This window comes from Gymnoscopelus microlampas (assembly GCF_963454915.1).
Source record: "Gymnoscopelus microlampas genome assembly, chromosome: 2".
NCBI classification, from domain to species: domain Eukaryota; kingdom Metazoa; phylum Chordata; class Actinopteri; order Myctophiformes; family Myctophidae; genus Gymnoscopelus; species Gymnoscopelus microlampas.
Window position 1 is genome coordinate 6,529,063 of NC_139939.1, and position 72,089 is coordinate 6,601,151.

Consider the following 72,089-nt stretch of genomic DNA (forward strand, 5'->3'; position numbering starts at 1 on the left):
GTCTCCAGACAATGGCATCGCAGACAGCTTGCTGTTACTGCTGTAGCCATCACAGGCAGTTGCAGCACGACGGACAGGGCGCTGTGATAGCTGCCATGTCGCTAACGCTAACCTGGTTGTCATGCCTGCAGCGGCTGTGCAATCACTTTGTCAACAATGCACGTTCGTGTGGTGAATGTCTATATTGCTGCTCAGTTCGTCCATTGTAGATGGTGTATGTTTGTGTGTGTCTTCTGGAGAACTATGTAGCTCCACAGCAACTACAGTAACTAACGTAATGGCAGGACCGCCCCGTGCAACGCATGTTACGCTGCATTATGGTCATGTAGTAATTTCAGATAATTTCGCTCCGATTAGAGCAGTGTTTATCAACCCTTTCACGCCGCCCCCCCCCCCCCCCCCCCCCCCCCCAAATACACGTACTTGATCTGGGACCCCCCCATTCTGTTTGACTCCGTTCCACAAGTAAATATTGTGAAAATAGCCGATCTACAAGCTCGAAACGCCTCACGTTGAGAGGCTTTGTAAGCTTGGAGATCGGCTATTTTCTACATGATTGCCTCTTTCTTACATTCTTTGCCAATGTGGCCCATGTTTTCATAGCATAGTTTATTGACTACTTCTGTTGCAGAAATGGCCATTTCCTTTACTTTCGGTTTTTTATTGTCTCCGCCAGGCCGAAAGGCATGGCGCAAGACTATGTTTCACCCCCTGTCCGTCCGTCTGTGATAGCTAATCTCTCACATCGTTGATCGCAGCAAAATAACAGCCCCATGTGGAGAGTCAGTGAGAGCTGGATAAACGACGTAAAATGTGTCAAAAGGAGTCTGTACGGCTGTCGATAAATGAACACATGACGTCGGTGGGAGAGGAGATATTGTGTCTTTTGGACAAACAGCAGCGTGCTGCTGATGTTTGTTGTGTTAAGCAGCTTAATGTCAGAGTGTTTGTGTTGGAGCGCCTCAGTGCGGCTGCAGAGTTCATGTGCAACCTCTTCCAGAGAGACACAGACACACTAGAAACTCTGCTGGGGAAAAAAAACACTGCTGGGCATTGACTTTCCTATGGACATTGATCTACACACTGCAGGTATATCTGCTACACACACAACATCAAACTACACACTGCAGGTATGATGCAGCGTTTGCATTACAGCCAGCATGCCAGCGTAGTTCCCATATGCTTTCAAGGTGGGCTAAACCATATGGACCCCATGTCAGCAATGTCAGCGGCATCCACTTCAGTCCCAACTGCGATGCCCATGCAGCCTATAAGTAGCTTCTACCTGGCCCTTAGGTGGGCCCCAACTAGCCATGTTTATGTGGGACCAAGCCGGGTCCTAACTGGGTTTGCCCATGCAGGCTTTAACTGCGTTCTACCTGGGCCCTAGGTGTACCCTAACCAACCACAGTGCAGTGCCCATCGCTCCAATTGTTGTGACGTCAGGGCTCTCAATACTGCACATTGGTGGAGGAGGAGGGGCCGCAGGGCGACCGCACACATCGCTGAACCAATGGTAGCCCACGGATGTTTCCTCTGTGGATTTACAATCTGCCCCTCTATGCCACATATCATCCGCACTACAGGGTCTTCACTGACCGAGCCACGGCCCCACTGACCCTCATGACGCTACGCCACTTAAACGTGCGGCAGCATGCGCTGGGTTGCCAGGTTTGCACAGCCTGCGCCAGAAACAAGCAACCACCTTCATGAAAAAAAAAAAAACACCGAAATGGTCCGCAATGTTCCAGGGGTGTCCCCGCGCGTCCCAACACTCCACAGGGGGTCAGTGGACCATCAGGGGGTCCGCGGACCCCCTGTGGACCCCCTGAAACATAACAAATATTATTTCTTCAAATTTTTTCCTTTTTCCAAAAAACTTTTCCACAGTTTCACTCCGGCGATTTGGGTCCCCCAATATACACACGGCCACGCTGGGCCCCGTGCGCGGCTGGGGTTGAGGGGGGCGTAGCCCCCCGAAACTCTAGTATGAAATAACTGAGCAGTTGAGTAAACTGCTCAGTTATTAAACTTGAGTAAAAATTAGAGTAAGTACTCTTACTCTAATTATATGAAACTACTTTTACTTTAATTGACCACAGGTTTTGGCTACTCTACCCCCTTCTGGACATTGTAAATACAATGCTTATGTTCTGTTTGTCTCAATAAAGTGTTTTATGTAAAAGTTGCTGTATTTTTCTTTTCAATAATTCTTTCCTACCTTCATTCAGCCAGGCGGACAATAACAAATTATTAATTAAGCATTATTCACCCCTACCCCCCTCTCTAGACAGAGAGGGGGGTAGGGGAAAACATAAATTAATGAATGAATAAATCTATAAAGAAGCTTTGTGAGTTGTTAAATGGTGACATATTGTATTAAATGATGTCATGTGATACTGTCCTCTAGGAAGGTGTTTGGTTGTGGAGTGACGGCAGCCCAATGACCTTCACTGACTGGCACAAGGGACAACCTGATAACAATGGAGGAAAACAGAACTGCATCATTATGAACTGGGGAGGTAAGTCACAACAGGCTGAATTCAATTCAAATGACCCCCTTAAACCGTCTGGACTTAGCAAACTGGACCTGATTTGTCTCTGTACTTGGACCACTTTTTTCTGTTTATACCATGTCTTTGCCTAAAGTAGCTGATCTACAATTGTGCGTTGTGAACTTGTAGATCTACTATTTTTTGGCTATTGTTCCGCTCCAATAAATAAATACAAATACATAAATACATGAATATAATTATTGCTATAGAGTGTTCAGTAACAGGGGTCTCCTCGTCTCTCCAGCTCTGCAACGGAAAATATATTGGGATACCAATTTTATCCAATCAGGAGAGAGAACTCAGGAGTAGTCATATAGCTTAGAGAGTAGAGAGGCCGTCTGGTAATCAGAAGAATCATATCTATGTGTTTATATGTGTCCCTGAGCAACACAATCCCTAGTCACCCATGAGCAGCCACCAGCTGGGTGAAGCTGAAACTGTATGTATTTTCCTTAATTAAAAAGGTGAACAATCTCATACAGGATAACAGGATAAACAAGTGAAATTGAAACAGATGAAACAAATAAATGAGCAGACCAGATTGGAACTGGACCACAACTGATGAATACATTTTGTGGGGTTCTCTTTCTCCTGATTGGATGAAATGTGTAACCCACCTGGAGATTTATATTCTGCTTTACTAAAGAGCTGGAGAGACAGAGAGACTCCTGTTAACTGAACAAACACTCTATAAGAGATTTCTATAACAATATAGAGCTTTAATATTTTAACACAATGTTATATCACTAATATCACCTTTAAGTAAAAAGTCAATATAATACTTAATGTGGTAAACGATTTTAAATCTTTTATATTTTTAACTTTCAGGGGATCTTCTTTGGGACGATTATGATTGCGCTGTGAAATTTCCCTCTATCTGCAAAAAGCCAGCTGAAGCCCAGTGAATAACATGGAGATTACACACATTCACGCACAATTACGTGTTATTACACGTTATTACTTGACACGAACGTCACATAAAATAATCCTGTGTGTGTGTGTGTGTGTGTGTGTTTGTGTGTGTGTGTGTGTGTGTGTGTGTGTGTGTGTGTGTGTGTGTGTGTGTGTGTGTGTGTGTGTGTGTTTGTGTGAGAGACTCCTATATCTATGAAAAGTGCTCATATCCACTATACTGCTTTTCTATCGCTGTAACGCTACTGAAGGAATGAAGAGACAAGTGACAAGTTAACATCAGATGGACAGTGACTCTCAGGTGACATTAACAGTGACATCAGGGTCCCGTCCAAAATCACATACTAACATATTATTTACTAGTGTGCCTTAGCCTGTCCGAAAGCTTAGTAGCTACCAAATGGTTGATCATGTGAGACCCTGTAAATGTCCCACAATGCAATGGTAGCTGCCCGGCTTCTTTTCAAAACAGCAATGGTGGACTCCAGAGAACAACAGTGGTCAGTAATAACCTCTCCAATATGTCCAATTTAAGTGTACATTTTAAGTGATATGTATACGTTTGACTTTGCTGTTATATATCAAGGTTTAACAACGTAATAAAGCAGGGACAGGCCAGGTTGGCTGACATTTGTGCTGGTGGCGAGGGTGTGTAGTACCTCTACTTTGCCAACAGATGGGGTGTTTTCCTAACCTCCAGTATGTCCGAAGTGAATTCCTAATGCTTGGATAGTGAACAGTAGGCTGAACATAGCAATAGCATACAGTATGTAGTGCTAAGTTAGTATGTAGTTTTGGACGTGACCCAGGTCTTGTGTTGATAATGAGAGGAACATGGATGGAACAGATGGTTTGATTTAAGCTGCTCATAACTTGCTTCAATGTTTTTACTTGCATCAATAAACAAATAAATACATCTTCATTGAAATAATTCAGTCTCTCAGTCATTCTGAGCACATTGTTCATGCACATTGTTGTATTGTATTCTGGTAATGGTATTCAAACTTTTAAATTTTATTTCAAGGACCCCTAGTTTGGTATGCATTGGGCCACAGACCCCCTTGACTCTACTGGTCCATTTAGTTCCATTTGTACACTCTCGGAGTCACTGGCCCAAAAGGGTCCATTTGGTTCCACACACACAACAAATAAAGGGGAAACGAGAGAGAGTTTTAACAAAAAATGAGTGATTTTATTTACAAACATAATACTATTAACAAAAATGCAAACAATGAGGTAGGCATACTGCAACATAATGCAAACATAAGGGAACACAAAGGCTCTGTGTGGCCATGCTCGGGTTTGGCCCAGGTGGAAGAGATACAATGATGATAGGGCAGGTCTTTTATACTGTGGGAGACAGTGGCCAGGTGTCTCCCCTTCCCCTGATTACCTCCAACTCCACCCTCCAATCAGCATTGCAACTGTTAAGGGCAGGTACACACTGTAGGACTTTTACAGTGGTCGGGGAGTCATCTGATCGTTAAGCATTACACATTGCAGGAGTTTATTTCTTGAAATCGGCTGTCATATATCGTTGTGGTTTTCACCCTATAGATTGATCCCCGACCACGGATTACACACTGTAGGATAGTTCACTAGGATGCTATCCAGAGTCAGACCCAATACATACATTTGTTTTTATTCCAATTCATTTTAACAGACGTCTCCCGTGATATATGCACATCTATCTCTCTACAAGCAGTGTTGCCATGTTCGCTTATTATAAGCGACTTTGGTCTTTTGGCCATGTAATGGTGCGGAACTTTGTTCATGGGGGCAAGGAGAAGGTTGGTGTTGGTGTTGGACGAGCTAAGGTTCCGAACGGAGGGTTGTGGTTTGAGAAGTCCTTTGCGGTAGGGGGGAGCATTTGCCGTGGATGCACTGATGAGTCAGAAGGGAGATGTTGTATTCAGTCCTGAAGGTGATGGGGAGCCAGTGAAGTGAACAGAGTGAGTGTGATGATGTGGTCAAAATTCCGCTCTCTCATCAGTTGTGTCAAGCCAGAAACAGGATTGAGTCCAATCTAGACACAGGATCTAAATGTCTCAATAGAAGCAGGGAGATTAAATGCAACCGCCCAAATTGTATACGTTGTATTGAATTAACGAAAAATATATAAGGAATATAAGAAATAACAGGCCCCATCTGATGGATATATTTTATTTTATGGCACAAAATGTGGATTTCACGCAAAAGTGGGTTTCTTGTAGGCTTCCTGAATACTCGTTAATGTTATAGGCATCAAAGCAATTAGGAGCAATTGGGACTCATTCAAATGACCACCAGTGAGTCCCAGGACTCACTTTATTGACACTTTATTGATTGACTTTATTAACAACATCACTGTATTATATTAGATTGAATAGATATTATATTGATATTATAGCTATTTTATTTTGTTAGATAATATTATGTGATGCTGTTACCTGACAATTAGTTGACTTTTGGTGAAAAAGCTCGCATATATCTGTAAATCGGATATCGGTAAAAAAGTCAATATCGAACATCCCTAGTTTTATCCCTAGGTTCTAACAAGTTTGAATGTTTTAAAGTTGTTAAATGTTTTAAAGTTGTTAAAAGTTTTTAAGTTTTTGAAGGTGTTAAAGTATTAGTAGTGTTAGAAGTTTTGATAGTGTTGACAGTGTTGAGTAGTTTTATACGTCCTTTTCTTTTTTGTAAAACAGTGGTCGCTGGGGTCTAATAGGTGGTTTCTAGGGTATAACAGGCGGTTGCTAGGGTCTATTGGTTGCTAGTAGGGATGTCACGGTACCCGGTGTTACCGGTGTGCGGGGACACCACCGAGTACGTTACTTGCACAACGATAGCACCGTTTGGGTAAAAAAAAATATTGTCTTCCTTTTTTTTAAATACAAAGTTCATTTTTTGTGTGTCTTTAAAATGACTAAGCTTATCAATATTTAGTCCGATATTGGACAGTACAATCTTTTCTCCGCCTGCTCTCTGCCTCAACGAGTTAGAGAGTGCAGGCAGGCAGGTCACATGCAGGGCACAGAGCCACAGAAGCGTATCACGTGACGAGAGTCGGGGAGGGAGAAAGAAGGCCGCTCTAAACAAACTGCAGTTTACACAAGACGACAAACAATGGCGGAGGCGGGGGATTTGGTGTCAAAACCCAGGTCAAAGGCGCCTGTTTGTCGATATTTTGGTTTTAAACCCAATGCTGATAGGGAACCTGAGAATGTCAATGAGGTTATCTGTAAACTGTGTCTGGGTAAGGTGCAAGCATCTGGAGGCAACACCTCTAATTTACAGACTCACCTGCTATCGAAACACAAGAGTGAGGCTGCAAAATTGGGTCTTGCTGGAAAATCTAGGTCAAATGATTCACACACGCACGCACGCACGCAAGCAAGCACACCAAAGTCCATTGTTGGAGGATTTGCGAAAGGCACTAAATATAAGGACAGTCAGTGTGAGGTGTAATTGATGCACTGACGCGGTAACCAGGTATACGTGGTGTCATTCAATCAGGACAGTTGAAAATTTGTCGTTCACACACCCACACCCCCACACCCCCCCCCCCCCCACACACACACACACACACACACACACACACACACACACACACACACACACACACACACACACACACACACACACACACACACACACACACACACACACACACACACACACACACACACTGGTGGATACGAGAAGGAAACTGGCAACAGTAAATAAGTCTGTTGGAGTTTTGCCTAAAGGAAATTGGAACCCACCGTCTTGTTCCATCTGTGAAAATGAAGTTTAATATCTAGTTTGGGTATCTAGTCAACCTACAATGCTCTCATTGTAGGTTTATATTTATCATGCTGTTGCAATACTTTCCTCAAATGTCTCATTTATTGTGCATAAATTATAGATACTTGTTATTGATCCCTGTGTGTCATCACAGCCCGCAGTAGGTGTGAAAAACACATCAGGAACAGCTAAATAACTTAATAACAATAGATGTACAAAAATGCAGTGGTGTAAAGTGACTAAGAACATTTACTCAAGTATTGTACTTAAGTACACTTTTTAGGTATTTTTAATATTTCCAGTTTTCAGTACTTTTACTTCTACTCCACTATATCGCAGAGGAAAATGTTGTACTTTTACTCCACTACAATTATTTGAAAACTTTAGTTACTTGTTACTTTGTTGATTTGTATTATTATTACAAAACATACATTAACAACTTCAGCTCTATATACATTTCGGCCATTTGAAAATAGCAGATCTACAAGCTCACCTTGTAGATCAGCCATTTTCAAAAGATTTTTATACATTTGAAAACTTGCATAATGAGTACTTTCTACTTTTGGTACTTTAAGTACATTTTGATTCCAATGCTTTCGTAGTTTTACTCAAGTCAATTTAGAATTCCAGAATTTTAATTGTAACAGAGTATTTTTCTACATTGCAGTATTGATACTTTTATTTAAGCAAAACATTTGAATACTTTTTCCACCACTGAAAAAATGTAATAAAGACAAAAGAGAATAAAACAGGTAGGTGGTTATTTGAAGCAGTACATATTTCAAAGCAAAAGAAAATAATAATAATATGGTCCACACTCCCTTGTGGTTTTTGTGGTCCCTTTTGTGTTTGTCACTGTATATTTGCATATACAGTAACATATATATATATATATATATATATATATATATATATATATATATATATATATATATATATATATATATATATATATATATATATATATATCATAACAGTTATATGTTCTCTGCATTTAACCCATCCTAAGTAACAGTAGCAGTGGGCGCTACTTAGGCAGAGCCTCAGGGAGCAGTTAGGGGTCAAGTGTCTTGCTCAAGGACACTTTGACACATGGCTGAGGCCTGGACTCAAACCTGGGACCTCTGGCTTCCCAGGCAGGCTCTCTAACCAGGGAACATGGAATAGATTTATGTATATACTTATTTATTTATGAACGGGTACTGTACATGCTGTTTTTCTACAACTGTCGTCCTGTACCTCCAAAAAATAAAATAAACTGGTGTTATATATCTGGTGGAAAAGAGAAGTAAACTGGCACTGATAAATACATCACAGTTTGAGGTGAAAAAATGGTGAACTTATGAGGAAGAGAATCAAACTGATGGTGGAGGTTGAATGAACTCAAGTTGAATAGCCAGTTTGTCAAGAGAGAGAACTCTGTGTGAACCGTGATTGACAGTAGAATGTCCATGTTGCATGTGTGAAGCGTGTGAGGTTGCGTGACAAGGAAACAAATCCATTTTCAAAAAGTTTCGCCCCTCTCTCTCTCTCTCTCTCTCTCTCTCTCTCTCTCTCTCTGTGTATCTTGTTCCATCTGTGAACATAAAGTTGAATATCTAGTTTTGGATAGACAATGGTCTAATTGTACAGTACAGTACTCAAGTACTGTACTTACAGTACTCAAGTACTGTACTTACAGTACTCAAGTACTGTACTTAAGTACACTTTTTAGGTATTTTCACTTTACTGGAGTATTTCATTTTGACCAAGAAGTCAGTGCCCAATATATTATGGTCCTTTGCCTGATTTTGGGTGCCGACCCACTGGTTGAGAAACAGTGCCGTAGAGCAAGGGGTCTTCAATGTTTTTTGTTTAGTTTTTGTTTGTTTTTTGGTGACCTTTTTCATTCCGCCGGGGAACTTGTTTTCAGCTTCACCCAGCTGAGTGCTGCCCACAGAGGAGCACGGAGGAGGAAGCAGTTCAAATCAAATCAAACTTTATTTATACATTACATTTACATACAACCAAAGATTGCCCAAAGTGCTGCAGGGAAAGAAACAAAACAACAGAACAGAACAGAACAGAACAGAACAGAACAGAACAGAACAGAACAGAACAGAACAGAACATCAAAAGAATCATTTACATATACATACAAAACACAGGGAAGCAAAAAATAAATAAACATTAGCAAACATGGTCACATAATGATTAAAAGCAAGGGAAAAGAAGTTGGTTTTGAGCAGGGATTTAAAAACCTCAATAACTGAACTGGAGTTAATGTCTTACTCAGGCACACTTTGACACATTACTCAGGCCTGGAATCAAACCTGGGACCTCCGGCATCCCAGGCGGGCTCTCTTTGGCCAAGGACGCATTGAGAGACGAACCAGGGACAACGTGGTGCACTGTGACGCATTGAGAGATCGGCTATTTTCGAGGCGATAGGGTTGCTAGGCTTGAAGTGGTTAATGTAAAAGAAAATACATCACAGAGATCGCCCAAAGATTCGGACCCTGTAGTAACTCTATGGACCCACTAGGGGTCCCGGACCCCCTGTTGAAGACCCATGGTGTAGAGAGAAACCAGGAGGATATGTACCAGTTGGACACTGCTATCGATGGTTAAGGTCACAATCAAGGTCATAGTCAGAATTAGCTTGCAAAATTGGTCAAAACTCTAGGAATGGAGAGACATTCAAACGTTCCAAAATTCTGAAATAACTCTACAACTGCTACACCAAACAAACACTGTTTTATCTATCAGCCCCACACCTGTGAGGACCTGTCTGTTTAGAGGTAGTTATTTATTGTTAATCACAGTTCAACTTAAGAGAGACTTCACACCATAAGATGAATGCAATGATATTTATTGATAAATACAGAGATGACATGAATGCAGTAGTATGCATGTATGAATAGTAATACAATTATATTAGATACTGTAAGTTAGAATTAACACTTTAGCCCGGGCCCCATCACAGGAGAAGAATCAGATCAGATCCGTCCTGATCAGATCCTGCCTGCTGAAGGCAGGGGGCTCTTCAGGAGCCCGCCCCCTGTCGATAGGGCCAACCTGGTGGTGCCTGCTGCTTTAGGCGGTGTCGGGGAGGTGGTGGGTGCCTGAACAGAGCATAGACATATAAAGGTAGACGCCTCCTCTGGCTCTGAAGCGTCTGTATGGTGGGCGCGCTTCCGCTTCCTTGGGGGGCAGCTGGAAATTTCCGCATGCGTCACAGAACTGGCGTTCAGTAGGCCAATCAGAGGCAGGTGGGGGCGGGGACAACTAGATTCTGACAAGTCCTAGAAAAGACGCGCTGTGATTGGCCAGTAGTCAACACGCTGTGATTGGTCAGTGCCCTAGTCCCCCGGAAATATGGCATACATATTATTGTGTTATTTAAATGACGCTCGGTTTCAGCCATCAGATTTATCAAAGCTCCGACCAAATGTATGCTAGGATTGGCTGTATAGGATTGCTTGATAAATGTCACTTTGATGTCGGTTTATACGGCCGGATTTAAGGCAAGAAATACGCCGTTTTTTACGCTCCGTTGATAAAAGAGGGCCACTGTGTAGTGTGTGGGATTGTGTGTGAGGGATTGTGTGTGAGTTTGAGTGTTCACTTCCAGGTGCTGACCATCACCTGATTGCTGGCTGCCAATCACACACACACACACACACACACAACACACAACACACAACACACACACACACACACACACACACACACACACACACACACACACACACACACACACACACACACACACACACACACACACTTGGTGTTCCTTGTGTTAGTTTGTATCACTTTGTAATGTGAAAGCACTGGGCCACGGAAGCCAGCATTTTGTACTGTAAGTCACATTTTGTTAGATTAAATTAGAGTAGGGAAAAAGCAGGGTTTTGTTGGAACTTTATTTAGTGTTTGTCAGGTTAGTGTTTAAAACTCAAGCTTAGGTTTACGAAGATTATGTGTTTTGCCCTGAGTTGCTCCGTGTGTCATATGATTTTATTAAAGTCTATTTAGGTTGATTTCATATTACTCCTACAAATTGTGTCCAAAGCTCACGCACATCGGTACACATTATCTCTATAGTCTAAAGTGATCAAGACTGATTCGTGCGATATTTCATATTCCATCCTGATTATCATTTTTTAAATATATAATTTCTAATAATTTAGAGTAGCCAATCATTTTTTCTCCCTTTTTCTCCCCAACGTAGTCGTTATGCCAATTGATTCCTCCCGACACACATTTCTGTGTTGTCACTGCCGTCGTATCCTACTGACTCACCTGCCAGTGAGGAGCCCCCACCAGGAGGACGTAGAGCCTTCGTCCTACTCCTTTACCACTGCGCCACCCGAGCGCCATATTCCATCCTGATTGGCAAATTCCAAACAGTGTTGGCCCACAATATCATTGATATGAATTTTGATGTGAAAATTAAACTCTACTGTGATGTATCTCGACGACACTGAAAATGAGGGAAACCTCAATGTCCTTCGAGTATAAATAAAGATTTAAAATGAAATTAAACAATAACCTACCTGACCTGGCGGAGAACTGTGCTCCGAGCAGTACTTCTTTGTGGAGTCAAAAGCACAATATTTGAAATAATAGTCATAAGTATCCCACAATACAAATAAGATCAAGTAAAGTACAGAAACATAAAAAAGTACTTCAGTACAGCACTCAAGTAAATGTACTGAGCACCACTGTGGTTCATGCAGATAATAATCCAGGCAAAGTAGCATTTCCAGACAGACTAATTGTAAGAGCATTTTTTTCAACAGATATCATTTCTATGAGGTGTCTGAACAACATACTAAAAGTCCTAAGAAATCCTAGATGCGGAAATATGTTTAATTCTCATCAATTCAAGATGTGTGCTAATACCTCGAGAAAACTAAACACCCTAATGGGCTTTTTTTCTTCTTTTGTCCTATCACAATAAAACTTTCCGCAATGAATCTTAACATGAAAACTAAACTTTTTTGTATTACAAGTTTCTCTGAAACTTAATTTGAATATGCAAATTAGCTTAATATATATTGAATATGCCCAAATTTGCATATCACGAAAATGACTTTTCCCCAAAATGTATTATATTTACATTGTTGTTTGTTAATGATATCAAACACACTGATCAGACTTTCATGAACCATTTCATCTAAATATTGTGACTTCATAGAATAACATCAAAAACACCATTCATACATGTATGACAAATGCATAAATCCGTCAAATCTTCCTCCAACCATCCTACTGCTAACGGTTGATGGCAATGCTGCTTTTGGACTGGCCTCTAACCTGAAACCTGCCTGGCTTGGTTGTACCTGCCGGGGGTATAACCCCCACCGGTATAGTCCTCAGGGTCACAGAGGCACACAAGCCTCGTAGCATTGGACACTTAATGGCAGGGTCTGGACTGGAGGAGCTACTAGAGGGGGTGTATGCTCGCAATACAGTTTGCCACATGATGACTGGCAAGGCGGTCTCCAGGGCAGTTCGTGGTCATATGCTTGTTGATGCAGCACTGAACACTATGTTGCTGGCTGATGCGTACAATGTGCCAGTCCTAACAAAAGACACAGTCGAGGAAACTCGGATCGAGATGGCGCCTGCCACCGATACTGAGCCAACAGAAGACACAGTCGAGGAACCTCGGATCGAGATGGCACCTGCCACCGATACTCAGCCAGTTGATGAGGAAGTACTCAATACTTTACCAGAAACAGATGTGACAGACTTGACCATATTCAGTGAACTATATGACAAAGTCATGTCCTCTTCTTTGCCGATAGGAGAACTGTGTTCTGAAGAGGTTTTAGAGAGAATCCAGAGTACTCTTGCCAGGAAGATGGAAACCATGAATACAAGGACAGCACAGCTTTGGCAGCAATACATGAATATGATTGATATTCTGCGAAACTTCATCAGAGCTGAGAGGACAGGAAACTAGAGGTTACATCTTCAATGTGTTCACGATATGTTACCATACTTTGCAGCTACTGGACACCGACTATATGCAAAGTCAGCCTATGTGTACCTGCAAATGATGACAGCCCTACCTGAAACACACCCAGATGTCCACAAGAAATTTGAGGAGGGATTCCACGTAGTGAGGCGAAGCAACAGGTATTGGGCTGGACTGTCCACTGATCTCATTATTGAGCAAGTGCTCATGAGAAATGTAAAAACACATGGTGGCCTAACGAGAGGAAAAGGATTCACAGACACAACGCTTAGTGTGGGTCCTTTCAATGCCAGCGTGTGCAAACATCAACAATGCTATGCAGTCATTCACAGGTGTCGCATATTAGACCAGCGACCAACATAAAGACCTGTTCAAGGCCAGGCAGACAAGAGATGTCGGTGACACGCTTGCCCTTCTCACCTACAGTATCTGAAAGAGAGAGATCCTTTCACTGGGGGTGCTCCTTCCATTCCGACATCTCGCCACTCCGACTAGTGGCTTCCGCGTGCGGTTAGGGTCAGGGTTAGGGTTAGGTATAGGGTTCGTTAACGTCGGAAAGGCGACATGTCGGAAAGGCGACATGCACCCCTTTCACTGAGAACCATTCCCTGCACAACATTGCTAATGGCATGACAGCCGAGCAGGGAGTGAATGTTGAGAAGTCAAGGGAGATAGGGTGCAAGATTTTGGAATCTATGATAGGGAAATCAGTGGAAGAATTCACCTTCAGGAAAGCTAACCAAGCAGTGACTCTTGCATCTAGATCAACTGTCAAGATCAGAGGAGAGACAGTAGTTGTGGATCCACAGCTGTTATTCCAGCGTCTCGTAGCAGTGAGAGACCGTTGTGAAGAAAAAAGTAAAAACTGACTCTAGCTTTCTCAAACAAGCTAAGGTGTTCAGCCTGTCAGAGGAAAAGGTCGGAAAAGGAATCATCGTTGCAGCAGGTGAAAAGGCTCTAGTCTCACTGTATGGGGGTGACAAAGATGAATCGCTGGATATGCTGAGACACAGGCGATTCTGTGAGAAAGTATCGAAGAGCACATCTCCAGTGGAACCTCAAACTCTTCCACCAACATCATCAGCTGTGAAGTTCCACAGTCTCCGTGTGTTCTACCAGATCCATGAATGGAAATGAACAAGTGAAAGCATGAGTCCAGAAGACTGGGGATGGCATGCTGTGGTAGATTCATGCCAATAATGACTGATCAGCCTGCAGGACCACCAGAATTACTTAATGTGGTCTGCTGTAGCTGCAAGAAAGACTGCAGCACGAAGAGATGCACATGCAAAAAACATGGACTCCCTTGCACTGCCATATGCGGAGAATGTCGTGGTACTAGCTGTACAAATTCCCAGTTGCCTGATTTTTCTGATGACTAGAATCATACAAAAGGAGTTGAGGATCACGTTTGAACAATAAAATAAACAAAAAACACAAAAAAATAAAAGAATACGAAAAAAACACAAAAAACTAAAAACACAAAAAGAACCTCCCCTGTTGTTGCTACCTTGTCGTGGAGGGGGGGCTTGTGTGCCTCTGTGACCCTGAGGACTATACCGGTGGGGGTTATACCCCCGGCAGGTACAACCAAGCCGGGCAGGTTTCAGGTTAGAGGCCAGTCCAAAAGCAGCATTGCCATCAACCGTTAGCAGTAGGATGGTTGGAGGAAGATTTGACGGATTTATGCATTTGTCATACATATGAATGGTGTTTTTGATGTTATTCTATGAAGTCACAATATTTAGATGAAATGGTTCATGAAAGTCTGATCAGTGTGTTTGATATCATTAACAAACAACAATGTAAATATAATACATTTTGGGGAAAAGTAATTTTCGTGATATGCAAATGTGGGCATATTCAATATATATTAAGCTAATTTGCATATTCAAATTAAGTTTCAGAGAAACTTGTAATACAAACAAGTTTAGTTTTCATGTTAAGATTCATTGTGGAAAGTTTCATTGTGATAGGACAAAAGAAAAAAAAAAGCCCATCAGGGTGTTTAGCTTTCTGGAGGTATTAGCACACATCTTGAATTGATGAGAATTAAACATATTTCCGCATCTAGGATTTCTTAGGACTTTTAGTATGTTGTTCTAGACACCTCAGAGAAATGATATCTGTTGAAAAAAAATCTCTTACAATTAGTCTGACTTTTGGGTCTAAAATGGGCTAGATTGCCTGGACTATAAGCCTGATGGTGCATTCACACGGGCAGATAAAAAGATACATGCTACCATTCAGTTTCAATGGAAACCAGCGACATGAGGATACAAAGATACATCCGACGTTTGTAGCTGTAGCTCTAGCAACAAAGATAGAAAGCTACGAATTCAAGTTGAGCTGGTTCAACTTCCAGATACAAAGATACATAACTACAACTGTAGCTCCGATGTCTGCATGTTTGATGACGTCAACGATCGCGTTGAGCAACACAGATACAAAGCGACAGAACGACAAAGATGCTGTGTATTTTGTATATTTGATCTTTTAATCTGCCCGTGTGAACGCAGTTTATGCCAGCCACCCCCTATTTTTTTCCCCCATGAAAACACCAACAAGGAAATAAATCGAAGTAGATCCGGATTAGATTAAAGTACTTCTTCCTCATCTGCAAAGTGTATATAAGAGCAGCTGTTTCTGTTATTCAACACTTCAACACATCATTCGACTTCAGGTTTGAGATGACTCCTCTCCTCTCCTCTCCTCTCTTTGTTGTCACTTCTCTGTCTTTCAGAAGTATCTCTAACATGTCTGTTTCTTTCTACTGAAGGAAATCATCTCCATCATGATGACCATGAGGATGCTGAGTGTGTCTCTACTTCTCGGTGCTGGGATGGCTCTGACTGCTGCCGCTCCCGCAGGTGTGTGTGTGTGTGTGTGTGTGTGTGTGTGTGTGTGTGTGTGTGTGTGTGTGTGTGTGTGTGTGTGTGTGTGTGTGTGTGTGTGTGTGTGTGTGTGCATTACTGATGTCGAACTAAAATCAAATTGTTTTGAGTTTGTTTAAAAGGAAGTTCTCATATTTATGCTGTTCAGTATCACTGAATGTAATTGCGGTCCCATATTTGGATGAATAACAACAGTGTTGCTTTTAAACAATTGACTACAGGTTTCTGTTGTCTTTTCAGCAGTCGCCAAGGGATGTGCAAAATGTCCAGATGGATGGAATAAATTGTTTGGTAACTGCTACAAATATGAAAAGGCTAAGATGGCTTGGGGTGATGCAGAGGTAATTAGAACGAACTAAAACATGAAATACACAACACATTTTGTCTTTCTTTCGATCTATATATCTATCTGAATAATATTATTTCTTGTCCTCTGTTTATATTGTTCTGTAGAAAAAGTGTTTGTCTCAGGGTGGAAACCTAGCCTCCATGCACAGCAAAACAGAACACTCCTTTCTTCAGGATCTGATACAAACCAAAACTGGTGCAAAGACTGTAACATGGGTCGGTGGCTACGATGCAGCACAGGTACTGTACATGAACCTTTAATACACTGTTTGATGATACTTTACCTTTACACTGATGTACACTGTGTACCTGTATGTCAACATACATCTGATACACTACACACTGTACCTACTGTATATGTCAACATACACCTACTATACCACATGGGGTCATGACATTGTCAAAGCAAGGTATTATTAGTTATATTTACTCTTTATTTTTACTCCTTAGTATATTTGGGGATGAATAATTTGGACTTGTGCTGCTTACATTTAGGTCAAATATAAAGGAGTGAAAGTAAACATTTTCAAAAATATTTTTCTCTTGAATTTTTTATCCATTTAAAAAATGAATGCATGTTATATTTGTTTAATTTCCACAGAGAGACATCAATAGATTTTGTTTATTTCTATTGGACAAGCACTTATTATTTATATTTTACACATTTCAATTACGTTCTGATTATTTAAACAATAACTCTTCATATATAAGACTATATGAAGTACTGAGTAGCGGAGTAGACTTTTCACAAGACACTTTCTTACTCTTATTCTAATTATATGAAAGACTACATTTACAAGTCTTATGTTCTGTTTGTCTTAACGTCTCAATAATGCGTCTCATGTAAAAGTTATGATCTACAAAATGCATTTTTTTCTACCTTCATTCATTCAGGCGGACAATAACAAATTAAGTATTATTCACCCCTTCCCCCCTCTCTAGACAGAGAGGGGGGAAGGGGCAAAATAAATGAATGAATAAAACTATAAAGAAGCTTTGTGAGTTGTTAAATGGTGACATGCTATATTGTATTAAATGATGTGGTATAGGAAGGTGTTTGGCTGTGGAGCGACGGCAGCCCAATGACCTTCACTGAGTGGAACAAAGGACAACCTGATAACCATCGAGGAAACCAGGACTGCATGATTCTGAACTGGAGAGGTAAGTCACAACACGTTGAATTCAATTCAAAAGACCCACTTAAATGTACTTACTTCTGTCTAGAGTAGACCTGGATCTGTACTTGGACCACTCTTTTCTGTATAGGGTGTACCAAAAAATCCTAAAGGGGGCGTCAACGTGTGTAACTTGGTAGCGGTGGCTACCAAGTACTTAAGTAATTCTTTTAGGTATTTGTGCTTTACTTGAGTATTTCCAATTACCAATACTTTTACTTCTACTCCACTACATCTCAGAGGCAAATATTGTACTTTTACTCCACTATTTGAAAACTTTAGTTACTAGTTACTCTTCAGATATAAATTATGAAACATACATTAACCACTTCAGCCCTATCTTATACCTCGGCTATTTGAAAATAGCCGATCTACAAGCTCACAACGCGTCGCATCAAAACGCGTTGTGAGCTTGTAGATCTGCTATTTTCAAATATGTTAGTACTTTTACTTTTGGTACTTTAAGTATATTTTGATGCCAATACTTTTGTACTTTTACTCAAGTAAATTTAGAATTCTGGACTTTTACTTGTAACAGTGTATTTCTACATTGGTACTTTACTTTTACTTAAGTAAAACATTTGAGTGCTTTTTCCACCATTGCTCTTGAATACATTGTTAGCCTCACACTGTATTCAATCTTGAAGAGGAGAGCTGCGAGCCTGCGACATGTGAACAGCTTTCTCATAGACCAGCCACACATGTGCAGTGTGCACTGATCACTATGTATTCGGCAAAGAAGTTAATGTTTACTAATCTCTCAAGAACAGATTCTGCCCTGCGGTGGAATCTGTCGGGGGGGATCGTCATAACGTGTGCGCATTGGCTACAAGTGGGCGTGCCTTCAGATCAGGAAGCAGGCCGCGCTTTACCCAATCAAATGTAGTGGGCGGGATTCACGTGTCCATCCACCCTTCCCCCCTCGAAACTAGCCGAAACTAATTTAACAATAGCGTCCTCGGAGCGGACAAAACCACGGAAAGATATTCACATTTTAAATGACTCTTTCATCATAGAAACAAGTGGGCTTATAACCAAAACCATCCATGTTCTGTGGGAGAAGTGGTGTTAGTGTTCCGTGTAGAAATATTGTTAGTGGGAATGAAAACGTAGTCGCACCAACCGGAAGTGATGCGCTGAAGGCAGACATGAAACCGGTGTTTCCCTGCGCACTAGGCTTCCATTTGCCTCCGGCCAGACCCCACAGACAATGATCACAAACAGCAGAGGTCGCTGTTTTTCATTTTCTGTGGGGTCTGGCTACGCGAGACTAAATGTTTACAAACACAAACCACCATCACTCTCTAGTCTTAAGCAGTCTGACCCCTCAAGGGCTGTAGCGTCGAAAAGGGGAAGTGGCTAACTTTTGGTGACACGACGTTGGTACACCTTATACACCATGTCTTTCCCTAAAGTAGCTGATCTACAAGCTTGCGTTGTGAGCTTGTAGATCTGCTATTTTTGACTATCGTTCCGCTCAAATAAATAAATAATAAATACATAAATATAATTATTGCTATAGAGTGTTCAGTAACAGAAAATATATTGGGATACCAATTTTATTCAATCAGGAGAGAGAACTCTAAGTCATATAGCTTAGACAGTAGAGAGGCCGTCTGGTAATCAGAATCATATCTATGTGTTTATAACGTGTCCCTGAGCAACACAACCCCTAGTCACCCATGAGCAGCCATCAGCTGGGTGAAGCTGAAACTGTATATCTTTTCATGAATTAAAAAGGTGAACAATCTCATACAGGATAACAGGATAAACAAGTGAAATTGAAACAGATGAAACCAATAAATGAGCTGACCAGACTGGAACTGGACCGCAACTTTTGAACAGTTTTTGTGGTGTTCTCTCTCTCCTGATTGGATGAAATGTGTAACCCACCTGGAGATTTATATCCTTCTTACTAAAGAGCTGGAGAGACAGGGAGAATCCTGTTAACTGAACAATGTTCAGTTACTGAAAAATAATACTTAATGTGGTCTGTAAACTATTTTAAAGCTCAACTTTATCTTTCTATTCAGGTACACAGGGATCGAACCTTTGGGACGATATTAGTTGCGCTGAGAAATTTCCCTCTATCTGCCAGCTGAAGCCCAATGAATAACATGGAGATTACACACATGCACGCACAATTACGCACTATTAAATGTTATTACTTGACACAAACGTCACATAAAATCATCATCATGTGTGTGTGTGTGTGTGTGTGGTGTGTGTGCGTGTGTGCGTGCGTGCGTCCGAGCATGCGTGCGTGTGGGTGTGTGTGTGACTCCTATATCTATGAAAAGTGCTCATATCCACTATACTGCTTTGCTATCGCTGTAACGCTACTGAAGAAATGAAGAGACAAGTGACAAGTTAACATCAGATGGACAGTGACTCTCAGGTGACATTAACAGTGACATTAGGGTCCCGTCCAAAATCACATACTAACATATTGTTTACTAGTGTGCCAAATGATGTCCACCATTGCTCAAAACAGCAATGGTGGACTCCAGAGAACAACAGTCGTCAGTAATAACCTCTCCAATATGTCCAATTTAAGTGTACATTTTAAGTGATATGGATATGTTTGACTTTGCTGTTAGATATCAAGATTTAACAATGTAATAAAGCAGGGACAGGACAGGTTGGCTGAAGTTTGTGCTGGTGGCGAGGGTGTGTAGTACCTCTGCTTTGTCAACAGATGGGGTGGTTTCATAACCTCCAGTATGTCTGAAGTGAATTCCTAATGCTTGGATAGTGAACAGTAGGCTGAACATAGTAATAGCATACTGTCAGTATGTAGTGGTAAGTTAGTATGTGGTTTTGGACGCAACCCAGGTCTTGTGTTGATAATGAGAGGAACATGGATGGAACAGATGGTTTGATTTAAGCTGCTCATAACTTGCTTCAATGTTTTTACTTGCATCAATAAACAAACAAATACATCTTCATTGAAATAATTCTGTCTCTCAGTCATTCTGAGCACATTGTACATTGTTGTACTGTATTCTGGTAATGGTATTCAAAAGTTTTAATTTTATTTCAAAGACCCCTAGTTTGGTATGCATTGGGCCACAGACCATCATGACTCTACGCGTTCATTTGGTTCCATTTGTACACTCTCTGAGTTACAGGCCCTTAAGAGTCCATTTGGTTCCTATCAATGCTGGGGGACCCCTGGAAAATCTATCTATCTGTAAATACTGTATCTGGAGAAAATAGGACAGACTTTCAGAATCAGAAACTTTATTGTCACATCACAGGTTTACAGGTGTAAAGACGTGGGTGAAATTAGTTTTTATGCAAAGCTCCATCCTTTTTTGTTGTGTTGAGGGAAAAAAAGAAAGAATTCGGGACAGGAGAGCAAGGGGGGGAAAATATACAAAAATAAATAAATAAATACATTTAGGTAAGGAGAGACAAAAATAAACATATCTTCATATATTGTTATGGCCTGGCTCTAGGCCACAACAAATAAAGGGGAAACAGGAGAGCGTTTTAACAAAAAATGTGTGATTTTATTTACAAACATAATACTATGATATAATAACAATATAATGACCTAATAACAAAAATGCAAACAATGAGGTAGGCATACTGCAAAATAATGCAAACATAATGGAACACAAAGGCTCTCTGTGTGGCCATGCCCAGGTGTGGCCCAGGTGGAGAGAGAAAGAGTACTGGAAGGGCAGGTGTTTTATACTGTTGGAGACAGTGGCCAGGTGTCTCCCCTTCCCCTGATTACCTCCAACTCCACCCTCCAATCAGCACTGCAACAGAGAACTGTTAATACAGACCCCCCCCAGGGGGCCGTCACAATATTTATGAATACTTTATTAGACAGAACTACATACACCAGCAGGTACAAAGCCTGTAAACCAGACGAATCTGCCAGTGAAAATCCGCCCCTTGGAAATGCAGGTTCCACACAGAGATTCCAGATATTAATCTGGCTATGTCAGGCTAGCAGGTACAGTAAGTACATGATGTTAGACATAAGTTGCAAGGTGGTAACACTTGGGTGTAGGTCCACATTAGCAGCAGGTCTGTACATAAGATTAGACATTACCGCCTAAAAGTGTTCATAACAAATTGTCCGGGTCACATAGAATGGTAGTCTGCATAGGGCGGTAACTTTCACAGGTAAAATCCACACGCTAGATCCACAAGGAAAAGAAAAGTGCATGACCAGCCTAGTGACAGGCAGTGATCAGGCTTTGTTCAACAGTCAGCAGCCGGGTGGAAGCTGTTCAGAATCCTGGTGGTCTTGGCCTTGATACTATACGGTAGGCTTCCTTGCCTGGCTGCAATAATAATACGTTTTATTTATAACGCAATTTACGTTTTTGTAAATTATAAAGTGCTACAGGGTTTAAAAACAATGGCAAAACATAACAAAGGCAAGACAAAAACAAAAGAAAACCCTAAGAAAGACCTAAGAAAAAACTAAAAAGACTAAGCAAAAGCTTTGTTATAAAGGTATGTTTTGAATCAATTTTTAAAAGCATCGGTAGACTGTGGGGCTCTCAAATGGTCGGGGAGGACATTCCACAAGTACATAGCCTGGAAACCAGACGAATAGGCCAGTGCAAATCCGCCCCTTGGAAATGCAGGTTCCACACAGAGATTCCTGATATTAGTCTGGCTATGCCAGGCTAGCATGTACAGTAAGTACATGAGACAGACTCCAGTGACTTTCAAATTAGAGCACTGCAGAGGGCAGGTGTGTGTGTCGGTGTCCAGCTTACGCTCGTTGACGCTCGTTAATGTTATAGGCATCAAAGCAATTATGCTTCTGCACTGTCAAATATGCCAACATCTAATCTAAGATTAGTGGGACTCATTCAAATGACCACAAGTGAGTCCCAGGACTCACTTGATTGACACTTTATTGATTTTTTTTAACAACATCACTGTATTATATTAGATTGAATAGATAGATAGATTATATTGATATTATAGCTATTTTATTTGATTAGATATGTGATGTTGTTACCTGACAATTAGTTGACTTTTGGTGAAAAAGCCTGCATATATCTGTAAATCGGATATCGGTAAAAAAGTCAATATCGTACATCCCTCCAAAAAATAAAATAAAATGAAATAAAACTAGAAAAAGTGCTCCTCGGAGCACAGGTCTCCGCCAGGTCAGGTAGGTTAGTGTGGGCCAGCAATGTTCAGAATTCGCCAATCAGGCTGGAAAGTGAAAAATCAGGCGGATCGGACGGATCCGTCTTGATTAACTAAAGAGATCATTTGTACTGATTTGTGTGATGTTTGGACAACATTTGAAGGAGTGATATAAACTCTATATAAAGACTATAAAGAAATGGGCCTCCTGGTGGCGCTATAATAGGGCAATGTTGAAAGGGTGGCATTTGTGGCCTCAACATAGTGCAAATGTGCATGCAAAGTTTCACCACAATCGGACGCTGCTTTCATGATTTGTTGAAAACGGGCCACTCTTGCAAACTTTAGATGTCAATCTTAGCCCCTGAGGATGGAATATGACAAATCTAACGGCTGCTGCTGTCGGCGTCATGGAGTTCACAAACAAGATCTCGCCAAGTTTCTCTTGTTCTATGGAAGAGGTCAGCTTGGCTGTAGCGAAGGTGGTGGGAGCGGCGAGTGTAAAGTCTGCTGCCAGGATGAATGGTGGAGTGGTGATTTTTGTGGACAGTGTGGAGAAAGCAAACACTGTCGTTGTGAAAGGCGTGGTGATAAAAGACACGTTTGTGTCAGTAGCGCCCCTCACTACACCGGCCACAAAAGTTTCACTGTCAAAAGTCCCTCCGTTCATAAGAGATGAGCTTATTGTGGAGGAGTTGACACGATATGGGAAAGTTGTGTCACCAGTAAAAAAGATGCCTTCAGGCTGTAAATCGCCTGCGTTGAAGCATGTGGTATCACACAGGAGAACGGTTTTCATGATTTTGAATGATAAGACCCGGGACATGAGAATACATTTTAAAATAAACGTAGAGGGGTTTGATTACACTCTTTTTGCCACAACAGAAAGCATGAAGTGTTTTGAGTGTGGGGCATTTATTTAGATCGTGTCCAGACGTACAGCCGTCCACTTCAGCCAGTGCTGCTGGGACGAGTGGTGCGAAAAAAGGGGGCGGGGCTAACCCATGGGGGCAGCCAGCTGCTGGGGGAGAGACAGAGGAGGGGAGCAAGGATGGAGAGGCTGTGGGGCAGGAGGATACAACTGAGAATGGACAGCAACAGAATAGTGGGGGTGAAGGAGAGGGGGTGTTTGGTGGTGAATCTATAGCAGATGAGGTTACTGGGGACATTGGGCCTCATTCAGCAATACATTCGTAAGTTGTCTTCTTAAATTTCTTCCTAAGTGAATTCCTAAGAGAAGTCGAGTCAGATTCATGAAACGTTCTTAAAAGGCAGAATTGTTCGTAACTATGTTCTTGATGATGATGAATCACAATCCTCGTAACTTGAAGGGGTGTGCCAGTTAATCCTAATTACCATAGGGAGCCTCCCCACCAATCCCCATATAAGGCATGACTGCATGGCTCTGCCTGCAGTCACACCTGTGTGTGATTGCTGCACACAGAAATCACAGGAAATCACACAGAGAAATAAAGTTGAGAGAATGTAGAGTAAAGAATACCTAAACTAAAGCCTAAAGATGGTGGAACACCAGACTCCAAACATAAAAATAAATAAATATTTCTGTGGAGGTACTTCTGAAGTGAACAGCAAATTATTTTATTTAATTAATGAATGATTTTATTATTTCTCTCAAATTAATCAACATATCACCACTCGACATCAATGTAAATTTGCTGAAATTAGCTGTTAAAAATGTTATCCATATTTCATGTTCAGGAGTAGCGTTAGTAGTGGATATAAAACATTTTAGTACTGAAAGCTGGTGGGTGGATATAGAGGGTCTTTAAGGTAGCAGCTGCTTGGTATGTAATGGGGTGGAAATAGGGGTGTGGTGGGTGATATGGTGGTGCAAGGAGGGGTGTAGGGGGGCTGTGTGGGGTATGGGGATGGGTGTGACGGGTGGGTATAGGGGGGCTTTCAGGTAGGAAGGGGACTTGAAAATGGGGGTGTGGCGAATGTCGGGATATGGGGGTGGGGGTATGGGGGGGGCGATGAGGGTGGGTTGGGTGGGGAGTTATGGGGTGGGTATGGGGACCCCCACCTGAAAATATTTTCTGCTAGGGAAATGTTTTCAAGATTTATCAAAATGTTTCGAAAATAGCCGATCTACAAGTTCAAAATTGACAGTAATGGGACGCGTTGTGAGCTTGTAGATCAGCTATTTTCAAACAAAGTATAAAATAGGGTTAAAGTGATTAAACTGTTCCTTGTTTGCTGTGGACCCCCTGGAACAGCTTCAAGGACCCCTGGGGGTCCCCAGACCACACCTTTGAGAACCTTTTTTGCTCTAAAGATATGATAAAAATATTATTGTAATTTAAATCCTATATTATACAACTGTAGAATTGAAGAAACTTCGAGAATTAATTATTTTTGCACAAACATATCACACTTAAGAACTCAAAGCCACCCTAAGAGTGCTCTCTAGTATGCGTAGATTTCTTCTTAACTTAAGAACAAATCACAGCTAAGAAAACATTTGTGAATGCCAAAATCTCTTAAAAAACTTCTTAAGTGGGTCTAAGAACAAATTTGTTCGTAAGTACGGTTCATGAATCGGGCCCATTGAGAGTGAGGTTGTGAGCACTCAAGAAGACAGCGGTCTTAGCGCCAGTCAGGAGGGGGAGGGGGGGAGTGGTGCAAGGGGTGAGGCTGGAGTAGAAGGGAAGGTGGCAACGGATGTGGACATGGGTGGTGGAGAGGACAGTGTAAAGGTGGTGGGAGGAGAAAGGAAGGCAAAAAAAATCTTGTCTCCACCAAAACCAAAAAAGGTGACAGAGGATAGAGGTGACAGTCTGGCAGAAAAGGGAGATGTCATTTCTGATGAAAGTTCAGACACTGAGGTTGGGGGTGGGAGAATGAAGCATCAGAGGAGGAGCCAATTAACTATAAGTTGGCAGAAATGAAGCAGTTTTTGAAAAAAACAAAAAATGTGAGGGGGGTTAAAGTGGCAAGTTTTTTCCCTCGGAAAAAATCATTCATTGAATCAGCCAAGTCCAATATGAAAAAAAGAGGTAGAGGGGCTTTCACAGACCAAGAAATGTATAGGGTAAGAAAGTTTCTACAGAAAGTGAATCACAAAATGGTAAATGATGAAAAGAAAACAGTTTAATTTTGTTTTTGTTTTTTTATTAGTTGGTTCATACTGTCAATTTGGGTGGTTGCCGTTTTTTTTCAAGCAAGAGATTTATTGGTTAAGAAAATTGGTGCAGAGTGTTAACACAGATTTGGAAATTGGACATTTATTACCTAAAAACATGATGGTGGTGATGCCTTTGGGTTCCTTCGCTGTGCTGGGTCCTCTTTTTCATTTAGTTTTGTCTGTAATGGACACGAAGATGCGTTTTTCTGGTGGAATGTCGCCAGGTGAGGAGGAGGCTTTTTCTAAGGCATGGACTCCGGTGAACTGGACAATGATGGAGCCTTCTATGTCTCTATGCTGGGGCTGGATGACTGGAGAATGGTGGAGCCTGCCACATGCATACTGTGGTTTTTGGAAGGACCGCTGGTTGGTGGGGCCAAGATGGACCCATAACACAGTCCAACAGCAGGACTCACTCACAGACTGTGTGACAGCGGTCAGTGGAGTGGAACTGTTGGATGTAGCTGGTCAAGTCTCGGTGGATGTACGAGCAGTAGCTGATCTGCTGGGGCTGATATCAGTTTACTAAATGGATTGTGATACGAGGCAATGGTTTGAAACCGCAGTTGAGGAGAATCCTTTCCCAGAGAAGGAACTGTGTATTGACTCAAAGGGCTGCTGGGGAGGCCTAATGGATATACAACGGTGTCAAAACCTTGACTTATACTGTACTGTTGATGACAAGCTACTGTGTCGAAGGACGGACTGGGTGTGGTGGAGGAGGACTCAGTGTAGGGAGGGAATTCAGAGGCAGTGGCATCATTCTGTAACCCTCTGTATCAATGTTTATTTTTTCTATAATGTGACAGGATTGATCTGATTTAATGTTGGTGAAATGTTGCAGCGTTTTTAAGGAAAAGTGCCTGAAGCATATTTTTTTTTATTATTATACTTTATGTGAGAATATTTGAATGAACATATTGTATAGTGTGTGTGTAAACACAGGGCTTGTTAAAATAAAGGTTTTATAAAAAGTCAAAGTCTCTCTCTCTCTCTATATCTTGTTCCATCTGTGAACATAAAGTTGAATATCTACTGTAGTTTTGGATAGACAATGGTCTAATTGTACAGTACAGTACTCAAGTACTGTACTTACAGTACTCAAGTACTGTACTTAAGTACACATTTTAGGTATTTTTTACTTTACTGGAGTATTTCATTTTGACCAAGTCAGTGCCCAATATATTATGGTCCTTTGCCTGCTTTTGGGTGCCGACCTACTGGTTGAGAAACAGTGCCGTAGAGCAAGGGTCTTCAATGTTTTTTGTTTCGTTTTTGTTTGTTTTTTTGTGACCTTTTTCATCCCGCCGGGGAACTTGTTTTTGTGTGTGTGTGCGCGAGAGTGCGTGTGTGTGTCCTACACACATGCAGACATAGCTGTTACCTGCAGTATATAGTATATAGTATGTCATTCACAAAATGGTCAAACCTGTCGGTAGCGGACTATTTGTAATACCATTCTTAACTATAAAAGAAGGTTTTCAAACTCAGACTGCATTGAACCTTTGTCTATAGCTGAACATACACTCAAACCACTCATAAGTCCTATGATCTGAACAACAAGGTGCGACTCAAAGACAAGATGACGCTTGTTGTTGCAGTTCTGTTTCTGGCTGTAACAGTCCACTCAGCTCCTCGTTGTGACTGTGAGGAAATCTACAACGTCTCCACAGAGAGTGGTGTGGACACCATCTACCCCACTACTGCATCTGTCAAGGTCTACTGTGACATGGACACAGATGGAGGGAACTGGACAGTCATCCAGAGAAGAGTGGACGACAGTCTGAACTTCTACAGACATCTGGGCTCAGTAAAAGGCTGGGTTTGGAGACGTATTAGGCGAGTACTGGCTGGGACTGGAGGTTGAGGCTGAGGTTGTGAACCACTCTGTTACATAGTATATATAGCCTATATATTTTGAATAACTTACAGGAGTTCTTACTGTATGGTGTGTGTGATACAGACCCCCATCTGAAAATATTTTGTTCCAGGGACCCCCCAGAAGAAAACATTTGAGTTACAAATGTTCGCTTAAAAATATATACATGTTCAAAGGTTTGCACACATTTTCACAATTTAAAAAAAATTAGCAGATCTACAAGCTCATAGCACGGCACTCGGTATAAAAGGTTAAATTTATTGTGACACTATATTAACACATTTTGCTGGGGAGTCCCTGGTACCCCCCCAGGGACCCCTGGGGTCCCCGGATCCCACTTTAAGAACCAATGATCTATGGTGCTTATGCTGCCTCCCTGTCATCTATGGTGCTTCCTATGGTGCCTCCCTGTCATCTATGGCGCTTCCTAGTTCCTATACCAGGTTGCAATCAGCTAAACTATTACTATAACCAGTTGCTGGTTGATGGTGGCCGTCAGGCCGAACCAGTTCCAGTTCTCAGATCCTTACCTGCTTTTCCAACACCGCAGTAGCAAAAGTCGTCGCCAGAGCATGTCATGTTCGTGGTCACCGTGATGGCAGTGCACAAGTCACATTTGTAGCAGTCCAGAGCATATACTGTGAGACACACAGACACATAAGAGCAGACAAAATGTTGTTATTAGAAGAACAGTGATTCAACATTATCACACTAATATTTGTGTTGCCAGGGTGACCTCTGGCCTGTTTGAACAAGGTGTAAATCTAGGACGGTGGTTCGAGGTCAGGGCAGTGGTGGAGAAAGTACTAGTAAATGTTTTACTTAAATTATCAATACTGCAATGTATAAATACTCTGTTACAAGTAAAAGTCCGGAATTCAAAATCTACTTGAGTAAAAGTACAAAGGTATTGGTATAAAAATGTACTTAAAGTACCAAAAGTAGAAAGTATACTCATTATGAAGAATGTCCCAAATGGATAAAAATCTTTTGAAAATGGCAGATCTACAAGTTCACAATGCGTCGCACCGCTTGTGGCCTAGATCGGCTATTTTCAAATGGCCAAAATGAATATAGGGCTGAAGTGGGTAATGTCTTGTAATAATAATAAAAATCTACAAAGTATAACTAGTAACTAAAGTTTTCAAATAATTGTGGTGGAGTAAAAGTACAATATTTGCCTTTGAGATGTAGTGGAGTAGAGGTAAAAGTATTGAAAATTGGAAATACTCAAGTAAAGTAAAAAATCCTCAAAAGTGTACTTAAGTACAGTAAATGTACTTTCCACCACTGGGTGGAACAGCGCACCTACTGTAGGGGTACAAATACCCCTTGGGGATGATTGACTCAAAAATGGTGCATTTTATATAGCGCTTTTTATCCAAAGCACTTTACATTGATTGTGCCATTCACCCATTCACACACACATTCATACACCGATGGCGGAGGAAACCATGCAAGGCACCAACCTGCTCATCGGGAGCAATTAGGGGTTCAGCGTCTTGCTCAAGGACACTTCGACACTAACTCTAGGGGAGCGCCCCAGCCCGGGATCGAACTGGACACCTTGCAGTTTTCCAGTTCACTCTACCCGGCCACTCTACCCCTGAGCCACTGCCGCCCCGGGGTCAAACATCCATTCCATATAGATATGTCCATTAGTGTTGGATGGAAATAGAACCAATAATTGTAATAGGTAATAGAATGAAAAAGAAAAGAAATTTAGGAGAATCGTCAACATGCATGATTGAGGGGGTACCATGGGCATGGCACAAGGGGTACATAAGACATAAAAGGTGATCATTTAGGTCAGGGGTTTTCAACTGATTTTGACCCAGGGACCACCATACTGACTAAGAGCAACCTGGGGACCACCACTATTACTACTACTACTACTTACTACTATAGCAGATCTACAAGCTCATGTACTCTGTGTCGCGCTATGAGCTTGTAAATCTGCTATTGATGTGATGTGATTGATTGATTGTGATGCCATATTAACACTTTTTGCTGGAGACCCCCTGGAACCCCCCCAAGGACCCCACTTTGAGAACCAATGATTTAAAGTTCACCTGTTATTGAGCATGTGTGGAGTAATGGCACAGGCAGTGGAGTAGGCTACTTTGTTCATATAGGTAACACAATCACAATGTCTTTTTCTCTGGATTCCTTGGACTAGCATATCGCAAACATGCCATTTTGCTAAACACACTTTTTGCTCCGCCACAGATGCAAAAAGTTGAACCGAATGTCGTAGAAACGGTTTTCTCAGCTCCTGACGTGTGCAGCTCCTGACTTGCACAGCCCTAGGTAGGCCACCCAGCCAGGCGGAGATATGCATGCCCTCTCCAGTTATGCCTACGTTATGTGGTTTAGCAATATTTCAATAGAATAATCAAAGAAAAGCACAAAGCACATTGTACAGCGCGATAAGGTCATTTAGATCTCATGTGACTGAGTGGAGAGATGATAAGAACCAGGATGCAGTGGTTTAGTGTCCAGCAGCCAGATTCATACACATCACAAGAGTACAAAACAGTTTACTAAGCGGTACCAGGATGTGTGCCAGCCGCAGCGACGCCCATTGCAAACAGCGCCTTATCTGTCCTGTCACGCATATCAAACTCAACTCACTCTCTGTGAAGCTGAAAATAGTATTAGATCACTCTTTAAATACGTCTAATGATAATAACGTCAGGAGAAAGTTAAAGTTATTATTTTCATTGATCAAATCTCTCTGCTACTTATTTGGATGAAGGCCAAAAACACCCTGTCTTGCCTAACCTGTACGCCTTTCACGCAGGGGCGTCAATTGGGTATGGCAAGGTATGGCAGGTGCCATACCTTGGCTCCCAAAACAAATGAATGGTGAATAGTAGCCTAATGCAGGTGTAAAACCATTGTGTTTGTATTGTGTTATAAGTATAATACATATTTTTCTATGCATTTCGGAGGTTTAGGGGGGTTTGACTCCCAATTCTTTCCTAAGTGTCCCTTATTTTAATCTCTGGAAGTTGGCAACCCTAGTGTGATATGAAATGTGAGCTTACCATAATCACAGTAATCCTTAATCATATTCCATCATATTCAAGGGCTTTTGCAAAGAAATGAGACAGACTCCAGTCACTTTCAAATTAGAGCACTGCGGAGGGCAGGTGTGTGTGTGTCTGTGCCCAGCTGACGCTTGTTGACACTCGTTAATGTTATGGGCATCAAAGCAATTGTGCTTCTGCACTGTCAAATAGGCCAACATCTAATCTAAGGCTTTGTTTTCAAAAATGAGAGTATTCGCGCACCCAAAGCGCCGGCTCCATGTGGAAGAAACGTCTAAACGATTAAAAACTTTCGCGGATACACCTAATAACGTCTCCATGTGGACGTGGCCTAAGATTAGTGAGACTCATTCAAATGACCACCAGTGAGTCCCAGGATTCACTTTATTGAAAAACCAACATCACTGTATTATATTACATTTATTAGATAATACATTGATATTATAGCTCTTTTATTTTTATAGATTATGTGATGTTGTTACCTGACAATTATTTGACTTTTGGTGAAAAAGCCTGCATATATGGGTATCAGTTGATATCGGTATCAGAAATTAGGAGTTGGACCAGAAGCATTTCACGTGACGAGAGTGGGACGGGGAGGGAGAAAGAAGGCCGCTCTAAACAAACTGCAGTTTACACAAGACGACAAACAATGGCGGAGGCGGGGGGTTTGATGTCAAAACCCAGGTCAAAGATTTTAAACCCAATGCTGATAGGGAACCTGAGAATGTCAATGAGGTTATTTGTAAACTGTGTCTGGATAAGGCGCAAGCATCTGGAGGCAACACCTCTAATTTACGGACTCACCTGCTATCGAAACACAAGAGTGAGGCTGCAAAACTGGGTCTGATTCAAGGGCACCAATACTGTGGGTGCCTCGGGGCTAAAGCACCCAGGAGAAATGACTAGCACCCATCACAAACTCATCACAAAAAAAGAAAAAGAAAAAAACTCTGATATCTACATTTCAGGGAGTACATTTTTTGTACCAAATTAACCAAATTAACCGCATTCAAGTAACAAAACCCCCCCAAAAAGGTAACAAACCCGAAAAAAAACAACCCTGGTCTTATTACTGGAAAATCTATAGGCCAAATGATTCACACAAACCATTGCTGGAGGATTTGTGAAAGGCACTAAATATAATATATAATATAATAATATAATATAATCTCCCCCGACAAATCAAACTCAGCTTCTTCTACGCGACAGTAGAGTCCGTTCTTCTCTATGGCAGTGAATGCTGGACCCTGAAACCAGCCCTTGAGAAGTCCCTGGACGGGTGCTACACCAGGATGCTGCGTGCAGTGCTTACCATCAGCAAGAGTGCGCATGTTACCAACTGTATGAGGGAATACCAAGGGTGAGCGAGAAGATTGCTGTAAGGAGAATGAGACTAGCAGGACACTGCCAAAGGCACCGAGAGCTGCCAGCCAGCAAACTGGTGCTGTGGGAACCAACACATGGGCACCGGTCAAGAGGACGCCCCACACTAACATACGTGGACACGCTCAAGAAGGATGCAGGAGCCCATAGCACCAATGAGCTGGCCAGATGTATGGAGAATCGGGATGACTGGAAGCAACGATGGAGGGCTCGTCTGAGGACGACCTAGAGAGAGAGACTAAATATTAGAAGGACATTGTGAGGTGTAAATGATGCACTGACGTGGTAACCAGTTACTGTACATCTGCAAAGACATGTCATTCAGGACAGTTGAAAAGCAATCTTTCACAGATGTTAGTCGTGTACCTCCATAAAATGAAACACAATTATAACTGTTGTTATAGAACTGAAGGAAAGAGAAGGAAACTAGTCTGGGTGTTCATGCTCTCATTGCAGGTTGATAAAGTCATGCTGTTGCAATACTTTCCTCACGTAAAGTACAGATACAAAAAAAAGTACCTAAGTACAGTACTCAAGTAAATGTACTGAGCACCACTGTGGTTCATGCAGATGTAGGATAAGCCTATAAGCCACCCCCTATTTTTTGTTTTGTTTATTGGGCTATTTCATTGTATTTCATTAAAGTTCATAGTAGATTTCACTGTAGTACAAGTTAAATAATTAAAAAGCCAAAGTTCATGTATAAGTGTATTTCAATGTTGTTATCTTGTTATATCACTGTGTTCCATTCCTCAGTTCCGTTCAGTTCGCTGGGCTCATTTAAAACAGCCCTAAAAACTCATCTTTCTGGAGGCCATAAGAGGAGGTAGTACCAGTTTCCCGGTAGACAGACGACCCCCCTCACCTTTTTTTGTATATATATATTTTTTTTCCCATGTTTTTTTGTTGTTGTACATATGTGCTATTTTTTTCTCTGTATTTTATTTGATATTTGAACTGTTTGGCTGCTACTACTGTATATATGTCTATGAAATTAATTCAAGGACCCCAACGGAAACAAGTCCGCAAGGTATTTTTGGTCGGACCTTTTAAACAAAAGTATTATAAATGTAAATGTGTTGTTTTACATTCTTTTGCTTAATACAAATGTAAATCAATCAATCAATCAATCCTGAATTGAATATTGAATTGCATCTGTTTTTTACAATAAATGCAATGAATCTCTGTATGTAGGCCTATGTACGTCTGTAATCCACTGACTCTGTTGGCAGAGGTAACAAGGAACTAAATGCATATAAATGCAGAGAGGGGTTTCCCCTCAGTACCACCTGCTAATTTGCATTCTGTGTGAAGTGTATTTAAGAGCTGCTGTTTCTGTTATTCAACACTTCAACACATCATTCTACATTCTACTTAAGGTTTGAGATGACTCCTCTCCTCTCCTCTCCTCTCCTCTCCTCTCCTCTCCTCTCCTCTCCCCTCCCCTCCCCTCCCCTCCCCTCCTCTCCTCTCCTCTCCTCTCTAACATGTCTGTTTCTTTCTACTGAAGGAAATCATCTTCTTCATCATGATGACCATGAGGATGCTGAGTGTGTCTCTACTTCTCTGTGCTGGGATGGCTCTGACTGCTGCTGCTCCTGCAGGTGTGTGTGTGTGTGTGTGTGTGTGTGTGTGTGTGTGTGTGTGTGTGTGTGTGTGTGTGTGTGTGTGTGTGTGTGCGTGTGTGCGTGCGTGCGTGCGTGCGTGCGTGCGTGCGTGCGTGCGTGTGTGTGCGTGTGTGTGCTACTGATTTCAAGCTAAACTCAATTTGTTTTGAGTTTGTCTAAAAGGAAGTTCTCACATTTACGCTGTTTAGTATCATTCTCACTGTAATTGCGGTCCCATATTTGGATGAATAACAACAGTGTTGCTTTCAAACACCTTAAAGGTTTCTGTTGTCTTTTCAGCAGTCGGCAAGGGATGTGCAAAATGTCCAGATGGATGGGATAAATTGCTTGGTAACTGCTACAAATATGAAGGGGCCAAGACGGCCTGGGGTGATGCAGAGGTAATTAGAACGAACTAACACATGAAATACAGTACAAAACACATTTTTTCTTTCTTTCGATCTACAGTATATATCTATCTGAATAATATTATTTCTTGTCCTCTGTTTATATTGTTCTGTAGAAAAAGTGTTTGTCTCAGGGTGGAAACCTAGCCTCCATGCACAGCAAAACAGAACACTCCTTTCTTCTGGATCTGATATCTGATGCAAAGACTGCAACGTGGGTCGGTGGCTACGATGCAGCACAGGTACTGTACATGAACCTTTAATACACTGTTTGATGAAACTTTACCTCATATTACACTGATACTGTACCTGTACTGTATGTCAATCTGATATACTACACAATGTACCTGTACAGTATGTCAACATACACCTACTATACAACATGGGGTCTGTTGTCATGACATTGTCAAAGCAATGTATTATTAGAATATGTTTGCTCTGTATTTTCTGAAGTATTGGAGTTCTGGAGTATATTTCTTAAGCATTATTTTCTTCTTCTTTTTTTTCTTTTTTTTTTTTACTCCTTAGTATATTTGGGGATGCATAATTTGGACTTCTGCTGCTTACATTTACTGTAGGTCAAATGTAAAGGAGTAAAAGTAAAAGTTTTCAAGAATATTTTTCGGCTTGAAATTTTTACCCATTTTGAAAAAGAATGCATGTTATATTTGTTGGTTATGTTATATTTGTTGCACTTAATTTTAATATTTTGTATTGATTTTTTCAATTACGTTCTGATTATTTAAACAATAACTCAGACTATATGAAATAACTGAGTAGTTGAGTAGACTTTTCACGAGACAATATCTTACTCTTACTCTTACTCTAATTATATGAAACTAATTTTACTTTAATTGACCACAGGTTTTGGCTACTCTACCCACTTCGGGACATTGTAAATACAATGCTTATGTTCTGTTTGTCTCAATAATGTGTTTCATGTAAAAGTTGCTGTATTTTTCTTTTCAATAATTCTTTCCTACCTTCATTCAGCCAGGCGGACAATAACAAATTATTATTTAAGCATTATTCACCCCTACCCCCCTGCAGAGAGGGGGTAGGGGCAAACATAAATGAATGAATGAATAAATCTATAAAGAAGCTTTGTGAGTTGTTAAATGGTGACATGCTACATTGTATTAAATGATGTGATGTGATAATGTCCTCTAGGAAGGTGTATGGTTGTGGAGTGACGGCAGCCCAATGACCTTCACTGCCTGGCACAACGGAGAACCTAATAATGTGGAAGGAAAACAGAACTGCATCGTTATGGGTAAGTCACAACACGCTGAATTCAATTTAAATGACCCCCTTAAACCGCCTGGACTTAAACTGGACCTGAGTTGTCTCTGTACTTGTACAACTTTTTTCTGTATACACCATGTCTTTGCCCAAAGTAGCTGATCTACAATTTTGCGTTGTGAACTTGTGGATCTACTATTTTTGTCAATTGTTCCGCTCAAATAAATATATAATAAATAGATAAATATAATCATTGCATAGAGTGTTCAGTAACAGGGGTCTCCTCGTCTCTCCAGCTCTGCAGTAAACAGAAAAATATATTGGGATACCGATTTTATCCAATCAGGAGATAGATCTCAGGGGTAGTCATATAGCTTAGAGAGTAGAGAGGCCGTCTGGTAATCAGAATCATATCTATGTGTTTATAACGTGTCCCTGAGCAACACAACCCCTAGTCACCCATGCATGAGCACCCATCAGCTGGGTGAAGCTGAAACTGTATTTCTTTTCATTAATTAAAAAGGTGAACAATCTCATACAGGATAACAGGATAAACAAGTGAAATTGAAACAGCTGAAACAAATAAATGAGCAGACCAGATTGGAATTGGACCACAACTGATGAATAGATTTTGTGGGGCTCTCGCTCTCCCGATTGGATGAAATGTGTAACCCACCTGGAGATTTATATTCTGCTTTACTAAAGAGCTGGAGAGACAGAGAGACTCCTGTTATCTGAACAAACACTCTATAAGAGATTTCTATAACAATATAGAGCTTTAATATTTTAACACAATGTTATATCACTAATATCACCTTTAAGTAACAAGTCAATATACTACGGTACTTAATGTGGTCTTTAAACGATTTTAAATCTTTTATATTTTTATCTTTCAGGGGATCTTTGGGACGATTATGATTGCGCTGGGAAATATCCCTCTATCTGCAAAAAGCCAGCTGAAGCCCAGTGAATAACATGGAGATTACACACATTCACGCACAATTACGTGTTATTACTTGACACGAACGTCACATAAAATCATCCTGTGTGTGGTGTGGGTGTGGGTGTGTGTGTGTGTGTGTGTGTGTGTGTGTGTGTGTGTGTGTGTGTGTGTGTGTGTGTGTGTGTGTGTGTGTGTGTGTGTGTGACTCCTATATCTATTTAAAGTGCTCATATCCACTATAGTACTGCTTTGCTATCGCTGTAACGCTACTGAAGGAATGAAGAGACAAGTGACAAGTTAACAACAGAAGGACAGTGACTCTCAGGTGACATTAACAGTGACATCAGGGTCCCGTCCAAAATCACATACTAATATATTTACTAGTGTGCCAAATGACGTCTTAGCCTGTCCGAAAGCTTAGTAGCTACTAAATGGTATGCGAGACACTGTAAATGTCCCACAATGCAATGGTAGCTGCCCGGCTTCTTTTCAAAACAGCAATGGTGGACTCCAGACGTCAGTAATAACCTCTCCAATATGTCCAATTTAAGCGTACATTTTAAGTGATATGGATACGTTTCATTTTGTTCTTAGATATCAAGGTTTAACAACGTAATAAAGCAGCGACAGGCCAGGTTGGCTGAAATCTGTGCTGGTGGCGAGGGTGTGTAGTACCTCTACTTTGCCAACAGATGGGGAGTTTTCCTAACCTCCAGTAGTGAATTCCTAATGCTTGGATACTAAACAGTAGGCTGAACATAGTAATAGCATACTGTGTATTATTAAGTGCTATAAGTTAGTATGTAGTTTTGGACACGACCCAGGTCTTGTGTTGATAATGAGAGGAACATGGATGGAACAGATGGTTTGATTTAAGCTGCTCATAACTTGCTTCAATGTTTTTACTTGCATCAATAAACAAAGACATCTTCATTGAAATAATTCAGTCTTTCAGTCATTCTGAGTTGTTCATGCACATTGTTGTACTATATTCTGGTAATGATATTCAAACTTTTTTATTTTATTTCAAGGACCCCTAGTTTGGTATGAATTGGGCCACAGACCCCCATGACTCTACAGGTCCATTTGTACACTCTTTGAGTTACAGGCCCATAAGGGTCCATTTGATTCCTAACTATCAATTCTGGGGACCCCTGGAAAATCTGTCTGTCTGTTAATACCTTGAAAACATAAGGACAGACTTTCATAATCAGAAACTTTATCGTCACATCACAGGTTTACAGGTGTAAAGATGTGGGTGAAATACGTTTTTTATGCAAAGCTCCATCCTCTGTTGTCGTGTTGAGAAAAAAAATAATTCGGGTCAGGGAGTGCAAGGGGGGAAAACAATCAAAAAATTAAGAAGAACATTTAAAGGAGAGACAAAAATATTCATATCTTCATATTGATTGAATACTTTATTAGACATAACTACATACACAAACAGATACAGGGAACCAGACAAATCTGCCAGTGTAAATCCACCCCTTGGAAATGCAGGTACCACACAGAGATTCCAGATGTTAGTCTGGATATGCCAGGCTAACAGGTACAGTAAGTACATGAGGTTAGACATACATTGCAAGGTGGTAACACTTGGGTATAGGTCCACATTAGCAGCAGGTCTGTACATGAGATTAGACATTAAGGCATAACAGTGTTCATAACACATTGTCCGGGTCGCATAGAATGGTAGTCTGCATCGGGCGGTAACTTTCACAGGTAAAATCCACACGCTAGATATAAGATAGAGTTCTGGTTCACAGGTAATTGAACATCGCCATGGAACATCGGCAAGAATGTTAGACAACTGATTTCCATTTAAGCCATTTATTTTCCATTGCACACATGAGCATATGTTTGGGCAAGGAGGTGATGAGGCTTCAGTTATGTTTTTTTTACTATAAAAAGACAGAAACACATAATTAATACAAGCCAACATTAATGACATCACATTTAACAATAGACAATAAACAATTAGGTACCTAAGACAATAATTAGCACTCTAAGGGGGGATGGGTAGGCCTACCACTTAAATTAGAGTACTAAACAAAATTGCACAATATGCTCTATAGGTTACTGCATTTCCTTGATTACTACAAGTACCTTGTGTGCACTGTACATTACACACAATCTCTCTATAGGGTTTCAAGGCAAACAGGTGATCTGTAACATTCATTACATTCATCAAACCAATAATATGCAACATATGAGAACCATGAACTTAACTCACTTCAGTGACGCATAACCAAAGGTTGGCTGAGACTCCCAGGACAAGCGGGCTCTCATGTCTGGTCTTGCTGCTGCTGCTGCCAAAGTGAACTGAAAGGCAGTTTATATAGAGCAGGCCCACCTGATTCGGATGCTATCAATGCATTGAATGGGAGATTATCACGTTTTATCAGACCATTGAATGGGCGAAGTAGGCGACCTACTTACCTACCCGCGATTTATCAGACCATTCATTGGGTGTTATCAAGACATACTGACCTACCGACGGAGATGACTTAAATAGTTCAGTTTCGGTTTTGGTTTTGGTTGTTTTGGTTTCGGACCATGACGGAGGCGCGCAGTCTCAGGCGAGCTGGAGCCCCGCGGAAGGACCACCGAGGGAGCTAAAGCGACCGAGTTGCCGTCCTGAGCGGTGCGACGCTCGCCTGAGCCTACTCAGCGCCGTTGGAGTTATGTACCGATAGGCACAGAATCGTAAATATTGTTGTGGGGACTGCTCCGCCTCCAAAGTAGGTCAGTAGCTCCTGATTACGCCCAATGAATGGTCTGACAAATCGCGGTAGGTCCGTGTATCGCCTACTCCTCACCTACTCGCCCCATTCAATGGTCTGATAAAATGGGATAATCTCCCATTCAATGCATTGATAGCATTCGAAGCCGGTGGCAGGCCACTGATTGAGGAGTGAGTGAGAACAGGTGAGAGGGCTGGAGCCAAGCCATGGTAATAGGCCAGGGGGAGGGTTGCTGTCTATGGTGACTCTTTTCTACACTAGATCCACATGGAAAAGTAAAGTGCATGACCAGCCTAGTGACAGGCAGTGGTCAGGCCTTGATCAACAGTCAGTAGCCGGGTGGAAGCTGTTCAGAATCCTGGTGGTCTTGCCCTTGATACTACAGTAGTCACTTAAGTGGACTCTTATATAGTTTAGACTTGTGTGTAATATATTAAAAACTATAGGGTAAAAGACCTAAGAAAAAAACTAAAAAGACTAAGCAAAAGCTTTGTCAAAAAGGTATTTTTTTTACTCCATTTTTCGGTAGACTGTGGGGCTCTCAAATTGTCGGGAAGGGCATTCCACAGGCGTGGGGCAGTGGAGCAGAATGCCCGGTCGCCCATGTAAAGGTGCGGAACTTTGTTCTTAGGGGCAAGGAGAAGGTTGGTGTTGGACGAGCTCGGGTTTCGAGTATATATATATATATATATATATATATATATATATATCACAGGAGTTCTTACTGTATGGTATGTGTGATATGAAATGTGAGTTTACCATAATCATAGTAATCCTTATTCATATTCCATCATATTCAAGGGCTTTTGCAGAGAAATGAGACAGACTCCAGTCACTTTCAAATTAGAGCACTGCAGAGGGCAGGTGTGTGTCTGTGCCCGACGCTCGTTAATGTTCTAGGCATCAAAGCAATTATGCTTCTGCACTGTTAAATAGGTCAACATCTAATCTAAGATTAGTGGGACTCATTCAAATGACCTAACAACATCACTGTATTATATTAGATTTAATATATATTATATTGATATTATAGCTATGTTATTTTATTAGACATGTGATGTTGTTACCTGACAATTAGTTGACTCTTGGTGAGAAAGCCTGCATATATTGGTATCGGTTGACATCGGTATCGGAAATTAGGAGTTGGACAATATCGGTATATCGGATATCGGTAAAAAAGTCAATATGGAACATCCCTAGTTTTAAAGGTTCTAAAGGTTTTAGAGGTTCTAAATGTTTTAAAGGTTTTAAAGGTTTTCAACGTTTAAGGTTCTAAAGGTTTTAAAGTTGTTAAAGGTTTAAATGTTTTGAAGGTGTTAAAGGTTTCAAAGGTGTTGAAGGTCTTACAGAAGATGTTAAAGTATTTGTAGTGTTAAAAAGTTTTGATAGTGTTGACAGGGTGTTATATGTTTTTCTTTTTGGGGTAAAACAGTGGTTGCTAGGGTCTAATAGGTGGTTGCTAGGGTATAGTAGGTGGTTGCTAGGGTCTATTGGTTGCTAGTAGGGATGTCAAGGTACCCGGTGTTACCGGTGTTACCACAGAGTACGTCACTTGCAGACCGATAACTACAGTTATCATATTGTTCAAGTTTATGGAGGTACACGACAAATAAACAAATATATAAATTGTGTGTGTGTGTGTGTGTCTGTGTGTGTGTGTGTGTGTGTGTGTGTGTGTGTGTGTGTGTGTGTGTGTGTGTGTGTGTGTGTGTGTGTGTGTGTGTGTGTGTGTGTGTGTGTGTGTGTGTGTGTGTGTGTGATTGTGATTGTACGATTGCTGTTCAACTGTCCGGAATGACACCATGTCTTTGTATTGCAGATGTACCTGGTACATCTGCAATACAAATGATCGTCCCGTGGTGATTGATCACAGAGTGTTCTTTAGTCATTTGAGTTTAAAGGTAGGGTAAGTGATATTTTTTGGTTAAAACAAAAAGTATTTTGTTAAAAGGTTAAAGCACTATTCTGATAGTAATCATTGCTATAGAGTGTTTGTTCAGTAACAGGAGTCTCCCCGTCTCTCCAGCTCTTTAATGAACAGAAAATACATTTTCCGGTAGGTGTCAAACTCTCAGCCAATCAGGAGAAAGTACCCATTTTTAAGCTTCATTTTTATAGTGTTCCAGTTCCAATTTTGCCTGCTCATTTCTTAGTGTCATCACTTCCAATTGCACTTGTTTAATCTATATCCTGATTGAGTTCTCTATCCTGATTGGATAAAATTGGAAATGAAACTGAAACTGAAACGAAAATGCTTTTTCTGTTTTATAAAGAGCTGGAGAGACAAGGAGACTCCTTTTACTGAACAAACACTCTATAACACAATGAGTACTATCAGAATATAGAGCTATTTAACACTTATTTTAACCAAAGAAAATCACTTACCCTACCTTTAACTAATATTGTGGCTTTTCCAACAATCTAAAACTAAAGCCACAGTTCTTGATCAGGGGGCAGGCCAGCAGGGGATGTACGTATAGTCTCGTGTCTCGCTTTGTTTAGGCTATACAATTAATCGCAGAGATCCAAGAAGTTGCATCAATCACTCCACAATGCGTCGAATCGCCATGCATTGTGAGCTTGTAGATCGGCTATTTTCAAATGGCCGAAATGTATATAGGGCTGAAGTGTGTTTTGTGATAATAACCAACATCTACAAAGTAGGCTACTAACTAAAGTTTTCAAATAATTATAGTGGAGTAGGCTAAAAAGTAGGCTACAATATTTGCCTGAAAATTGGAAATACTCCAGTAAAGTAAAATTACCTCAAGATTGTACTTAAGTAGGCCTACAGTACTTGAGTAAATGTACTTAGTTAGTTACTTTACACCACTGCAAGAGAGAGGGGCTCGAGTCGCAAAGCGAGTTAATTCAGCCAAAATCTGTCACTTGTGTTTCAAATTGTATTCTTTGATCGGCTGGTGATATAACTTAACTGTCACAACTTGGAATTCATAAACATACTTGTGTGGATTACAGAAAAATTTGAATGAAGTCTTGATCGGGGAGGCTCTACGCACTTCACTTGGATATCTTTATGTCAGTCCGTGCAACATATGGTTCGCGGCTCCGGCCGGAGCGGCTTCATGGCGCGGCAGCCGGCAGGCGGTCCTTGAGTAAATGTACTTATTACTTTACAGGAGGAGTGCTTCCAATTTTCAGTACTTCTACTTCTACTCCACTACATCTCAGAGGCAAATATTATACTTTCACTGCACTATAATTATTTATTATATATATAATTATTGTTTACAAAACTCACATTAACCACTTCACACCCCATATAATATACAAGATTTGTATTTTTGAAATGGGACATTCTGCATAATGAATAGCCTACTTTCTACTTTTGGTACTTTAAGTACATTTTGATACCAATATTTTTGGTTATTTTACTCAAGTAGGCCTACATTTTTTATTCCGGACTTTTACTTCTACATTGCAGTAGGCCTATTGATACTTTTACTTATGTAAAACTATTAGTCATTTCCACTACATGTCCAACCAGAGGTTAGTGCCAGGAACCTCCATATAATAATTGTGCTGTTAAAATGTTTGCAAAAATATTTTTTCACAATTTGTCAAATGTTTTTGAAAATAGCAGATCTTAGATAGATAGATCTTAGATATGTTCAAATAGCTGATGTAGGCTATATGGTTTAAAGTGGTTAAACTCCTGTGGACCCCCGGAACACTCCCAAGGACCCCCTGGTAGTGATGCGCGGCGCGGCGGGACTCTCTCTCTCTCTCTCTCTCTCTCTCTCTCTCTCTCTCTCTCTCTCTCTCTCTCTCTCTCTCTCTCTCTCTCTCTCTCTCTCTCTCTCACCATACGCACTTATGGAATTCTTTGTGTCAGTCCGTGCGACGCGTGGTTCGCGGCCCCAGCCGGAGCGGCAAAAGCAAAGCAAAGCAAAGCAAAGCAAAGTTTGTTGTTTACCCAGGGTGTCGGACTAAGCACGAAGCTTGTTTCCAGCCGGACCCTGCATGGAAGCCTTGCTCAAGGGCTATTCAGCGGTGATTCATGATTGATGTGATGAATTGGGGAATCGAACTAGGGACCTTCCGGTATCAAGGCCGCCCCTCTAACCACTAGGCCACCGCTGCCACTCGCTGCCACGGCTTGGAGCGGCAGGCGGTCCTTGAGTAAATGTACTTAGTTACTGTACACCACTAAGTGTCGATTGGTCTATATATCCAGCCCAAGTCTGTATCATACATTTCGACCATTCGAAAATATTTTCAAAATATTTGTATTATGTCACACAGAAAACTTGTGAAATGGGACATTCTGCGAGTAGCCTACTACTTTTGGTACTTTAAGTAGGCCTACATTTTTATACCAATATTTTTTGTAGGCTACTTGTACTAAAGTAGATTTTTAATTCCGGACTTTATACTTGTAACAGAGTATTTCTTCATTGCAGTATTGATATTTTTACTTAAGTAAAAATGTGAGTACTTTTTTTCCACTGACTGTATCCATGTCCAGTCCAACCACGAGGTTAGTGCGCAGAAATATTCCACACAGAAAGTTTTTCACAATTTGTCAAATGTTTTTGAAAATAGCAGATCTACAAGCTCACAATGCATTGCATTGTGAGCTTGTAGATTGGATATTTTCAAATAGCTGATATAGGCTATATATGGTTCAAGTGGTTAAACTGCTGGGGACCCCCAGAAAACTCCCGAGTCCCAAGGACCCCCCTGGTAGTGATGCGAGGGGGTCTCTCTCTCTCTCGCTCTCTCTCTCTCTCTCTCTCTCTCTCTCTCTCTCGCTCGCTCGCTCGCTCGCTCTCTCTCTCTCTCGGGCCGTTAATTTATATATTGTTTTGTTGTGCTCCGTGGCGTGTTATGAAAAAACCTGACCTGTGCATCACCCCCCAGGGGGGTCCCCGGACCCCACTTAGAGCACCAATGCGCTCATCTTGATAATGAATACATAAACACATTTTGATTGGTCAATGGTCTAGCAGTCGCCAGCGAATTTCCGCAAAATACGACTGCTGACGTATTTTCGCGCCGCGAAATTTCGTCTTTGATGTGGAAGCTTGCATTGACTTAATAAGGTTTTAAAAAACAGGCGAAAAAAACGTATTTATTGGCATGAAGAATTCGCCCCGGTGTGTAAGGACCTTTACTCTTGTGTTTTGATAGCAGGTGAGTCTGTAGATTAGAGGTGCTTGCACCTTACCCAGGGCTCTCCTTACCCAGACATAGTTTACAGATAACCTTGTCGACATTCTCAGGTTCCCTATCAGCATTGGGTTTAAAACCAAAATATCGCCAAACAGGCGCCTTTGACCTGGGTTTTGACACCAAATCCCCCGCCTCTGCCATTGTTTGTCGTCTTGTGTAAACTGCAGTTTGTTTAGAGCGGCCTTCTTTCTCCCTCCCTGTCCCACTCTCGTCACGTGATACGCTTCTGTGGCTCTGTGCCCTGCACTCTCTAACTCGTTGAGGCAGAGAGCAGGCGGAGACAAGTTTGTACCGTCCAATATCCGACTAAATATTGATAACAAGCTTAGTAATTTACAAGAACGTGCATAACAAAGCTACAAGCTCACAACACATCAGAATAACACTGATAGAATAAGTTATGCAGAAAAAGGTTACACCCATTTCAAGCCAAGACCTTAACCTTCCTTCTAATGTAGGAGTGATTATCATCAGATGTGTTGTTGATGAGCAAAGGTGAATGGGTGCGTATTATGCTTCATATGGTTATTATTATAGACAGATGGCTTTTCAGAGGACAGTGTTACTTGAGGACAGGAGGTGACAGGAAGTTCTACCAGCTAAACTAGTTTTATAGTTTGTCAACGTAGCTTAAATAGTTGTGGTTTCCATTTGGTGAACATACTCAAAAATGTTGAGAAAGTATGCAACAATAGAAACCAGCATTTACGGTATGCACATGATGAGTGATTCATGAAGGGCTTGGCAGGATTAAAAGGAATGCAGTGTCACAATAGTTTGATGCAAAGGTGCCTAACTTTGATTTGAGGTGAGGAGGAGGTCTGGTGGTGAGGCTGTGGATCAAGGGTTTCCATAGATTATGCTGGTTGAGTGTTAATTGAGTTGTTATTGTTATTATTGGACAATTTGAAACACTTTCTCTCAACTGATGAAAATTATCTTTACTTTTCCAGTTCTACCCTTCTTTGCCTTGTTGGTAAATAGCTCCTTCTGAACAGATGACATGCCATGTTTTTGCTATTTTCCACTGTGGTCATACCATTGACTTGACTCGCATACTGTACGACGTGCGTGGTACAGGTATCACGTACAATACCACACATCTCCAGCAACATATTAATGAGCATGTCATGCCCTAGAGGCCAAGCAAAAACCCTTGCCGTGCATTTTTCATATCTGCCTTTTATAGCGAGGAGGCTGATTTATGTAAAACATTTTTTTTATATACTCCTTCTGATTTTATCCAAATTTCACGCAAATCAGTACTATAATAACTATAATAACATGGAATATACTTGGACCATGCCACATTTAATGCCTGTCTCAGGACTGCCACCTGCCAGTATACAGTGTTTTCGAAAGTATAGCTACCACTTTAACCCTGACATCCTAATTTTGGGCATGTCATTATTTCATTTCATTTCATTTATTTCAATTATGGTTTACATTCCAGGCTCAAATGTTTAGTATTGCCACCACCACCAATAATCATGATATAAGAGCAGCTATCTGCACTTACACACAACGTTCACTGGAGCAGTGGAAGCTCTGTTTTGTTATGGGTACTTGTGTTGTTGTGGAGCATTTCCTATAATAAAGTATAGATACAGTAGCCTACAGTAGTGTCATTGCCGTAACTTGCTATCTGGAATGTGATGCTGTTGCTGCAGGGTGAACTATGAGTATCATAATGGATGTCTTGTAGCCCCCCCACCCAAAATCACCACCAGCCGCTACTGCATATAGGGCTAGGTCAGTGGCCCTCATTTATCAACGGAGCTTATAAACCGGCTTTTATTTTTCCATATATTCGGCTGTACACCAACGTCGAAGTCACATTTATCAACGAATCCTATATAGCCAATCCTAGCGTACATTGGGTCGGAGCCTTGATAAATGTCACGGCTGAAACCGAGCGTCATTTAAATAACACGCCCTTAAATATTCTCGAAACGCCCTGATTTTGAGTTATTATTATTGTTAGACAATTTGGCCAATGTTTGACCATTTTTATATTATAGTTTGTTACTTTTGATGGAGTAATGGTGTTTTGTTTTTTTAGGTATTAAAAAGGTCTTAAAGGTCCTTAAATTGTCACTTCACTGTCATCTGGGGACCACCCCCAAATCATGTGGGGACCCCCCTGGGAGTCCCGATCCACATGTTGAGAACCACTGATCTAACCAAACCTGACCAGCTGCTGAGCTGGTCTTTGCTGGTCTGTCCAGTGTCCAGCCATCTGACCAGCTAAGTCTAGCTGGTAAGCTGGTCTTTGCTGGGCAGTCCACCCATTTGACCAGCAAAGACCAGATCAAGTAGAGTAAGAACTCTACTTGATCAATTACATGGCTTCGTAGTAAAGCAGTAATGTTTTAATAGCTTTTTCACTACTCGACTTCTGTAGAGGATTGTCGTGTTTTTACTATATCTTCACTACACAATCAAGTAGTAAAAACTCTACATAATCACTATTTGAATGCCCTTGTAGTAAAGCAGTAGTGTTTAACAGCCTTTTCACTACTCAGCTTCTGTAGAGTATTATATAGTGTTTTTACTACACATTCACTACACAACCTAGTAGTAAAAACTCTACATAATCACTATTTGAATGCCCTTGGAGTAAAGCAGTAATGTTTTAACAGCTTTTTCACTACTCGGCTACTGTAGTGGATTCTGTAGTGTTGTTACTACACATGCACTACACTAGCAGGTAGTAAAAACTCTACTTGATCACTTTTTTAAATATTTGTAGTGATTCTGTATAGTAGTTACTGCATATTCACTACACAAGCCAGTAGTAAAATCTCTACACAATCTCTATTTAAATGCCCTTGTAGTAAAGCAGTAATGTTCTAACAGCTTTTTCACTACTCGGCTTGATTACTACTGGGAACACTACTGTTTCACTAAGAAACTCTACTGATGTATTGTGAATAGTGAATAAATTACAGATGTACTACACAATTGCTACAGGTGACTATACAGCCACTACTACACAAGTAGCTTTTGTGTAGTAATTCAGTAGCAGTTTTTCATGAGGGATAGTTTACAGATAACCTTGTCGACATTCTCAGGTTCCCTATCAGCATTGGGTTTAAAACCAAAATATCGCCAAACAGGCGCCTTTGACCTGGGTTTTGACACCAAATCCCCCGCCTCTGCCATTGTTTGTCGTCTTGTGTAAACTGCAGTTTGTTAAGAGCGGCCTTCTTTCTCCCTCCCTGTCCCACTCTCGTCACGTGATAGGCTTCTGTGGCTCTGTGCCCTGCACTCTCTAACTCGTTGAGGCAAAGAGCAGGCGGAGACAAGTTTGTACCGTCCAATATCCGACTAAATATTGATAACAAGCTTAGTAATTTACAAGAACGTGCATAACAAAGCTACAAGCTCACAACACATCAGAATAACACTGATAGAATAAGTTATGCAGAAAAAGGTTACACCCATTTCAAGCCAAGACCTTAACCTTCCTTCTAATGTAGGAGTGATTATCATCAGATGTGTTGTTGATGAGCAAAGGTGAATGGGTGCGTATTATACTTCATATGGTTATTATTATAGACAGATGGCTTTTCAGAGGACAGTGTTACTTGAGGACAGGAGGTGACAGGAAGTTCTACCAGCTAAACTAGTTTTATAGTTTCTCAACGTAGCTTAAATAGTTGTGGTTTCCATTTGGTGAACATACTCAAAAATGTTGAGAAAGTATGCAACAATAGAAACAAGCATTTACGGTATGCACATGATGAGTGATTCATGAAGGGCTTGGCAGGATTAAAAGGAATGCAGTGTCACAATAGTTTGATGCAAAGGTGCCTAACTTTGATTTGAGGTGAGGAGGAGGTCTGGTGGTGAGGCTGTGGATCAAGGGTTTCCATAGATTATGCTGGTTGAGTGTTAATTGAGTTGTTATTGTTATTATTGGACAATTTGAAACACTTTCTCTCAACTGATGAAAATTATCTTTACTTTTCCAGTTCTACCCTTCTTTGCCTTGTTGGTAAATAGCTCCTTCTGAACAGATGACATGCCATGTTTTTGCTATTTTCCACTGTGGTCATACCATTGACTTGACTCGCATACTGTACGACGTGCGTGGTACAGGTATCACGTACAATACCACACATCTCCAGCAACATATTAATGAGCATGTCATGCCCTAGAGGCCAAGCAAAAACCCTTGCCGTGCATTTTTCATAATCTGCCTTTTATAGCGAGGAGGCTGATTTATGTAAAAAAAAAAATTATATACTCCTTCTGATTTTATCCAAATTTCACGCAAATCAGTACACATGATCTCTAGTCATGTTTTTCAAATTCCATCCTGATTGGCTAAGATTGATGTCTAAAATTTGCTGCAGGAGTGGCCCGTTAGAGAGACTGGCCCGTTATGAACAAAATGCAGCAAATCGTGAACGCAGCGTCCGATTGCGGTGAAACTGTGCACGCACATTCACACTATGTTGAGGAACAAATGCCACCCTTTTAACATTGCCCTATTATGGGCAATGTGATTTTTGCAAAACATATTTTTTCATATTACTCCTAATTGTGTCCAAACATTAAGCAAATTGGTACACATTATCTTTATATTCAGGTGATCAAGACGGATCTGTCCGATTCTTCCTATTCCATCCTGATTGGTGAATTCCGAACATTGCTGACCCACAATAACCTATACCTGACCTGGCGGAGAGCTGTGCTCCGAGCAGCACTTTTTCTAGTTCATATACTTCTTTGTGGAGTCAAAAGTACAATATTGGAAAGTCATAAGTATCCAACGCTACAAATATTCAAGTAAAGTACAGTTACAAAAAAAAAACACTCAATCACAGTACTCAAGTAAATGTACTGAGCCTAAGCCACCCCTTATTGTTTTGTTTTGTTTATTGGGCTATTTTGGGTTATTTCATTGCATTTCATTATAGCAATATAAAAGTTCATATAGATTTCACTGTAGTACAAGTGAAATAGTTAAAAAGCCAAAGTTCATGTATTAGTGTATTTAATTTGGTCAGGTTATATGTAATTTCATCTTTACCAAAGTAGTGTTACATTCCTGAATTGAACATTGAATTGCATCTTTTTACAATAAATGCAAGGAATATCTGTATGTATGTACGTATACGCCTGTAATCCACCGCACGTGTCGCAGACGACCCGAGAGAATGGCCGGATAGGCGGTTGTCCAGAACCGCCAGAAAAGGCTCTGGCCGTGGATGAATGCTTTTCATCTCATTTTGAGCCATTCACCTGACCAGGTTTAGCATACTGATACTGTCATCATAAGGAATGCATACACCTCTCTCACCACCTGCTCCGGCCCTGCTCCAGCAGCCCGTCGGGGCACCAGACTCTCAAACACCCATCTTACACAGTTCTTATAGTAGACCATTTACCAATAATGCTATTCTAAATAGTCATATAAGGTATGTACTAAAGATAAGAGCGACACAAACATAGGTATACAAATACAAATAGCAATGACCATTCGGCTCAGCTGTTAGATTGACAGCTGTAGCTGTTAGAATTAGCATATTCATGTGAAGAGTGGTTGACTCCTGCTGTGAGTAAGTTAGATAGTACAGAAATTATAGAAGAACAGGTTGGCATTCTAAAATATCCATTACATTCCAGAGTGTTTTGTTTTTGTACATGAATAATCATATTCATGTACATACGACAGGGGGATTTATAGAATGACAAATCAATAGACATGTTACTACCTACATGTTGATAGAGTTATCTTACAGAATAGTACTTCTGCTTGTTTGGGTTTGAGAGTTCTTCTCTCATCTTTCTAGAATTAGTATATGTGAAATCTTTTATCTGGTTGGACGTTAAATCTCTGTTTTTCAAGGCAAAGGGCCCTTAGCACACCGGCTAATTGTTTTGGGTGGATACGCGTATCAATACTTCTCTCCCTTCTAAAGTATAAAAGGCCAGAGACTATGCAGTCAAAACAAATATTTCCACATTACTGGCCAATGCCCAGTTGACAAATCTTTTAGATATCAACTTTTATCTAAAACTCCTATATTAATTAATACTGATAGATGTCAAACATATCACATGAAACATATTACAGAATAATAGATCTGCTTGTTTTAAGTTTGAAAGCTTTGAGAGCTTCTCACTCATTATGTCAAATCTATATCTGTTTGTAAGTTAAATCTGTTTCTCACGACTGAGGGCCCCATAGCCTCGATTTAATTTGCGTAGAGCATTCAACTACTTATTTTATGCATAATATGCAGATATGCATCTTTTCATGAACAGTGAGGTCTACAAACGTACAGTAGCTTGTCCTATGTTATGGAGTTATGCCATAGAGAGTTATGTAGGCTACACAACCAAGCTGGGTTAAGGATATTAACCCGACGATCGAATCTCTTATTAACGTGGCAGCACGGGATCACTGCCGCCCGCTCGAGTCTCACAGGGAATATCCTGCTCGGTATGGGTTAAATAAATTAATTTACAAACCCCATTCATGGCGATGTGATTGGTATCATAATATGTCATTCATGTAGGCTACAAGCCTACGTGACAAAGATTGTACCGCTACGGATTACATGAAAGACACAGTTGGGCGCGTGTGTGTGTGGGCCCGGTGGCCTCTGGCTACCGGCCACCGGCCACTGGCTACCGGCAACCGGCCACTAGTCCCCGGCCACCGGCCACCGGCCACTGGCTACCGGCCTCCGGCCACTTGCACCAGCCACCGGCCACTGGCTACCGGCCACCGGCCACTTGTCCCCGTCCACCGGCCACTGGCTACCGGCCACCGGCCACTTGTCCCCGTCCACCGGCCACTGGCTACCGGCCACAGGCCACTGGCTACCGGCCACCGGCCACTGGCTACCGGCCACCGACCACTGACTACCGGCAACCGGCCACTAGTCCCCGGCCACCGGCCACTGGCTACCGGCAACCGGCCACTAGTCCCCGGCCACCGGCCACTGGCTACCGGCCACCGGCCACTGGCTACCGGCCACCGGCCACTAGTCCCCGGCCACCGGCCACCGGCCACTGGCTACCGGCCTCCGGCCACTTGCACCAGCCACCGGCCACTGGCTACCGGCCACCGGCCACTTGTCCCCGTCCACCGGCCACTGGCTACCGGCCACAGGCCGGGTCTGGCTACCGGCCACCGGCCACTGGCTACCGGCCACCGGCCACTGACTACCGGCAACCGGCCACTAGTCCCCGGCCACCGGCCACTGGCTACCGGCAACCGGCCACTAGTCCCCGGCCACCGGCCACTGGCTACCGGCCACCGGCCACTAGTCCCCGCCCACCGGCCACTGGTACCGGCCACCGGCCACTGGTACCGGCCACAGGTACTGGAAAGCGGCCACGGCCATGGCCGCGTCCGGGCTTTCGCGCTCGCCCTTTCTCAAAATCAGGGCGTTTCGAGAATATTTAAGGGCGTGTTATTTAAATGACGCTCGGTTTCAGCCGTGACATCAAGGCTCCGACCCAATGTACGCTAGGATTGGCTATATAGGATTCGTTGATAAATGTGACTTCGACGTTGGTGTACGGCCGAATATATGGAAAAATAAAAGCCGGTTTATAAGCTCCGTTGATAAATGAGGGCCACTGACCTAGCCCTATATGCAGTAGCGGCTGGATTTTGGGTGGGGGGGCTACAAGACATCCATTATGATACTCATAGTTCACCCTGCAGCCACAGCATCACATTCCAGATAGCAAGTTACAGCAATGACACTACTGTAGGCTATCTATACTTTATTATAGGAAATGCTCCACAACAACACAAGTACCCATAACAAAACAGAGCTTCCACTGCTCCAGTGAACGTTGTGTGTAAGTGCAGATAGCTGCTCTTATATCATGATTATTGGTGGTGGTGGCAATACTAAACATTTGAGCCTGGAATGTAAACCATAATTGAAATAAATGAAATGAAATGAAATAATGACATGCCCAAAATTAGGATGTCAGGGTTAAAGTGGTAGCTATACTTTCAAAAACCTGGAGACTGGGAAGTTATCCACTGTATACTGGCAGGTGGCAGTCCTGAGACAGGCATTAAATGTGGCATGGTCCAAGTATATTCCATGTTTGGGATTTCAATAATTGACAACTATAATAAAACTCCACAATAATAATCCATGGAAACCCTCCAGCCTAGGATCTCCTCTAACCTAAAAGTTAGCTCACGTCTGATCAAAGCTAGGTGCCTTCACATTAAACTATTGTGACACTGCAATCAATTAAAATCCTGGCATGCCCTTCATTAATCACTCATCATGTACATGATCTTTTTTTTGTCTCTCAAGTTTCCTTGTTCCAGTGTTCCACTGGCATTTTATCCTTGACGTTTCCGTGAGAAGCATTTATTATGTCTAATAAATCAAAAACAAATCAAGTGTTGCTTGTACGGTGTGTCTTTTTCCGTTGTTACATGTGCATGCCTTGGACTTTCTCATCAACAGAGAATCACATGATCACCTTAATGGAATCCACTAGCTACCATACGTGATACACACACACACACACACACACACACACACACACACACACACACACACATACACACACACACACACACACACACACACACACACACACACACACACACACACACAGCTAGTGATGTTAAAAAAAAATCAAGCAGTACTGGGCTTTAAACAGCCATAACTCCAGTTCGCAGCATGCTACGGAGTACACATTTTGTACATGGACTAAAACCACCAATAGGGACGAACTGTAATTACTCTCATTGGCCACACGTACCACTGCTTATCAAAGAGGGCTCCAGGGACCCCCAGGGGTCCCCCCTCTGTCTTCCCATTGGCTGGGCTTTAAACAGCCATTATTCCAGTTTGCAGAATGCCAAAGTCACCCATTTGGAACAAAATGTTGCAAATCATGAATGCAGCGTCCGATTAGGGTCAAACTTTGCACGCATATTTGCACTACGTTGAGGCCACAAATGCCACCCTTTCAACATTGCCCTATTATAGTGCCACCAGGAGGCCGATTTTTGCAGAACAATTTATTTTTATATGTTGTCTTGCCCTGTAGGACTGACCGTGGGTAGCTACTGGGACGTAAGTCGGGGCTTGATCAACCCTGGCTGGGTCACCTGGGTGAGGGTGTATGTTGCGAGACCCGAAACACCCTATGACCCCAGGCTACAACACTGATGATACGTCCCAGTTGCATCCATGTGATGTTTTTCCTCATTAGTAATTCTATTTATAGTGGCTCATAGGAATAGACTATGTGACAACCAGGAATAGTTTGGTGACCACAGGAGAGACTGGTGACAGCCGGAATGTAGACAGCATCCCGGGAGCAGTATGGGTTGGCGCCCCATGCTGTGTCTTCCGTGAGGAAGAAGCCCAACAAACCCGCGGTGAGGCCTTTAGGAGGGCCATTCAATCAATCCGCAAGTGGAGCCTGCAGTACCACCACGGCACAAGGAACCATCACGCCAGAAGGAAATGTTTGGATCGGGGCGGTGCAGCGGATCTGGCGCAGCGCTCAGGTCCTGGACCTGGTGAGACGAAGGAGGAGCCCGGCCAGGAGTCAACCCACAGAGCCTAGTCCCTCCACTTGCCAGAGCCTCCCCGAGTCCGGGCAGAGTACTTCCGGAGAAGCGGACTGAGTGGCCCTGTCTTGCCCTGTAGGACTGACCGTGGGTAGCTACTGGGACGTAAGTCGGGGCTTGATCAACCCTGGCTGGGTCACCTGGGTGAGGGTGTATGTTGCGAGACCCGAAACACCCTATGACCCCAGGCTACAATACTGATGATACGTCCCAGTTGCATCCATGTGATGTTTTTCCTCATTGTTCAAACATCACGAAAAATCGGTACACATGATCTTTTGGTCATGTGATCAAGATGGACATGTCTGATTTTTCAGATTCCATTGTGCTTGGCCATTGTGCTTCAATTATGCTACAACAATTGTTGTAGCTATGACAGATCACTTTTTGCCACTCACCTTGGAATGCATTTGGTGATTTCCTTCCAGTGGCGCTGTTCAGTAGCCTTGAAATGAGTTTACAGGGATTAACATTGTTTCTCTATAGTTCATATCTAGCCCAATTAAATAAACTCATCAAAGGCACCGCTTCCTTCACACAGGGTGTGATTTGTTTCTACTACTTGGTTTGGCGAGGTATGGTAGCTAGTTGTGGTTTCCATTAAGGTGATCAGGTATTCTGCTGTTGATGACAAAGAATGTTAAAATGCTTCTCACGGAAGGATAAAATGCGAACGGAACACTGGAACGAGGAAACTTGACAGACAAAAAAAAAAAAGTAGGCCTACATAATGAGTGATTAATGAAGGGCATGCCAGGACTTTAATTGAATGCAGTGTCACAATAGTTTAATGCGAAGGCACCTAACTTTGATCAGAGGTGAGCTAACTTTAACCTCAGTACTTCCTGCTCATCTGCATTCTGTATGAAGTGTATATAAGAGCTGCTGTTTCTGTTATTCAACACTTCAACACATCATTCTACTTAAGGTTTGAGATGACTCCTCTCCTCTCCTCTCCTCTCCTCTCCTCTCCTCTCCTCTCCTCTCCTTTCCTCTCCTCTCCTCTCCTCTCCTCTCCTCTCCTCTCCTCTCCTCTCTAACATGTCTGTTTCTTTCTACTGAAGGAAATCATCTTCTTCATCATGGTGACCATGAGGATGCTGAGTGTGTCTCTACTTCTCTGTGCTGGGATGGCTCTGACTGCTGCTGCTCCTGCAGGTGTGTGTGTGTGTGTGTGTGTGTGTGTGTGTGTGTGTGTGTGTGTGTGTGTGTGTGTGTGTGTGTGTGTGTGTGTGTGTGTGTGTGTGTGTGTGTGTGTGTGTGTGCGTGCGCGTGCGTGCGTGCATGCGTGCTGTGCGTGCGTGCTTGTGTGCGTGTGTTTGTCTAAAAGGAAGTTCTCATATTTACGCTGTTTAGTATCATTCTCACTGTAATTGCGGTCCCATATTTGGATGAATAACAACAGTGTTGCTTTCAAACAATTGACTACAGGTTTCTATGTTGTCTTTTCAGCAGTCGCCAATGGATGTGCAAAATGTCCAGATGGATGGAATAAATTGTTTGGTAACTGCTACAAATATGAAGAGGCCAAGACGGCCTGGGGTGATGCAGAGGTAATTAGAACTAACACATGAAATACACAACACATTTTTTCTTTCTTTCGATCTATATATGTATCTGAATAATATTATTTCTTGTCCTCTGTTCATATTGTTCTGTAGAAAAAGTGTTTGTCTCAGGGTGGAAACCTAGCGTCCATGCACAGCAAAACAGAGCACACCTTTCTTCTGGATCTGATACCTGGTGCAAAGACCATAACGTGGGTCGGTGGCTACGATGCAGCACAGGTACAGTACATTAACCTTTAATACACTGTTTGATGAAACTTTACCTCATATTACACTGATACTGTACCTGTACTGTATGTCAATCTGATATACAGTATATTTGTTTAATTCGCTCAGAGAGACTTGAGGTGAAAATTGGACAGAGATTGGACAAGCACATATTATTTTTTATATTTTACAGATTTCAATTACATTCTGATTATTTAAACAATAACTCAGACCATATGAAATATCTGAGTAGTTGAGTAGACTTTTCACAAGACTTTGTGAGTTGTTAAATGGTGACATGCTATATTGTATTAAATGATGTGATGTGATACTGTCCTCTAGGAAGGTGTTTGGTTGTGGAGCGACGGCAGCCCAATGATCTTCACTGACTGGCACAAGGGACAACCTAATAACTGGAATAAAAACCAGCACTGCATGGTCGTGGGCAACAAAGGTAAGTTACAACACGCTGAATTCAATTGCTGAAATTGTGTGAGATCAGGCTGCAATCAGGCTGATTCAAATGACCCACTTAAACCCTCTAGAGTAGACTTACTGTAGTAAACTGGACCTGAGTTGTAGCTGTACTTGGACCACCTTTATCTGTATACACCATGTCTTTGCCCAAAGTACTGTAGATGATCTACAAAATTGCGTTGTGAGCTTGTCGATCTACTATTTTTCGCTTCTGTTCCACTCAAATAAATACATAGATACATAAATACATAGATACATAAATACATACATAGATACATAGATAAATACATAGATACATAAATACATACATACATCGATACATAAAATAGATACATAAATACATCGATACATAAATACATAGATACATAGATACATAAATACATACATACATCGATACATAAAAACATAGATAAATAGATACATAGATACATAGATACATAAATATAATCATTGCTATAGAGTGTTCAGTAACAGGGGTCTCCTCGTCTCTCCAGCTCTGCGGTAAACAGAAAATATATCGGGATACCGATGTTATCCAATGAGGAGAGAGAACTCAGGGGTAGTCATATAGCTTAGACAGTAGAGAGGCCGTCTGGTAATCAGAATCATATCTATGTGTTTAAAAGTGTCCCTGAGAAACACAACCCCTAGTCACCCATGAGCAGCCATCAGCTGGGTGAAGCTGAAACTGTATCTTTTCATAATAATTAAAAAGGTGAACAATCTCATACAGGATAACAGGATAAACAAGTGAAATTGAAACAGATGAAACAAATAAATGAGCTTACAGAACTGGAACAACACAATATAGTACTTAATGTGGTCTGTAAACGATTTTAAAGCTGAACTTTATTTCTACTTCTATTCTGGTCTAACAGGGAACTCTTGGGAAGATACCATTTGCTCTGCGAAATATCCCTCTATCTGCAAGAAGCCAGCTGAAGCCCAGTGAATAACATGGAGATTACACACATGCACGCACAATTACACACTATTACAGTTTACTTGACCCAAACGTCACATAAAATCATACTGTGCGTGCATGCGTGTGTGTGCGTGTGTGTGTGTATATCTATGAAAAGTGCTCATATCCACTATACTGCTTTTCTGTCGCTGTAACGCTACTGAAGGATTGAAGACAAGTGACAAGTTAACATCAGAAGGACAGTGACTCTCAGGTGACATTAACAGTGACATTAGGGTCCCGTCCGAAATCACATACTAAGATATTATTTCTGTATTATACACTGTTGTTGTTGTGTGCCAAATGACGTCTTTGCCTGTCCGAAAGCTTAGTAGCTACCAAATGGTGTATGAGACACTGTAAATATCCTACAATGCGATGTGGTAGGTAGCTGCCCGGCTTCTATTCAAAACAGCAATGGTGGACTCCAGAGAACAACAGTCGTCGGTATTAACCTCTCCAATATGTCAAATTTAAGTGTACATTTTAAGTAATATGGATACGTTTCACTTTGCTGTTAGATATCACGGTTTAACAACGTAATAAAGCAGGGACAGGACAGGTTGGCTGACATTTGTGCTGGTGGCGAGGGTGTGTAGTACCTCTGCTTTGCCAACAGATGGGGTGTTTTCCTAACCTCCAGTATGTCTGAAGTGAATTCCTAATGCTTGGATAGTAAACAGTAGGCTGAACATAGCAATAGCATACTGTTAGTATGTAGTGCTAAGTTAGTATGTGGTTTTGGACGCGACCCAGGTCTTGTGTTGATAATGAGAGGAACATGGATGGAACATATGGTTTGATTTAAGCTGCTCATAACTTGCTTCAAAGCTTTTACTTGCATCAATAAACAAATAAATAAATACATCATCATTGAAATAATTCAGACTCTCAGTCATTCTGAGCACATTGTTCATGCACATTGTTGTACTGTATTCTGGTAATGGTATTCAAACTTTTTAATTTTATTTCAAGGACCCCTAGTTTGGTATGCATTGGGCCACAGACCCCCATGACTCTACTGGTCCATTTAGTTCCATTTGTACACTCTCGGAGTCACTGGCCCAAAAGGGTCCATTTGGTTCCTAACTATCAATTCTGGGGGCCCCCTGGAAAATCTGTCTGTCTGTTAATACCTTGAGAACATATGGACAGACTTTCAGAATCACAAACTTCATTCAGTCAGATAACTCACGTATAGTTTGAACCAATATTTTATTATGAATGTGAATACAAGTGTGTATATAATAATTTATCTTGGCGTTCGGCTCTGCAAATATTTTTCTCCCTGCTTGGCACAATCATACAGACATCATTAACCATTTAGAGCAGGGAGATAGATATACATTCATAACACCCCCCATGGGGAACATAACCAATAGCAGAGCCCACTGGTGGTGCTGGGGTGGTGGTGGGAGTAAAGTTGCATACCAACAACCAGGGGTACAAATGACAGCAGAGAATGAATGAAGACTGAGGTGAGCTTAAATAACCCGCTGATTGGTCAGCTGATTGACACGTCAGATCTGACGTAAGACTGCGTAATAGAGATGTAATAACCCTATGCAACCGCATAGCCACAGTATGTAACCTCTCGAGTATATGCTGCCTGAACTTAACTCGCAGGCTACGTCTCATTTCAGTCAGATAACTCACGTATAGTTTGAACCAATATTTTATTATGAATGTGAATACAAGTGTGTATATAATAATTTATCTTGGCGTTCGGCTCTGCAAATATTTTTCTCCCTGCTTGGCACAATCATACAGACATCAACCATTTAGAGCAGGGAGATAGATATACATTCATAACACCCCCAACACTGCGGAACCAAGAACGCCCTACGGTGAACGCTCACCGATAATCCAAGCATGATATCCCACTGACTCCTAATGGAGACAGTGACGAATATGCCGCTAGCAGTCCTGGATCATGCAAGGATATTCTAACATTATGTGAACTTCTATGTGAGCCATGGCTACAGACCGCCGTTTGGCAATTCCTCTAGAACCTCCAGAAGAATTATTCTATATGATGGGAAACATTATGTGTGTGGTGATTACCTCAAACCAACTGACCGAGCCGATATCCCATCTTTCCCCCCAAAACACCGAGACAGCGTCTGGGATCGGCTAGGACATACTAACTTTATGTGAACTAAAAGGCCTTAGCTGCCATGTCATGACAGCCTTAACCATTCCCCTAATGCCACATAGAGGAATATACTACTTAAACTTAACATAGCTCTGTGCATGAGCCACCCAACTGCATCACCGTGATGCTACCCAACCGCATCACTTTGATGCACCCAACCGCATCACTTTGATGCACCCAACCGCATCACCTTGATGCACCCAACCCATGAGAACACTGAACCTTGCTGTCATTCCCCAATAATAATAATAATAATACCACAAAGAACCATTAACATGAATCTGTGATAATGCCACCAATGAACTCACCAGCAACCACCATATATGCATAGTAACGACAGTTTTATTACTACTAAATGCAGCAATTTACAACATACTTGCACTCATAAGATTCTGAGCTAAAACGATCTCTCCCCGATTTAAACGCACATATCGTTCATAGGCAGCTGAGGACCACCTGCCCAGTGCTTTTAAGGTTGCCACTGGCACTTTCAAGGCTGCAGTGGTGGCCGCTCCGATGCGAAGAGAATGAGGAGAGTAGAGTTCTGGAGACAGCCCGCAGTACTGGCACAATGTCTTTAGCTTCCCAGCGAACCAGGATCTCGTCATAGGTTTGCCGCCGGGGATGAGAAACAGGGGATCGTGTGGAAGATGCCGGGCTCGGCATTGCATATAAACAGACATAGAAGAAAATGGGCAAAACATGGTGATAAAGTAGGTTTTTTCCTTATCACCCATATGTATAGATACCAATGCAGGGCGAAACATCACATCAGTATGTATACAAAGTACCAGTAACTTTCAAAGGCGACAAAGAAAAACCAGACTCAGGACACAGGCAGCCATGGATGTAATGAAAGTATATTATTCAGACAGAGAGAGTGGAAGGTTACAGTATCACAGGTATGGTAGGCATCATCGGTCGTCGTCTCTCTCCCATTAAACAGAGAAAGCACTGGTCTTTAACAGCGTCCGTTAACATAAACATATGACATCATTGAAGATACATCAAGCGTCCAGCCGTCAGAGGTGTAGTCCTGCTATTGGTGGATAGTGATGAGTACGTCATCGTCAGATGAGGATGATGATGGTAGATGATGATGATGATGAAGATGGTGTGACAGTTTATCTTTGAACAAACAGCGTCGACATGTCTCGAACAACACGTTGGCCTCGGCTCTGACCTGTCACTGGTCAGAGGTAACTTCGTGAAACTGTGAGAAGGGTTATGCATTGGAGGAGAACACCGAGATATGGTGTTCTTAAAACAATAGATAACCACAGAAAGGCCTGTAACTAGTTCGACCTTGCATAGACAGAGACAGAAGAAAATAGGGAGAATAGACATGATGGAATTTAGGCCAATATGACAGCTATTACATTAATTTGACATTTAAAGCAGGTTTAGGACATTAGACAAATTATGATTAATTAAAATATTTCTATCACATGGTATTAGTCTTGGATAAGATAACAGGTACTCCTTTTTTAAGTTTATCAGATTTTGAATGTTTCAAGAATAAAGTAAATAGATTCTCTTCAAAAGTTAAATCAGAAATTGTAAGGTCATGCTGAGGATCAAAAGAGAGAGACCGAGTTGTGAATTCCCCACACCTTAAAAAAACATAAAAAGCGGTGAGAATTATAGCTTCCAACATTTTGTCCTCATATAATGAAAAGCACCCTTGCCTAAGTCTCCCCACCAACTGGTGCACCAAGTTAATCGTAAGAGGTAATCTTTTATCTTTCCCTTGAGGTTGATCTTTTTTGAGCCCGTTGAGCAGTAGGCGAATGGAAGGATGACTGAGAAGACTGCATGATGAAGGGTCCAGGCAACGCAAATGAAATTGAACGCCAGCTAACATAGCTTTAATTGAAGATGGTTGAAGTTTACGAGATTCTGAGGAATGCACTTTGAAAGCGCACACTATGGGGATATTTACTGGAATAGGGTTAATAGAAAAACTTAAACAGAATGAGGAAAAGAAAAACCAAGCTGAATCATAAGCTTTTAATGTACTATTTGACAGTCCTTTCCTCATAATTTTTGCAGCTGAGCTCAAAAGACCTTGTAAATAATCATTCGATTCTAATTTAGAATCGCTTGACAAAACGGAGGGCACAGCAGGCTGGTTGGCTCGGCGTTGGGGCACATCGCTCTGAAATCCTGAAATTTAAATCGGGACAGAGCATCAGCTATTGAATTTTTATAGCCTGGAATGAAAGACGCACGTAAAATGAAATTATCATTAATGCACGTCCATGATACCCGTCTGATTAGACTGTTAATTATAGGAATGGACGAACGACCTTTATTAATTATATTGACTGTTGCGTCATTGTCGCAAAACACTGTAATTTGTTTCCTTTTCCATTCCTTCCCCCAAATCAAGCATGCCATGACAATTGGGTACAGTTCAAACAGCGCGATAGATTTGAGACTGGCTGCCATTGAGGTTAACTCGATCGGCCAAGGCTTTGCAAACCACTGGTTATTGTAAAACCCTCCAAACCCGACAGACGGGGCGGCATCTGTGAAAAATTTGAGAGAATTAGAAGTCTCAACCAAATCGTTGTAGAACGAGACACCATTCCACTGGTCCAGTAGCGCCGACCAGAAACGAATGTCCGGTTTGCATCCTTCATCTAAGGAGATCAAATCCTGTAAATTAGGCACAGATTTAGCCATGTCTAAAAGACGCGAAACAAAGGAGCGGCCCTGGGGAATAACTCGCATAGCAAAATTAAGATGGCCTAACAGTGAGAGGAGTTCACGTTTAGGCATCGAAGTTAGTTCTAAACAATGTTTTAGAAATTCTCTAATGCGAATTAGTTTCTCTTCTGGCAGAGAAGCTTGCATTAGAACACTGTCTAGCATAATCCCGAGAAATTCTAATCTGGTGAGGGGGCCTATCGTTTTCTCCTCTGACAAGGGAACTCCCACAGAAGCGAATAAATCTCTTAGAATGGAAATACACCGGGCTGGAGGCGAATAGGAAAAATCCACAACTAGAAAATCATCTAAAAGATGCAGAACAAACGGTAGTTTGTAGGTGTTAGATAGAATCCAACATAGCGCCTCTGACAGAGAATCAAAAATACGAGGACTACTGCGACACCCGAAAGTTAATTTCACTGCGAAATAAAATTTCCCTCGCCATTTAACCCCGAAAAGATGCCACTGTGAAGGATGAAGTGGCATCACTTTAAAAGCATCGGTTATGTCTGCTTTGCCCAACCAAGCTCCTGCGCCTGCAGCTTTGATCATTTGGATAGCATTATCAACAGAAGCATAATAAAGGGAAAATGGATAGAGAGGAATCAAATCATTAATGCTTGGGACAGAGCCATTATGTGGAGCAGAGAGGTCAATAATCATACGCTTTTTCCCAGAGTATTTCCTTGTAGCTACTCCTATAGGGCTTACTCTAAAAAGGGAAAAGGGTGATTTAGTGAAAGGCCCAATCATATGACCTTTGGTCGTTTCTTTAACAAGAAGCTCATCTACTACATCGGGCTCTCGGAGCGCAGACTGGAGATTTTTACAGACATAGGTTATTTTAGGGAGCCAACACAGCCCGGCCATGAACCCTTGGACTAAACCAGTCAATAGATAGTTCACAAAAGATCGAATAGGATGATTCTTGAGGGCCTTGGATAAAGCAGGAACATTCACAGGCGTAGAAGGATGCTCCTTTATTTCGTTGATTTTATAGGGCGGGTTCTCCGCGGGCAGATGGACCTCGGGTGGCTGTCCCCGCACCAACTGATTCTTTGGTTGCCAGTTGGAATGAGATGGGGGGTTCACATTTGCCTGAGGCTGCTGAGTCACCCCGTGTTTAACCACGGTTTTGGGGCATAAGTTAGTAGAGTGGTTAAAAGAACCACAGACTGAGCAGCATAGGAATTTATGCCCAGAGAAATGTCGAGTGATGATGGACTGATCAACCACGGACCAATCGAGGCGCTGATTAAATTTGTTGATGTGCATGGCTGCTTTACAAGAAAAAGCTTTATGATACTCATAGAATAAGGACCCGCCATAGGATACAGCCAGATCGGCTATAATGGCCATGTAAGTGTCCAGTTCCTCTCTACGCTGGGGGTGCTCCTCACAGATGCAGTCTCTATAGACCCCAAACGCCGTAATAAATTCTGCTAATGTTAGCGTTTTAGTTAGCCTCGGATCTGAATCCTTTAAGACAAAAGAAACCTCCCCACAGTCCACCAATCTTCTATCAGTCGCATCTGCATTTATCAGTATCTTGACGAGATTAACGTCATGCCCTGCGATAATATGCTTCCTGAGGCTCTCAGAGATGGCAGCAGCGGGAGAGATGAAAGAAGAGCCTGTGGCGGGGCCTGGAACTGCTGTTCCCCAGGTTTTCCGAGGTGACACGGTGGCCACAGTGGATGGCATGGAGATGCTAGTGGCTGCTGGGGGATCTGCAGATGCTGCTGGGAGAAACACGTTGGTTGTCCCTGGAGAAAACCCCGTAGATGCCGAAGATGAGCCGGAAACCCCTGGACTGTTGTTGCTATTTTCTAGCGCGTTGATCCTGATGTTGACCTGCTCGATTGAAGCTTTCATACTTAGCAAAGTTGACACGATGATGTCATCGTTACTTTTGCCGTACGATTGAACAGACAGAGTACTTTAACTCTTTTTAGTAGCGCTAGCGGGACCGGCGGGGCGACCTGCTGAGCGTTTTTTAGCTGGGCCTTTGCCTTTACCGACATACTCGGTGGCGGGTGTTGTTGCTGCACCAACTTGACCTTGATCGCCATTACGGCTTGCCTCTTCTGTATTTACCAAAAACTGCAGAAGTTCCTCGTGGCTTAGACCTGGAGCCACGGGAACGCTACGGGCATAGAGGCTTTGCAAAATTCGCTCAACAGGCCAGTCAACTAGTTTTCGAGTACCGCGAGCACTACGTCTATTCTGTGACAATACTGCTTCAGCAGTAGGGGGGATTCCTTCCTCCTCGTCTGGATTATCTGGACCATTATCATCAGGATCGGACAATGTGCCGTCGTCGTCCGACTCGGAGTGAGCAGAGGACATGACGACAATAAGGCTAGACACGAGAGCTAGAGCAGCCAACAGTTGCATACCAACAACCAGGGGTACAAATGACAGCAGAGAATGAATGAGGTGAGCTTAAATAACCCGCTGATTGGTCAGCTGATTGACACGTCAGATCTGACGTAAGACTGCGTAATAGAGATGTAATAACCCTATGCAACCGCATAGCCACAGTATGTAACCTCTCGAGTATATGCTGCCTGAACTTAACTCGCAGGCTACGTCTCATTTGTCCCATCACAGGTTTACAGGTGTAAATACGTGGGTGAAATTAGTTTTAATGCAAAGCTCCATCCTTTGTTGTTGTGTTGAGAAACAAATATAATAATAATTTGGGACAGGGAGAGCAAGGGGGGAAAAATAATCAAAAAATAAAATGTAAAGGAGAGACAAAAATAAACATCTTCATATGTTGTTATGCCCTGGCTCTAGGCCACAACAAATAAAGGGGAAACGAGAGAGAGCTTTAACAAAAAAATAGTGATTTTATTTTTTTGTATATATATATTTTTTTTCTCATGCTTTTTTTGTACATAGTGGTAATCTTTTTTCCCCTCTGTATTTTTATGTTGATTTTTGAACTGGTTGGTTGCTACTATATTATGTCTATGAAATTCAAGGACCCCAACGGAAACAAGTCCGCAAGGACTTTTTTGGCCGGACCTTTTAGACAAAAGCATTAGAAATGTAACTGTGGTGTTTTACATTCTTTTGCCTAATAAAAATGTCAATCAATCAATCAAAAACAAACATAATACTATTAACAAAAATGCAAACAATGAGGTAGGCATACTGCAACATAATGCAAACATAAGGGAATACAAAGGCCCTCTGTGTGGCCATGCTCGGATTTGGCCCAGCTGGGAAGGAGAGAACACTGAAAGGGCAGGTTTTTTATACTGTGGGAGACAGTTGCCAGGTGTCTCCCTTTCCCCTGATTACCTCCAACTCCACCCTCCAATCAGCACTGCAACAGAGAACTGTTAATGGGTTAAAACTACAAGGACAAGCTGAACCATAACAAGACAGAGGCTGAACCAAAAATAACTATCAGGACTAAACTCTCCCTCACAATAAACTATAATGCAGAATGTCACATTTCACAAGCTTTGTAAAATAGCAGATCTTTTAGGCGTGGGACTTCGGCACGAGGCGTGGCTTTTCGAGACAGAGTTTTTTAAGCGAGGAGGAGGAGGAGGCGCGAGGCGGCGCGAGGCGGCACGAGGCGGCGCGAGGCGGGGCTTTGATACGAGGCGGCGCGAGGAGGAGGAGAAGGAGGCGCGAGGCGGGGCTTTGATGCGAGGCGGACCTGGCTTTTGTTGTTCCCCCCCATATAGCAACCAGGAAGCTACGCTAAGGGAACGCTGAACACGTGTTCACACGCACACGTGATAATAGTTATTGTCCATGACGGAGGCGCGCCGACTCAGCAGAGCTTGAGGCCGAGGAGGCGCGCCCCCGCGCCGACAGGCTGAAGGTCTGCTAGTCGAATCAGCGCCGTCCGAGTTGTAAACCGATAGGGGGAGAATAGATCTTTTCATGGGTTACTATCCAGGACAACACACATGTGTGTGTGCGCGTGTGTGCATGCGCACACATAGACACATGCACACGCCTATATAGTTCGGGCCTATATAGGCTCGAAACCTCTTTGTATCACTACACTTTCCTCTTCCGCCACTTTTTGCAGTTCTGGCCTAACCGTGCATATTTACGAAACTCTGCAATATGGTAGAGGGCTATGCCAAACGGCCAAAGCCCGAAACTCAAAACCATTGTCCAAAGGGCAATTGATAATTGATAAAAAAATGCTTTGTGAACCACTGATCTTAGTTTTAGTGAAACAGGGGCTCGGTTTATGGCAGAAGGCAAGAGTCTATGATCTTCAAGAGACACCGTCAGGCTGGATGAAGCCTGACGGTGGGGCCCATTCATTGGGCTAGAGGGTATGTCACGTTACCGGTCGTCCCTTCCCCTTTCCGGAAGGACATAAGGCCCGGTCGTGACGTAGTACTTCCTCTTAACACAGTTCCTCTGTTCGCAGTGGCGAAACAAAAGGGGTGTTTGGTGAGTGTCTCACTCCAGAACTAAAGAAGGGTTACTTACGTAACCTCTAGTTCTTTGTCGTTCTTTCGTGAGACACTCACTATGGGATCTATAAACCCCCGGAAGCGTTAAAAACGTTCGATCCCTGAAAAACCGCACATGCCCCCTCCGGCCCAGGGGCGCGCACACGGCGGGGACCCAACGTCTGGGGGCGTCCAGACCCACCGGGCGCGGACGCGGCATAAGGGATAAGAAAAGAAGGCCCTGACAGACCGCAGTCTGCCCTATTCAGCTAATAGACATACAAAGTCTGCAGTCTACTAACCCTGTAACCAAGGGAACAGGGCCCCCTGCTCCTGAGACAAACTGATCGTCGGTCCCAAGGATCATTTTAGGAGGAGAAAACCTCAAGTAGATGAGGCCGCTACACCTAGAACTGCGTGCGCCACCGAGGACGCCGCCACGTTCAGGCCATAAAAGGCCACAAAGGTCGAAGGTGACGACCAATCAGCGGCCGTGCAAATCTCCTGACCCGAAGTCCCCTAGAGAGGGCCCAGGATGCAGCCACCCCTCCAGTAGAGTGAGCCCTCAGTCCATTTAGGTACTGGGGCTCCACCACTAGTATAGGCGAGCCTTACAGCCTCAATGACCCACCTGGAGAGCGTCGCTCTGGTGATCGCTTTCCTCTGGTTACCGCGGCCACAGGAGACAAACAGTTGCGGAGGGATTTAAAGCTTTAAAGCCCCCACTGGGCAGTGACAGCGCAACCGCTTATCCTCCGCCAATGCGGAAGGAGGTAGATGGAAGGCCACCAACTCAAACCGGAGCCGGTGCCACCACCCCGGTCTTGGTAACAAACGCCAGGTTCGGTTTCAAAAGAAACCTCCTGTCGTTATTAGAGAATCTCAAGCACTCCGAACTCACCGAGAGTGCGTGTAGGTCACTAACACTCTTTAGCCGTAGACAGGGCCACCAATAGGGCCGTCTTAAGACTAACCAATTTCAGGACCGCAGCCTTGAAAAGCCCAAAGGGAAAGCGGCAGAGTGCACCCAGCACCACTGCCAGATCCCCAGCTGGGAACAGAGGCCTTGTAGGCGGCCTAGCTCGTCTGGCGCCGCCCCCCCCCTGAATGGTATCCACCACATCAGGAGGCAAGCCACATGAGTCTAAGGTAGCCCTCTCAGGGGCCAGACCCACCGGTCTAGGTCCCAGGGCGGTCGACCTCGTTCCCTGCTACCGCAGCCGGTCCGTGATCGGAGGGAGAGGCCATGGCCTGGCGTAGAGGAGAGGAGTCACCTCTGATCTCCACACGCCCAAAGCCGGCGCCACCCACAGCGCGGACAAATCGACCTGTGGTCGGCCAAACCTGGCCCAACAGCAGATCCGTTCCGCTGTTCAGGAGGCCCGGAACATGAGCCGCACAAATCGATGCGAGGCGTGAGTCGTACAACGTCGTCAGCTCGCATGCTAGTCTGTCTAACACTCGGGGGCCCAAGCCTCCCTGTATGTTGACATAACACATGGTTGTAGTGTTGGAGAACAGGCTCCGCAGAAGGACACAGGGTCGGTGAGCGCGTTAAACGCGTGGGCTACGCCGAGGCAGGTAAACATAATTATGTGGGTCATCTCCGACGAAGGTGGCCGAGCAGTCGGGGAGCCGAGCAAAGGGACGCCTTTGGAGGAGGCCATCGTGTGGTGAAAGAATGCTAGGCTAACGGCTCTATGCGGGGAGTTAGCTTAGGGAGGGGTGCTACGAGCTGTGGCTGTAGCCGAAACAGCTAAGCTAGTTATCAGCTAGGCGGCCAGTAAGGCTATGTAGCAGCTAAGGTGGCTAGTGGCCAACTCACCACGAGGCAGAAAGAAGTTGTTAAAGTTGTTTTTGCGATGTGAGAGAAAACCTGTGGGGGATTAATCCGAATCCAGCTGGTTTCTCTCGTGATCCAAGGAAATCGAAGATTTTGTTGATAAAATGTACTTTTCAGTTTTTATAAGCGTGTAGCCGTAGTGCATCTGCGAACAGAGGAACTGAAGAGGAAGTACTACGTCACGACCGGGCCTTATATGTCCTTCCGGAAAGGGGAAGGGACAGCTGGTAACGTGACATACCCTCTAGTCCAATGAATGGGCCCCGGGAGCGTATTGTGTAGCTCTGTTGCATCGCCAGAGGGCGCTGTTTCCCATAGTGAGTGTCTCACGAAAGAATGACAAAGAACAAAGGACACACTCACAGCTTCTGTACATTTAACCCTGTCACTGTTTTGAAAATGACAGTATCTGTATTTTCAAATAACCAAAGTATAAAATAGAGCTTAATTGGTTAATGTATGTTTCGTAATTATAATCTAAATCTGCAAATTAACTAATAACTAAAGTATTCAAATAACCGTAGTGGAGTACAACATATAAGTACAGTATTATTACATATCATTTCAAAAGTATAAACGATTGAAAAATGGAAATTCTCAGGTAAAATAAAAGTGTCTCAAAATTGCACCACTGGATATAAAGAACATCTGCTAGTCATCAGGGTTTCAATGAATGTTCATGTATTGATGGGTTAGTAAGGTAAGGATATTAACAGATTTGTACAGAGACAATAAGTGTTGATTTTATTTGATTGGAATAACATTGTAACTGTAACACACAATGCACAAGCAGCAGATACATTAAGTGTTTGTAGTGAAACACTAATCTTTTAAAGAAAAGAACAAAAGAAATGGTCAAGTCGTCACCAATTGATAAAAACAATGAAGAGACCAAAGCAATGAGAGAGAAAGAGAACTAAGCAGTAATGGATGAAGTACTCTACTCAACACAATATACTTAAGTACAGTAGCCTACTCCAGTAAATGTACTTTACTGTACTCCACTGGAAGTAAGAGAAAGAAAGACATTGGCCTCGATTCACTAAGCTGGTCGTAAATAACCACACCATCTGAAAATGTGTTGTGCCAGCTGGAGCCCCGTACCAGATTTGTGTTCTAAGAACGTTTAAAAAAATCGTCCACATTTTATTTCAAGATTTTTAAAAAAATGGCGGATCTACAAGCTCTGCTATTTAAAAAAATAAATATTTTGTAGATCTTGTAGGCTTGTAGTTCGGCTATTTTCAATTTATACAGTATATCATTTCAGTGTATACAGAAGGCCTATATATGTTTAATTATAGTGCTCATAATGGCCTAGCGCCATAGTTGCTTATTTTGGGCTTGTTTTCCTAGACCTGTTTGCTTATTTCTCTCACAATATCTGCAAGTTCAACTTCTTCTCTTGTCAAAAAATACAGATGTCGGAGTAGCATCGTACATCTGTTCTGTCTGGAAGCGATGGATCAGCTGAACGTAATGCTCTCGTGTGTAATGAGCATAAAGAAGTTTCAACGTTTAACCCCATGACCAAATAAAAGGCTAATAAAACGTGGAAAAGATATTATATAAGCCTTTTCTAATGAACAAAGTGGGATGCTACTATCCGATAGATTATGGACCAGAGCTTATTGATTACTGAGGGGAAATTCGTCTTTTGGATTAATTTATCACTGTCCTAGTCGGAATGGGGAATGGATCTATTCTGGCCACAGCTTTCATCGACTGTTTCCTCATCAGATGATAAGACATAGCTATTGTGTGTGGCGTTCATGTGATCAATATACAGTAGCCTACGTATTATAAATTACTTATTAACTGGAGGCGCATCGTGCCTCCAATTACATTAAGGCATGATAGTATATTTTCATCATTACATGAAACTTTGTCTGAGTTGGCCGACAATCGCAAACACACCAAGGGACTTAAATGAATCATCATTTATTTGTATTTTTTTCTATATGCAATCAATTAAATTGATTAGTTTGATTAAGTGTTGCACCCCTACATGTGAAAGAGCAGGAAACCAGTGAATGTGGTTTCTTTATCGCTGGTATCATAGACACTATGACCTGAAGGAAGTTTAATTTCAACCACATCACCTTCCTGTAGCTCTACAGCCAATCCATTAGACACACTAGGCCAGGTACCATCCATGTATGAGTTGTTCCAAAGAATCCTCCTGCCGTTATGGTACAGTCTCACACCCACAGCCTGACGATCACGGTGACCAAAAGCAGTGAATCTGAAGTAGTACAGTCCTCTGAGTGGGGCAGTGAACACACCTGCATCAGAGCAGAACAAACACACATTAGTGGATCATAACATGTATGATAACATCTGGAGCATATTGTCACTGTCAGGTGGAAACCTTGTATCTCCATGCTTCAATTTGTAATGTTTTTTTTGGTCTAATTAATGCCCTACCTTGTTGTAGAGCAGTGTCATGCAAAAGTTGCTAGAATAGCAATCACAATGTGTTGTGAGTTTGTAGATCTGATATTTGTGTCAGTGAACGTGTTAAAGTGTCTGTGGGTTTTATAAATATTGAACCAATGAAAAGTATTAATAAGAGCTTGCGACTAAATTATAACTAAATAATAACTACATTGTATCCATTGGAACACAGGTTATTATATTAATACATAATAACTACATAGTATTGTATTGTATTGGAACACAGGAACACAATGTTTTACATTTCCTAAAATGTAACAGTTTTGGACATACAAGGTTTCCATCTGACAGTGACAATACTATGTTTATGTACGGTACCACTGATTACCAACACACATCAACACAATGAGAAACAAACAAACAAATAAATCTACACATACAGTAATTATCCAAACATGACAAACCTAATATACTGTATGCAAAACAATATGATTTAGAGACAAATATACTCACATGGCTACTTCACAGAACTGTATGCAACGGTTCTCTATGTGCGGTCTGTGTCCAGGGACCTTTAGGGGGTTCCAGGGGGTCCCCGGTTAAATGATTGATAGTTATAAACCAAATGGACCCTTACAGGTCTGTAAGTCTGAGAGTGTACAAATGGAACCAAATGGACCCTTACAGGTCTGTAACTCTGAGAGTGTACAAATGGAACCAAATGGACCCTTACAGGTCTGTAACTCTGAGAGTGAAATGGGCCCGGAATGGATTTGGTTCCTTTTTTACACTCTCAGAGTTATGGGGGTCCGTGGTCCTAATATATATCAAACTGGGGGTCCTTGACATGATCCAGTGTGAGAACCACTGCTGTGTAGATGAGAAGGGTCAGTACCTGTAACGCTGTTGTAGGCCTGGCCGATGTTGGTCACTACGTCTTTGAAAACCAGTGGTGTGTCAGTGGTGAAGGGTCCCACAAATCCTGGGCCCCCCAGTGCAGCAGAGAAAGCCACCTTTCTCTCTGTGAAGACAGGAATCAGAAACAGAAACTCTTTATTGTCTCCGCCAGGCCGAAGGCATGGCGAGAGAGTATGTTTTACCCTCTGTCCGTCTGTCCGTGTGTCCGTCCTTCTGTCTGTTACCAGCTAATCTCCGCCACCGTTGGCCCGGTCGCTGTGAAACTTCACTGTGCTGCCACTGGCTTCAGATTTGTTTAATATCTGTGTATTTGCATACATTTATTGTATCCTGTATTATGTTTTCTATTTACTTACAATGAGTCTGTAAGGATAACTCCCTCTTGTGGCTATGTTTGGTAATTTGGTCAAATATTTAACCCAGTCCAATGCTTCTGATTATCACTGAAGTAGTAACAGGTGTGACAGTGCAATCA

The 72,089-nt window shown here is 42.1% G+C and overlaps 5 protein-coding genes across 6 annotated transcripts in view; 4 read left to right on the plus strand and 1 right to left on the minus strand.

The window, feature by feature from the left end:
- Nucleotides 1–4,389, plus strand: part of LOC311056630 (ladderlectin-like) — a 6,508-nt gene extending 2,119 nt beyond the window's left edge. Inside the window, exons 5-6 of the mRNA XM_084073401.1 lie at nucleotides 2,411–2,522; nucleotides 3,384–4,389. Of these exons, the coding sequence (XP_083929527.1) occupies nucleotides 2,411–2,522; nucleotides 3,384–3,460 (189 nt within the window). The 3' untranslated portion in view covers nucleotides 3,461–4,389. The remainder of the gene's footprint in view (nucleotides 1–2,410; nucleotides 2,523–3,383) is intronic.
- An 11,480-nt stretch (nucleotides 4,390–15,869) lies between these two features.
- On the plus strand, nucleotides 15,870–36,432 carry LOC311064194 (ladderlectin-like; the record flags this gene model as incomplete). Its single annotated transcript, XM_084084012.1, has 6 exons — nucleotides 15,870–15,879; nucleotides 33,717–33,810; nucleotides 34,114–34,214; nucleotides 34,337–34,462; nucleotides 35,391–35,493; nucleotides 36,359–36,432. Exons 2-6 carry the CDS (start codon nucleotides 33,735–33,737, stop codon nucleotides 36,430–36,432), a joined length of 480 nt encoding a protein of 159 aa, XP_083940138.1. The 5' UTR covers nucleotides 15,870–15,879; nucleotides 33,717–33,734.
- Nucleotides 15,984–20,570, plus strand: LOC311056617 (ladderlectin-like). Of its 2 annotated transcripts, none has more exons than XM_084073382.1 (5): nucleotides 15,984–16,066; nucleotides 16,331–16,431; nucleotides 16,544–16,678; nucleotides 17,488–17,599; nucleotides 19,647–20,570. In XM_084073382.1, exons 1-5 carry the CDS (start codon nucleotides 15,991–15,993, stop codon nucleotides 19,727–19,729), a joined length of 507 nt encoding a protein of 168 aa, XP_083929508.1. In that variant the 5' UTR covers nucleotides 15,984–15,990; the 3' UTR covers nucleotides 19,730–20,570. The 2 variants fall into 2 exon arrangements, with proteins under 2 accessions (XP_083929508.1, XP_083929509.1); XM_084073383.1 differs by having other exon boundaries at nucleotides 15,989–16,066; nucleotides 16,334–16,431.
- Nucleotides 36,433–54,809: 18,377 nt separating the features above from the next.
- On the plus strand, nucleotides 54,810–58,011 carry LOC311056638 (ladderlectin-like). Its single transcript, XM_084073419.1, has 6 exons — nucleotides 54,810–54,859; nucleotides 54,996–55,089; nucleotides 55,384–55,484; nucleotides 55,593–55,718; nucleotides 56,049–56,160; nucleotides 57,062–58,011. Exons 2-6 carry the CDS (start codon nucleotides 55,014–55,016, stop codon nucleotides 57,133–57,135), a joined length of 489 nt encoding a protein of 162 aa, XP_083929545.1. The 5' UTR covers nucleotides 54,810–54,859; nucleotides 54,996–55,013; the 3' UTR covers nucleotides 57,136–58,011.
- An 11,015-nt stretch (nucleotides 58,012–69,026) lies between these two features.
- LOC311056614 (uncharacterized protein) overlaps nucleotides 69,027–72,089 on the minus strand; it is a 15,886-nt gene continuing 12,823 nt past the window's right edge. The window contains exons 9-10 of the mRNA XM_084073365.1: nucleotides 71,592–71,717; nucleotides 69,027–70,584 (exon numbers count right to left, since the gene is read on the minus strand). Coding sequence (XP_083929491.1) covers nucleotides 70,304–70,584; nucleotides 71,592–71,717 — 407 coding nt within the window. The 3' untranslated portion in view covers nucleotides 69,027–70,303. The remainder of the gene's footprint in view (nucleotides 70,585–71,591; nucleotides 71,718–72,089) is intronic.

Coding starts and splice junctions, on each gene's coding strand:
- LOC311056617 (XM_084073382.1), top strand. CDS start 15,991: ATGATGACCATGAGGATGCTGAGTGTGTCTCTACTTCTCGGTGCTGGG. Junction 16,067..16,330: donor GACTGCTGCCGCTCCCGCAG/GTGTGTGTGTGT, acceptor TTGTCTTTTCAG/CAGTCGCCAAGGGATGTGCA. Junction 16,432..16,543: donor TGGCTTGGGGTGATGCAGAG/GTAATTAGAACG, acceptor ATTGTTCTGTAG/AAAAAGTGTTTGTCTCAGGG.
- LOC311056638 (XM_084073419.1), top strand. CDS start 55,014: ATGGTGACCATGAGGATGCTGAGTGTGTCTCTACTTCTCTGTGCTGGG. Junction 55,090..55,383: donor GACTGCTGCTGCTCCTGCAG/GTGTGTGTGTGT, acceptor TTGTCTTTTCAG/CAGTCGCCAATGGATGTGCA. Junction 55,485..55,592: donor CGGCCTGGGGTGATGCAGAG/GTAATTAGAACT, acceptor ATTGTTCTGTAG/AAAAAGTGTTTGTCTCAGGG.